The following is a 72,089-nucleotide window of genomic DNA, read 5'->3' as shown; positions in this document are numbered from 1 at the left end:
TTTATGAAATATATTGAAATATTTTGTTCTAGAGACATATCCATAAAGCTAAGTATTAATGAAGCTTAATAAATTTACGATTTCAGCTCTTGATTATAACACAGAAAGGGTGTTAATTTTATGATGAAACAGCGTATACAAATGTATAGCGGACCCTCTTGATATTTTTCGGCTTTGCATACTTCAAATATAATGGGTGTCAAAACATTCATCGTTTGTTGTTTATTATCAAAAAGGTAATTATGTAAAATTATATGAAAGGTTATTAACCATAAATTATAAATTAATTAAAATTATTTAAAGATTCTTGAAAATCACGGTCAACTGTCTATGCATGTATATTGAAATATCTTTATAAGTTAACAGAGTTATAAATATATAGAATTCTAAATTAAAACACTGTATTATTTGTATTTTTCGGAAAGATTATTCATACACTCTTTATAGGACTACGAAATGACGGAGTTTTTTTACCGGTACCCGCTAAATACGTCAAATGTTAAGTATTAGATTTTTTAAATGTTTAAAATGTACATGTATAGGTATTAAGCACTTATAATTATTGTGATTTAGCTGGCTGACATCTATACAGTATTTAGTTTATGGCAATCTGTATGGGCAGATGACTATAAATGTTTTCAATACGCTACATATCTCATAAACGCAAAATTGAGTATTGGGCGTTACATTACTCCAAGAAATTACCACTAATACCACGAGAAGACATGGAGGTATCATAAAAAGTGTAATCTGACCAGACATTGCCACCTGTGGTTAGGGACCAATATACAAGTATAGGTCCCTGCTGTGGCGTATGACACCATAGTGTTATTTAGTATTGGTCGGCACAGTATCTGATCATAACGAGATAATTGGTTTGTGCTGAACACAGGGGCAATAAAACCACAGATCTATCAATAAACAAGATTATTGAGATATCTTTTTTTGAACACCGCGATAAAAATGCTCAAACCATGGACTCTAGAATACACGGATAAGAAACATGGCAACATTCTCAGAATCATCACTGCTATATGTGTAATCACCTAACAATTCGTCTAAAAATAATTTATATATTTGAGTTGAAGACGATGTACTGTTGTTTAAGTCTGAATAAACTATCTGTCTGCCTGTCTAAATCCAAGCCGTCATCGTCCCGGTGAAAAAATCTGATTTTCAATAGTTGGACATGATGCCCTGATGTCAAAATACGAAATGACCCGCGTAACACGGACCGTGATTTGCAAGAATCTTTAATAAATTGATAATTTAAGGTAAATAACATTTCAAATAATTATACATAATTACCTTGTTGATAATAAACAGCAAACGATGAATGTTTTTGACACCCATTTTATTTCAAGTATGCATGCAAAGCCGAATAATATCGAGAGGGTCCGCTATATACGCTGTTTCATCATAAATTTTACAACCTTTCTGTGTTATAAACAAGAGCTGAAATCGTTAATTTATTAAGATTCATTTATAATAAGCTTTATTGATATGTTTCGTGAACAAAATACTACAATATATTCCATAAAAAATATAATAAGATGGCAAAAGAAATTCAATGGCCGATTTCTAAACAAAAGCATAATCGCCAAGACCGTAGCATCAGTTCAGTGCGTTAGGAACGCGCGCTACATTTTCCCGCCTTCATTCCTTAATTACTTTGGTTTTTAAACAAAATTTTTTTCTATCGTATACAGAATTCTTTTCTCCTAAGCAAGATGTAATTTTTAAAACTGAACTCCAAATATAAACGCTACAAATTGGTATTAAGTACGAACATGTCAACCGTAAATCTAGATTCTAAAACTCCAAAACGGTATGATATTTGCAAAAGTTAAAGTTATAACTCGCCGGGCTGTCGAAATCAGAAGAAAAACTTAATATATATTGATATATCTGTTTACTGCGTAACGTAAGCTTTCTAATGATATATAATTTGTCAAAATCGGCCGAGAAATGAAACTATAATTTAACAAAAGACGTGAGTGGGTACATCAAAATGTATAACCTCGGCGCTTCGCTGTACGCTAATCGTAAAAGATCGATAGCCACGACACGTTAAAACGCGCGGTGGTAAAACATAAAATTTGTATTTCTTGTGTTTAACTCGCTATAAATCCATTAATAACAACAGGAATATACTAAAAGTTATATTTTTTTGAAAGAGGAATTAATAAGCAACAAGATAACGTATAAACCAATAAAATCGGATGAATAGTTTTTGCATAAGATTGAATTTACTAAAGTAAGGGTCAAATACTCGATTCATCTCCTGTCAATATACACTCCGTGACCCTCAGTGCATGTTATCCCATACACCATCAATCACTTACTAAGGCTCGATTGGTCATTCTCGGCTCGGGTACTACTTACCGGTACATGTACCCCGGGTACTCTTAACTTTACTACATGTTCCCCGGGTACGGTAAATAAACTTAAACATACCCGCAAATATTAGATTGTATCCGAGTTGTATATCCGTCAAAAATCTGATGTTGTTAAACATGCTACAGATAACGTAAAACAATATTGTTTACCTTAAACAACCTTCTCTTTTAAAAAATCTGCATCAACATGCTTTTTAGTTTGAGTGTTGAGAGGACGCCGTAGGAATAAGCAAGTAATCAAGAATACGTCTCTGTTTCTGCTTTTATTTCCTTCATGTATAATGACGATAAGGATTGACAACTAACATTGACGACAATGATCACAAGCATTTACGACTAACACTGACAACAAGCATTGGCGACTAGATGTAACATTGACGATTCTCTACAATAAATGAAATTAACAATAAAAAATGAATAATAAGATTATAGTACAACAGATAGGCTTTTCAAAGTATAATATAATAGCATACACTCATTAGAATAAGAGGTTTCATAAATAACAATTTGAAACATTTTGAATCAATATCGAAATATCTTATACAATATTTATTACACAGCATGAATTAATTGTTAAAACATAATATAAATACCGAATATGTTCCCCATTTAACGGACCTTGCAAACCAAATAATGTTTCTTTTAAAAAATCTATGACGGTAAAAAGTGAACGTGCGATGTTGTGGAAAATATTATACTTGACGACGTCATACAATGACGCGACTTTAAAGAATTTAAGATTTAAAATTAAATCACATTATTGATTTTAACAATGAGTTTTGATAATATAAATGCCATTCAACAGAAAATTGACATAAATGTAAACATAATTAATATTTACAAAATACCCGACAACAACCGATTTAGTGTTAAAATTCCCGGGTACGTTTTAGTATATTTACCGTACCCAGGGTACGAGCCTTACTAACTGTATTATTATTATATCTCACCGACTACAAGTTACCTTTTCCTTGTTGTGTTTATCAACCTGGAATTTATGTAAAATCCGGCTTTCTTTACTGTTATTTTTCATTCATTTGATTACGCAATTGTTGACGTACCTCGTGGAAAATTATTTGAATCTTTGGATTTTAATGGCGACATGCTGGAAGTGTCAATTTATTTTAAAAACGAATCTAAGATTTTAAGTATTGTGTGTTTGTCATGCATAATTCAGTGTTTTCCAGAAAAAATTGAGTAGCCAGTTATATGGCCGGCAACTATGCAGTAAAACAAAAGCATTTATGACATTTTAATACTTGATATATTTGGGAAAAGTAGCCGTCATGTAAATGTAAGAGTAAATGTAACCGGCAGAATCGCTGGCTGCCGGTATTTAAAGAGAACACTGATAATAGTAAACTAAATCTTTACGACACGATTACAGCATTGTAAAATTGTGTTTTGGGTGAAAATGTTTAGTAATTCATACAAATGTTATTAAAAAATATTGTTCTTTAAAATTAATTTTGAGAATGGGATGGAAGAACAGAAAATGAAGAGCATACAGGGATGGAAATAAGTGGTTTCCCATGAGCCCTGGGCAAGTAGATTTTGGCCTGGGCAACTCATTTTCAAAAGTTGGTAAACTTCTTTTTTTTCAAGTTTAAATCAATTCAGTGCAATAAAAATTGAAAAACAATTGATCACCATGGATCAATACTAGTTAAATAACATTCATTATTTAGGAATAGGACATGATTCAATTCAGGCTCATAATAATACATCATGCATTGAACATGTGTTTTGTCAGCAAATGTATATAATTATCTATTATTTTATTTAAAAAATGTATAATAATATTCACATGTTCATATTTCTGGGCTCGTTATTCTTTATCTGGGCAACCAAAATACTAAAGATGGTTGCCCACAATAGTAAAAAGTTAGTTTCAATCCCTGGCATATCATTGTAACTTTATTGTTTAACTGCAATGCATTAAAATTGTGATTGAGGTAAGCTTGTTGTTTATAGTATATTTACTTTTTAGCTCGACTATTATATATGAAATATATATAGTGGACCTATCCTACTCACCCCGGCGTAGGTGCCCGCATTGGAATGTTTGCGTACCACCTCAAATATATTTCCTATGTCCATTGACATATTGCTATTATATTTTGCATACTTCTTTACCAACATAACCCCAATCTATAAACAAGAGCAGACAACTTTATCAAGCATTTTAACAGAATTAGGCCCTTTTTCACTTAGAATATGCATATTATAGATAAATCTATGTTAAAGTTTGCATACATTACCACCTTAAATATTTTCTATGTCCCTTGACATATTGCTTTCAAACATGTATTTTGCTTCTTAACCAACATGACCCCAATGTATAAACAAAAGCAGATAACTGTATCAAGCATTTTGTAACAATTATGGCCTTTTTTTTCACTAAGAATAAGCATATAATTGATAAATCTATTTAAAAGTTTGCGTACCACCTTTAAATGGCCACAACTTCTTTATTATGCTCCCCCCAAATTTTTTAAGGGGGGAGCATATAGTCGCCGCTTCGTCTGTCCGTTCGTGCAAAATTTTTGTCTGGGCTATTTCTCAGCAACTAATGACTGGAATTCAATTAAACTTAATGGGTAGCTTCACTACCAAGAGGACACATGCATATTATCAGCCGGTTCTGGTCGGATGATTTTTCACAGAGTTACAATGTATGGCCCTTTGAAATTTTCCATTAACTGTACATATAATGCGATCTACCTGTTGGCGTATTCGTTATAACTTGGAAAAATCTACTTTTTGATTAAATCACGAAAAAGTGATGTTTTTTATTGTGCAATCGCTATAAACACGTGGCTTGGCCGGAAGTACATGTAGCTTTAATAGCAACCACAAGACAATTCACCCCCAGGAGACAATTCAAGGGCTAGACAATTCAAATTAGATTTTTCATAACCCAATTTTTCAATTTTGGTAATCATTTTTTTCGTACCCAAATGTATTTCGTACCCAAAATTGTTCGTACCTAAAAAAAAATTTGTACCCATTATTTTCGTACCCAAATGTTTTTTGTACCCAATTTTTATTGTACCCAATTTTTTTCGTACCCCTTTTTTTTCGTACCCAATTTTGTTCTTTCCCATTTTTTTCGTACCTAAATTTTTGTTCGTACCAAATTTTTTACGTACCAAATTTTTTTTTTCGTACCCATTTTTTTCGTACCAAAATGTTTTTTGTTCCCAATTGTTTTTGTACCAAATTTTTTTTTTTCGTACCCATTTTTTTCGTACCCAAATGTTTTTCGTACCCAAATTTGTTCGTACCCATTTTTTTTTCGTACCAATCTTTTTCGTACCCAAATTTAATCGTACCCAATTTTTTTTTCATACCCATTTTTTTCGTACCCAAATAAAAAAATTCGTACCCAATTTTTTAGTACCCAAATTTGTTTCGTACCCAGATTTTTTCGTAACTAAATTTTTATTTGTACCCATTTTTTTTTACCCAAATAGTTTTTCGTACCCTTATTTTTTTAGTTTCCTTTATTTTTTCGTACTCTAATTTGTTTTCGTAACCAAATTAGTTTTTTTCCTGCCCATATTATGTTCGTACCCATTATTTCTTTGTACACAAATTTGTTCGTACCCAAATTTTTTTCGTACCCATTTGTTCGTACTCAAATTTTTTTCGTACACAAATTTGTTCGTACCTAATTTTTTATTCGTTCCCATTTTTTTCGTACCCAAATAGTTTTTCGTACCTTTATTTTGTTCGTACCCTTTTTTTTCGTACTCCAATTTGTTTTCGTACCCAAATTTTATTTCTTTTTCGTACCCACTGCCCACATATTTTTTCGTACCAATTTTTTTTTAGAAATATGGAATGAGTGATGTATTGGACGTCATCATTGATGACGTTCATTCGAACGAATGATAAAGGGGGCTAAGTTTCGTTAAGTTGAGGCATATAGCCGCGATTTGAGTTTCTTGAAAACTGGCCCAGCACGTTTGCTGAAATTTGACATGTATATGGACAAGAATGCGATCTACCTGTTGGCGTAGGCGTTATACCTGGCAAAAATCAAGTTTTCGAGTTTTTTGTGTTTAAATACTTTTATGGGAAAGGGCACGCGCACAGATAAACATTGTGACGTCACTTCACAAACAGCGTTAGACATCCGCCATCTTGTAACGCGACAAAGAAACTCAGTGTTATTAATTCAATAAACACAGAAAATATGATTGTGTTTAATTATCATTAATACAAATGTCTATATTTTGTGCAGCGGATGTTTATTCAGACGGATACGACAGAATTACGTAAGTATCATTGTGTACTTTACAGTAGATTTTACTACGGAAGAAATTTATTATATCTCACTCAGTCACTGACAAAATGAGCTTGACACATAAACAACAACCGGATCGGATTTACATCCACATAATATTGTGCGAATCCGATGCAATTCAAATTACTAATGTTTGATAACGTTTGATGAATTCGTTATATCAATATGCATTAACTTTCAAGGGGAATAATTATAATTGAAATGTGCGATTCAATGACAGTGTTATATTGGGATAATTAGTCGTTTAGCCGTAACAGATAAGTATTTAGTTTGTTGTGTTTCATTTTCAACATAGTTTTACCGTTTTTTCCTTAAAGTAAAACAGTTCAGTCGTCATTATATCTTGAATTTTAAATATTGAAATACATGTCGGATATTTCATATTTTCGGACGTTGCTACGTAAGCTAGTTGTCAACATAATTATTAAGATACATATTTACCTTTTACCATACAGTTGTGCAGCTGTTGTCTACTTAATGACGCGCTGTTTAATGTCTATAATGTTGTTCTGCCCGTGATGATAATAAGTCTTTAAATCAACAAACCCCAGCAATGTCAATGGTCTGTCAACATTAGAAAAATATTAGCTAAAGAAACTTCAGCGTACAATTTATATGGTATTGACATACCTGTACTCTGAAGCCAACTCTGTATCGAAAGTCAACCAGAGTCGTAACATATTTATGTCACGCTATAAATCAAAGAATACTCATTTTCTTGGATACATTTCTACATATATTGGTGAATGAATATAAATTACTGCATCGAGGAATATTTTAAGGTTTAAATGTTTCAAATGCATCTAACAATAGATGAAAATAACTCTCATCAGTCTGAAATTCACAATTTTGAAGCCATTGTCGCTTTGTCCAAGACTAGTTTTCATTTGGATACTGTCGGATCATCCTTGACATCTTTTGCTGATATTGTAAACATTACCTTTGTTTTCTGAAATCTATTATTTGTGATTAACAACATACGTCTGGTGAATTATAAAACTGATTTCAGTGTGAATCGGGTAGTTTTAAATATTTACTTTGAGTTTGTATTTACACTACAATTTGTTAACAACACAAGCCAGAATATTCTAAAATACCGGGAAATGTCATTCTGAATTTGAAAACACTTGAGCACATGGTATACAAATATACAAATACAAATTTTATTTTAAGTCAGTTTGTACATAACAAGTATAACATTAATATCTACATTTTCACAACAATAACACGTATACTGAAAGCGCTTGGACAAAGCGGAAAGAATCCGGGTATTTCGGACCAGGGTATTTCCGGGACAGATTTACTCAATATGCAAAGGAAAAATATGATATGCCTAATCGACAATTTCAATTGAGTTTCGGAACGCATGGTTTTATTTTTCTATGCGTAATCGGCAATTTTACATTGGGTATTTACACAAATGCGCACCTAATCTGTAGCTCTGTTACAGTAATCTGTGAAACAACGTCATTAATAAAACAAAAAAATATGTTTGACCACAACGGTGGCTAATAATGTTTAGGAAAAATTACAAACAATATAGATTTATCTATAACATAACATGTTAGAATTTTATCATGCATTTATAATCACTCATAATGAGATTTCAATATACAGTTACATGCATAGACAGTTTTTTTAAGCCAGTGCCTTTTGAATTCAGAAAATAAGCAAGATAAACCATAAAATTGGGAAAAATAGATAGTAAACCATAAAATGGAGAAAAATGAGGCATTATTAATATGATTATAAATAACAGAATCACAATAATATTGTTTTTAAGTGCACGATTTAGTGCATTTTTAAATTTATATTATAAAATGCTGCTTGAATTTCTTTTTACCTTTCATATGTAAAAAAAGAAATATTATCTGCTAGTGCAAAATATGACTGGTCATTTCGTAGCAAAAGAGAAGAAAATAAGTGCATTAAATAAATGAATTAATATTTTTGTATCTGGAATAGTTGTATTTTAAATCGATCCTCCACCCTATTATGGCCGAATAAGGGCTAAATTGCTTTCCAACTTGAAATGAAAAGGCATATTGGTTGATCGTGTAGCGTTTATGTGCAAAATTTGAGGGCCAATTGATAAAGCTTGTTGATGCCAAAACAGGTCAATATGCCAACCCTGCATTGAAGCCTAATATGCATTTATCTATTATTATTTGGGCACAAATAATTTTACTGTGTGAAGACCCTACATAAAAATGCTGATTTTTTTCTTACTTGGTACCTGGCGACACACATTTTCAAGTCTATTTCATTTAATTTGGCATAGATATTTATAAAATTGGGATCGTATGAACCAGTAGTCATAGTATAAGCAACATTGAAGCCTAATATGCATTCATCTATTATTATTTGGGCACAAATAATTTTACCATGTGAAGACCCTACATAAAAATGCTGATTTTTTTCTTACTTGGTACCTGGCGACACACATTTTTAATTCTATTTCATTAAATTTGGCATATATATTAATAAAAGTGGCATTGTATGAACATATCGTCATAGTATATGCAACATTGAAGCCTAATATGCATCATCTATTATTATTTGGGAACAAATAATTTTACCGTGTGAAGACCCTACATAAAAATGCGGATTTTTTTCTTACTTGGTACCTGGCGAATCACATTTTCAAGTCTATTTCATTAAATTTGGCATAGATATTTATAAAAATGGTATCGTATGAACCAGTAGTCATAGTATAAGCAACATTGAAGCCTAATATGCATTCATCTATTATTAATTGGGCACAAATAATTTTACTGTGTGAAGACCCTACATAAAAATACTGATTTTTTTCTTACTTGGTACCTGGCGACACACATTTTCAAGTCTTTTTCATTAAATTTGGCATAGATATTTAAAAAAATGGCATCGTATGAACCAGTAGTCATAGTATAAGCAACATTGAAGCCTAATATGCATTCATCTACATGTATTATTATTTGTGCACAAACAATTTTACCGTGTGAAGATCCTACATAAAAATGCTGATTTTTTTCTTATTTGGTACCTGGCGACACACATTTTCAAGTCTATTTCATTTAATTTGGCATAGATATTTATAAAACTGGCATCGTATGAACCAGTAGTCATAGTATAAGCAACATTGAAGCCTAATATGCATTCATCTATTATTATTTGGGCACAAATAATTTTACCGTGTGAAGACCCTACATAAAAATGCTGATTTTTTTCTTACTTGGTACCTGGCGACACACATTTTCAAGTCTATTTCATTAAATTTGGCATAGATATTTTAAAAAATGGCATTGTATGAACCAGTAGTCATAGTATAAGCAACATTGAAGCCTAATATGCATTCATCTGTTATTATTTTTGGCACAAATAATTTTACCATGTGAAGACCCTACATAAAAATGCTGATTTTTTTCTTACTTGGTACCTGGCGACACACATTTTCATTTCTATTTCATTAAATTTGGCATATATATTAATAAAAATGGCATTGTATGAAGTTATGAACATATCGTCATAGTATTCAGGGGTGGCGAAATCAAATGTCCGAGTTGCCCGAGTCGTACATTTGCTTGTCTGGGCAACTGATTTTTTTCAATTAAGTTGTCCGTGGACAACAAGTTTTTTAAAAGTCGGGTCCAGGTATACAAAAAAAATACATTGTATTAAAGCTGTAATTAAGTTTTACAAAACCGGATTTTGACATGCGATTACATTGTCAGTGCTATTTGCGGAGCAATCAAGTTTTAATACGGGCACTCTCCTGCGCAGTGATCTCCCTAATTCTATAAGAGACCAGGAGCATGCCGCATTTTAAACATTTGGCCCGACTGTTAGACAGTGTACAGACTGGTTTCTTTATTTTTACAATCAGACGGAAATAAAAAGTATCAAAGTAAGATAATCAAAACACGGTCTACCTTGTTATTTAAGACGACTTTAATGGTAAAAAATGGAACTTTTTTTTTTAATCTTCAACAACGGAGCAGAAACCCGAAGCTTTGAGCAGTCCACCTCCCAAAAAAACTAAGAAAGATTATGATAAAAAATATTATCTAAGTAAACGCACCAGAACTTTTCAAGAAACTTGGCTAACAGATTTTCAATGATTACACATGTACCAGTTGATGATAATCAAATTGCTACCAGTAGCGGAGCCTCAGTCTGACAGGGCTCAAAATTAACTTTTTTTTCTACTTGCAAAACATTGCGAGCTGCTTTATTACCAACTCGCAAAATCAAAAACAGACTCGCAAATTTTGCAGTGTGTTCACTCAGAAAACAAAGTTTAAGTGTTAGTTTGGGATATTTTTAATGGGTTTTCAAATATTGAAAAAAATCAGCTATGATATTGTGTGTTGAGTGCGACGTCACCAAAATACAAATCAACGGTTAACTTTACTTTATCTTTTGTATTTTTATTTCCGTCTGTAGGCAAAATGAAACTAATTATGTTTGGCTTCGACGCCATGTCTGTGCAAGTTCAATGAACAAATGTGAATAGTCAACTGTTTAACGTTCTTTGTTCCAATACTATCCGCTTATCTGTACTATAAGTATACCAGTCTACATACAAGGTGCGCGCTTCTGCATACATAGACGTTCTATAAATTGACCTACGGTTTAGCGTTCATGCTGTTGAGTGCATTTATATTACTAGTTTTTTCCCACTATTTCTTTACTCGCAAAAAAATACTAGTGGCTTAAAACTTAACTCGCAATCAGTATTTTTCACTCGCATTTTGCGAGTGTGCGAGTGTTAATTTCGAGCCCTGGTCTGATGAGGTCCACATATTGGACTAGTTTAATTTGTTAAGATTACGATGTACTATGTTCAACACATGTTTTAATTACACTAGCTTTGCAAGATTAAAAGTTTTAGAAAGTCTTTATATTGTTTATAATATACTGCTATAATGAATGTACTATTGAAATACAACTATAAACAAAATAAGAAAATCATACTCATTTTGGTATATTCCACAGTGTTTTACATTAATCAATAAATGCGTTTATAATTTATATAAACATTAACGGACAAGTGTTGTTCAGCAACGGACAAGTTAAATTTCCTAAATGGTTGTCCGTGGACAAGTTTAGTTTTTTGAGATTTCGCCACCCCTGCAGTATAAGCAACATTGAAGCCTAATATGCATTCATCTATTATTATAGTATAAGCAACATTGAAGCCTAATATGCATTCATCTATTCTTATTTGGGCACAAATAATTTTACTGTGTGAAGACCCTACATAAAAATGCTGACTTTTTTCTTACTTGGTACCTGGCGACACACATTTTCAAGTCTATTTCATTAAATTTGGCATAGATATTTATAAAATTGGCATCGTATGAACCAGTAGTCATACCCTTGTCAAAAAAGTGAGCAAAATCCGGTTATAACCCAGTTTTAAACTGGGTTTAACCCTGCGGTATTGGCACCGAGCTAAAAGCGAGTCTTTTAAACACACTTTTTGCTTACCGACTTGGTTTTATCTGAGTTAAATCTTGGTTTAACTCGCTTAAAGCCAACATAGTGGGTTTTTAACCGTCTTAAGTGGGTTTAAAGTGAGTTTTCTTCAGCTGTGTTTAACTCTGTGGTATTTGCACTGTGCTAAAAGCGGGTTTTTTCAGACACGCTTTTAGCTTACCGACTGGGTTTTTTAGCTTACCGACTTGGTTTTTTAGCTTACCGACTTGGTTTTTTCTGAGTTAAATCTTGGTTTAACTCGCTTTAAACCAACATAGTGGGTTTTTTAACCATCTTAAGTGGGTTTAAAGTGAGTATGATTTTCTACAAGTTGGTTTTTTGAGGTTTTTTAAACATGCTTAGACCAACTTCTGTCTGTGGAGTTGGTTTTAAGTGGGTAAATAGTGTGTTTTAAATGTGAGCTATAAGCAGGCTTAACACGGTTTTTAAGTGAGCAAAAAGTGAGCTGAAAGCAAGCCTTTCTTAGTTTTTTTTCACAGTGAAAACATGCTTTTAACTCGCTTTAAACCTAGTTATTAGCAGTATTTTATCTGTGAAGAAAACATTTGTGGGTTTTGGTAAGTTGGTTTTTTGTGGGTTTTAACAGTGAGTTTTTCTTAAGAAAGTAGTTTTTTTTAGCCTTTTGTGGGATTTTGCAGTGTGAAAAAAATAATTTTGGACTGATATGTTCTAAAAAAAAGGTTTTTGTGAAGCAATTACAACAGTTCATTATAAGCCCCGTGTGGTTTAAAGGAAAAAAAAGGCAATGTGTATGATATTATGTTTATATGACAAAAATAGTACACCGCAAAATAATACAAACATATTATTTTTACAGTACATTATACAATAATAGACATTTATGGAAGATTTTAAAGCAAAAGGTTAACGGCAGTGGACCACTGCGGGGGGAGTATTTAGACCACAGCTGCTGCAGAGACCTGGATCTCAGCTGTTGGAGGTACCTGAACCGCAGCGGAATGAGGAACCCGGATTTCAGCGTATTGAGGGACCTTGACGGCATACGGTGGAGGGACCTGCACAGCAGCCACTGGAGAGACCTTGACAGCTAGGGGACCTGGACGGCAGCCAGTGCAGGGACCTAGACCTGATCTTGGCGGGTGGAGGGACCTGGAAAGCAGCTGGTAGAGAGACCTGGAAAGCAGGTGCTGGAGCGACATGTACCATTGGTGCTGCTTGTGTCCTTCTCCTCTTGAGGATCTCTTACGCCAGTTGATCTGCAAAGGATTAATACCAAAACACTTTCAAAAGGGCAAGGCATTCTTCAAACATGTTAATTGGTTATGTTTTCATTCCACTTAACTATGAAATATTGATGTTATGGTAATCTTGTTGCTTTCATAATAATGCATTTGAGTCATTTGCTTGTTGTTTTTGTTTGTTTATTTTTGAAATTTTAATCCCGTGATCACATGTGACTTAGCACTTTTCATCAATTATTAAAAGAAATTGTGTTTGGTAGAAAATGCAGTTTGAAAATGTACCAAGATGCATGGTCTCATTTGGCTGTGTGGACTGGTTGCATTTTAAATGCAATAACCTGTATAGTTTACCTCTCAACAAATCCAGCTTTCTTGGTCAAGGACAGGGCGAGGTTTCCCCACTCTTGTTCCCCTCAAGTTTGCCAGATTGTGCAGGGTAAAAACCAGGTATAAAAGTCCATACATCAGGCAGGCGATGATGCACATTCTTTCCAAAGGATCTTCCCATCAATGTAAATTTTGCCTGGTGGAAAGAGTTTAACCTTCAAAATTAAAATATGTAAGTTCTAATTAAGTATGAGGGAAAGGAATCCGTTCAGTAATACCAGAAATAGCTATTCATAAAATTTAAGATGACAATAACCATGAAACACATATTCACTGTACACAACATTTACACTTTTTCATGTGTAAGTTTATCTATTTTTGCTTTAAATTGTGTTGTTTTTCCTTTAAATTGCAATATAATAACTTATCCATTTACATTTCCCAGTGACAATACATAAATATGATAATGATCATAATTAATTCAATAAACTTAATAAAAAAAGGGATGAAGAAATGACAATACAAACCTGTTAAAACTGTTCTTCAGTATTCCAAAAAAAACAACAGGCAGTTCAACCTCCTTTCCAACCAACTTATTATGTGATTTCCACATTGTAGTAAAAAACACATTGTTTTCATCACACAATACTTCATTCACGATTTCGACATTGTTAAATCACGCGTAACGAGACTGCCGAGATAACGCGAGATCAAGGGTTCGGGGGGGTTCTGACAGTATTCGCTCTACAGTAGACACCTTACTTATCCGATATTTTGACTTTATAAATAGAATAAAAGCGATAAATTGCCGATTTATTACTATTAAAAACAATCATTATTTTTATTATAACGTTCAACGACCATCTGCTCATTAATAGTTCAGTATCATTGTAATTAACGGCTCCGTAATTAACTACCGGTACTGACAAAAATAACAAGATCATACCTTACTCATGTTTCTGTACTGTGCGCTGAAATGTCAGAAATTAAAACAACTCCAGACTATTATAATTTTTGAGTGCAAGTTAATTTAAACCCACCCACTAATTAAAAATAAACATTTTTATTATATTAGCTCATTTTTCTAAATTTTCAGAAATAAAAACCAATTGGTATTTGCACATTTCAGTAAACACAAGACTACTTTATTGTTAAATTTGTAAATTGTATAATAATCTATATATTTTTATTACTTCTGGTGCAAGCACAACTTGTTGTGTTTTTAATATACATAAAAATCTATTGTTGACAACTATAATATTATTTTAGATCATAATTAAGCAAAAGTAAGTCCCCAATTCCAAGCTTGCCCCGGCCAGTTAAACCGGTAGAGTGCTGATCTCTGACTCACTCATGGGTTGGTAAGTTTAAGCCTCAACTCGGGTTCATCTCTTAGAAAAAATTACACTTTAGGCTACCCTGTCTGTAACCAAAATTGCAGTTGAGGGTCACCGGCATACATGAATCAAATACATTGTAACTATGTGCTTATGTTAACATTTCCTGAAGATTCAACCACTGAGCAGGATTACTAAGTTAAACCCATTTTATTAATGAAAAACTTTAAATATACTATCAGATGTATTCAAGAAGACAAACCAACTGGTACCTACTAGTACTATCATAAGGAACATCATCCATTAACCATTTAACCATCTATACTTCCAGGTCTTTTGGCTCTGCTACACCAACAGGAATAAGCGTTCGGTTAATGTTTTCTGTGTTAATCATAGGGATTACAATTTATAATATTTCATCCCAACAACAAAATCTTTACAATGATAGTATTCATTTTACAGTCCGGTTTTACTTCTATTAGGTTAAAAACTAAATAGTGAATCAGTTTTTGAGATGAGCTTGTACCAAACACACACACAAGCTCCTGCACATACACACACTTTAATGAGCAAATATTTGAACTGTCACAGTTATTACTTGTTGGAATGTCTCAGACTAACCAGCATATACAAGCAGTCTTCACTTTAGCATTTTTGAACAACTAACTGCAGCCTGAATCTTTATGCTTTAATAGAACAGATTAAAATACCCACTAGCCCGACAATATGAATCTGGAAACTTTAATAGCCCAAATTTAATACATATCACTAGCCCCGGGCTGTCGGGCTAGGGGTTAGCGTCAAGACTGTAAAAGCAATAACAATTCTTCAAACATTGATACTTGTCTTCTTTTGAACAAATCTGCCATGACTGGTAGTTAATTGGGATAGCTTAACACGCAACCAATTAAGGATGACTGTGATGCAGGTGAACGTTTCACCCATATAGATATTAAGCCAATGGACATTTGACCAGGGACACTTATTTTAATTCAAAGTAAATGTTTTCTTAGCAGTGTTAATAGTCATGTCAACACATCACATGTTATGGTAAATGATTGCATGACAACATTGGATGTGAAGCAACTTTAACCACCATCCATTTTATTATATTTCTGAATGTGTAGGATATTTTTTAATGAAGGGTATGAAGTAGACACACATCTGAAGTATCTTTATTTTATTTTTTCAAAGAACATAGTTATGTAATTGTGGTGATGTATAATAATTATTGCAAGAGTTAATAAAATTCCAGGTGAAGAAATCTTGAGCTTCATGCAGCATTAGATACTCAGTACAGTATCCCAGTTTCTGTTGACACTGTGAAGTGTGATATTCCTGAAAAAAAGTTTCTAGAAGTTATAACAATAAACCATTCAATAACATTTAAATACAGCAAAGTTATCTGTTTTAAAATAATTGTTCTTTTTAAAGAAAAGAAATTTACCAAATGCCATCAAACTTCTAATTTGCCCAAACTTAACAAATAAGATATTTTTCCATACCCCACCCGCTTTAGCATGTTTCGTTTTTAACTATTTTAAACACAATAAAATCGAAATAAAGCATAAACATGAACGACAATTATATCAAAGATACTTAGCTAATTAAAAAAAATACAAAAAAATATCATACCATATAAGTTATATCTGCAAATTATTGGGAAATTATGATTGCTTCAACATAGAACTGTATGCAGACGCACTGCAGTAGATTATCGAGTACCCCCCCGACCTCACTAAATCCACTCAGAGTTGTCTCCCTTAAAATAATGTCGAAAAGGTCAATGCTGACAGAATTTCAAGACATTTTACACTACCATTATAAGTCTTTCACTTCTTTATATTAATGTTGCTGAATTAAATTTTGCTCAATATTCAATTGCTGACACCAGCTTGTTTTTCAAAAGTTGTTGTTTTCAAAAAGATAACTCCTTGTGCAATAGCCAATCAAAAGCCTTATATCTCATTCCACACAGCCTTATCTTTAAGCAAACCCCATCAGTAGCCTTATCTACCCTTAAAATCAGTACCCTGTTTAACTCTGAATGCCTGACAGATTGTTATCTGTTTATTGTTAGTGGTGTGAAATAAGGGTGTTTTTAGGTATTGTCTTGTTATTTTGATGACAGTTGATGTAACACAGGTCATGTTTGGCATTTTATTTTTTTATTGCAAATTAAGAAAATGGATATGATGGTATCATATGAAAATATCACAATCTTGCACAACTTATATACAAAAATAAATAGATCATTTCCAAAATACTGTTTCCAATACCAGAATTATTTAAATATGCAGATTTAACAAGTAAATACTTTTTTAAACAAATATAAACAATCATGTAAGATTATTTTAAAATTTAAAAAATAAAATAATTTTAAGACATAAAACAATCATAAGATATTGTTTATAATAAAAACAAACATAAAGAAAAAAATCAAAGTGAAACACAAACTCTTTCATGTATTATGTATAAAACTAAGCTTGACCATTGTTATAGTTTTTGTCAGTGATACTTGTTGTCCATCTGTGAACCTGTGATGTTCTGAAAGAGCCATTTTCATCCAATATTCCCTAAAAATTATGGGGAGCACACAAATGTACAATAGGGACAATGGCAAACAAGCTGTAAAAAAAGCCCCTTAACAATTGACTTGTATTATTTATGGCTATAAACATCAAACATGTTTCATTGATGAGTTATATTAATAAACAAAAGACCAACTTATTATTTATGAAAAGTGTGTTAAAGTTAGTCTTTAAGCCTCGTTGCAGCTCTCAACTTATTTACAAAAAGACCAATTTAAACTCGCTTAAACCCACTTCTGTTTAAAAAAAGACCAACTTCTGTTGTAAAAGACTCGCTTATAAAACAAAAAGACACACTTAAACACACATAAACCAACTCATAAATAAAAAGGCTCACTTTTGACACACAAAAAACCGACTTCTTACAGAAAAAAACTCGCTTAAAACACACATCTTCTTAAAATAACCAACTTTAAACCCAGTTAAGCACAGTTTAGCGCACATAAAACTCGCTTTTAATATCAAAAACCAACTTCTGCTAAGAAAAACTCAGAAAAAACACAGTTTTATGTTGGTTTAAGTGTGTTTTGGTATGAAAGTGGGTTATTTTTTGACAAGGGTAGTATAAGCAACATTGAAGCCTAATATGCATTCATCTATTCTTATTTGGGCACAAATAATTTTACTGTGTGAAGACCCTACATAAAAATGCTGATTTTTTTCTTACTTGGTACCTGGCGACACACATTTTCAAGTCTATTTCATTAAATTTGGCATAGATATTTATAAAATTGGCATCGTATGAACCAGTAGTCATAGTATAAGCAACATTGAAGCCTAATATGCATTCATCTATTCTTATTTGGGCACAAATAATTTTACTGTGTGAAGACCCTACATAAAAATGCTGATTTTTTTCTTACTTGGTACATGGCGACACACATTTTCAAGTCTATTTCATGAAATTTGGCATAGATATTTATAAAATTGGCATCGTATGAACCAGTAGTCATAGTATAAGCAACATTGAAGCCTAATATGCATTCATCTATTATTACTTGGGCACAAATAATTTTACTGTGTGAAGACCCTATATAAAAATGCTGATTTTTTTCTTATTTGGTACCTGGCGACACACATTTTCAAGTCTATTTCATTAAATTTGGCATAGATATTTATAAAAATGGCATCGTATGAACCAGTTGTCATAGTATAAGCAACATTGAAGCCTAATATGCATTCATCTATTATTATTTGTGCACAAATAATTTAACCGTGTGAAGACCCTAGATAAAAATGCTGATTTTTTTCTTACTTGGTACCTGGCAACACACATTTTCATGTCTATTTCATTACATTTGGCATAGATATTTATAAAAATGGCATCGTATGAACCAGTAGTCATAGTATAAGCAACATTGAAGCCTAATATGCATTCATCTATTATTATTTTGGGCATAAATAATTTTACCGTGTGATGACCCTACATAAAAATGCTGATTTTTTTTCTTACTTGGTATCTTGCGACACACATTTTCAAGTATTTTTCATTAAATTTGGCATATACATGTATATTAATGAAAATGGCATTGTATGAACATGTCGTCATAGTATAAGCTGAGAAGCATAATACGCATTCATCTATTATAATTTGGGCTCATACAATTTTACCGTGTTAGCACCATATATCAAGTTGCAGATTTTTTTAATATTCGCCACATACCCAAAGGCATTTTAATATCTCAGAAAAATAGACCTATATATTAATACACACGGCATCTAAAGAACATTTTATCATAGTTAAACATGGTTCCCAGCCAACCTGGAAATCAGGGAAAACCTGGAAAAAGACTTTCACTTTCACTATTGCCCAGTACAAATATATGGACAGAATGATTTTTTCACTTACCGGTATGTGGGTGTATGTTGGCTCTACTTCACAAGATACAGTCATTGTAGTTTAATTGAAAAACGCATCTTACAATGTGAGATGAGTTCTGGGTTCAAGCCCCAGTAGTGGCCTATCATGTGTGATATACAGAGCCATTATAATAAAATATACACAGTTATCTTTTTAAACAATACAATTAAATATAAGGAATAATGTTAAAGGGGCATTGCTGCTTAGCCATTTTTGGGATTGTATTGTGATTTTTGGCAAAATTTGACACTGAATAACAGGGTTTATATACATCCCAAGCACAAATGCTTCTAAATTTGTAAAAAAAAACAAGTCGAAGTGTGCAGAATATTAAAAATTTGCAACTTTCTGATGTCTAAAGGTCATTAAATGCCACTCAAAGTTTACATTTTTTGTACAAAATGACCCATTTTGTGCTGTTCATTATTGGTTAATGTTTTACGCTGTCAGGTCCAAAAACGCTCATTCTGTAGCTTGTTTGGACTATAATCTATAATGTGGCCAAGTTTCAGCAGATTCGACCCAGTGGTTCTGATTTTATACGCCGTGCCTAGCTTTTATTAGTCCACTACCGGTTTTACCGGAGGGGATTTATGGTTTGTGCTCTGTGTGTCCGTCAGTCAGTCAGTCAGTCTGTCACACTTTTCTGAATCCTGCGATAACTTTAAAAGTTCTTAATATTTTTTCATGAAACTTGAAACATGGATAGATGGCAATAAGGACATTATGCACGTGATTTCATTTTGCTCCTATGTAAAAAATTCTGGTTTCTATGGCAATAAATAAAAAAATAAAATAAATTCTGACAATGGTGGAGCCGGTAGGGGACAAAATAATTTGCTTGACAATAGTCTTGTTGAGTATTACTCACTGACTTATGCATATGCGATCGGCTGTTTTCGGAGAATACCTGAGGTATTGTCATAGCTAGCTCATCGTGTCGTGTCGTGTCTTTTCGCCGTCCGGCGTCCGCCATGCTAAAACCTTAACATTGACCCATTGTACCCACAATTTTCGTACCCACATTTTTTTTCGTAACCAAAATGTTCGTACCCACATTTGTTTAGTACCCAAAATTTGTGTTCCCACATTTTCTTACCCAAAATTTTCGAACCCACATTTTTTTAGTTCCCACTCATTCCATCCCGCGAAACCCTTAAGGTGTCGCAACTCTAGTAATCGATTTTCGATTTGATTTGATCTCTCCACTCATTCCATCCCGCGAAACCCTTAAGGTGTCGCAACTCTAGTATGGAATGAGTGCTGTATTGGACGTCATCATTGATGACGTTCAATCGAACGAATGATAAAGGGGGCTAAAATTCGTTAAGCTCCAGCGTATAGCAGCGATTTGGGAGTCTTGAAAACTGGTCTGTAACTTTTGCTGAAATTTGACATGTATATGGACCAGAACTCGATCTACACGATGGCGTATTCGTCATATCTGGGAAAAGTCCAGTTTTTGATAAAATTACGAAAAAGTGGTGTTTTTTATTGCGCAATCGCTATAAAATGAGTTCTCGCCGGAAGCGTTAATAGCGTTAATAGCAACCCAAACACAATTCAACCCAAGGAGACAATTCACGCGATAGACACTTCAAATTTGATTTTAATTAATACATATTGCGATTTTATTCCCAAATTAATAAATAAATTCATATTGCGTTTAACATACATAGCTGAACCCGTTTAGAAAATATTAACAAAACAAACAAAAACAAACAACAGTTAAATTTCATTAATGTAAATATGGTAACCTGATTACATATCCACTAGCGTACACATGAAAAATAGTTCGCAAGTAAACAACAAACAATCAAATTTAAACGCAAATAAGTTAACAAAATATATCAAATAAATCCGAGAAATTGATACTTAAAAATACAATTTCTGCACTAAAAACATTTTTGAGAGTCATTAAAACACATAATTTCGGAAGTATACAACCAACATTCAATATGGCTGCCAATGAACGTTCGAAAAGAACGCGAGAAAGTATTTACAAAATAACATCATCAAAATAATTAAAGTGAACGCTACTTCGCCGTTTTTTAGATAAGTATACGATCTATTGAAAAACACTAGCATTTGACATAAACACACCCGTGGATATGGAAATAGACATCACGCGGCTCCCGCATTTTGCGCTGTGTACGGTTGTTCAGAAAACTTGGTAAGTGTCATTGTGTTCTTGAATTTGTCCGATGAGTTGAATTTTATATACCATTACCATGCGAGAAAGTTTTCAAACACATTTATTTCTCACGAAACTTACCTTTAAAAATAAACAACACAAATATTAGTGGCACGAACTGGTATTGGCACGAAACGACAATCAACCGTTAAAGTTCAAGGGCATAATTTGAATGGAAATACATGTGTTGAATATTGGATAAATTAATCGTTTTGCCGTTAAAAGGGTAATTTTTTTTGGTTTGCTTTGCTTATTTTTTTTATCAAAACACAAGTTTGATTTCTGTATAACAGTTCAGTTAACGTTATATCTTGAATTTATAAATATCGAAATAGATGTCGGAGTTTGCACATTTCGGACGTTGCTATGCAAATTGCAAGTTAGTTCTCGATAGAATATACTGTTTTACCTTTCGCATACAGTTGTGCAGCTGTTTTCCATGTAATGATGCAATGTTTTACGTCTGGAATACCCCCCTCGATGATTATAAATCATTAACTTCTCAAATTATAAGCATCGTCAACTTGACAAGGTTCTGTTTAATTAATAAATGGTAGAATATGTAAAGCTGAGTAACATTAATTCAGCACACATGACTTGATATGAAATACATATATATCTCGTGTGGCGTATTTTCATTTAAACTCTGGGTTTAATGACTACAAGTCGGCCGTGCAGTTAAATATTTTTTAAAGCATAGAAATATTCCAAAATTATTTTGGATTTTGTGTTTGTCATGCATAATTTAAATTTTCATAGGAATAAAATAACTTACAGCGACAGGATTACGGCTTTGTTATGGTAAGCATTTGATACAAATGTTATTAAGAATGAGTGTGGTTGTAAATAAATTTTGACAAAATGGAACGAAAAAAAAACACACAAAATGGAAGTGCGTGCATGTTACTGTATCTTGCAACTTTATTGTTTTAAGAATTGGATTAAAGTTTAAATTTAGGTAAGCGTGTCGCTTATACTAAATTAAGTTCTTAATATCTCCTTTGCTCTTATATGGTATGAAATGCGTATCTCGTGTAACGTAATTTCATTCAAACTCTGGATTTTAATGACGACAAGTCAGACGTGTTATTTTATTTAACAGTAAAATATTTTTAAAGCATCAAGAGATTGTAAAAAATATTTCCGATTGTATTTTTGTCATGCATAATTTAATCTTCCATAAGAATAAAATAACTCGCTGTGTCAATATTTCGGTTTCCTTAATCATGTTTTAGGTAAGAATGGTTAGCATTTGATACACAAGTTTTAAAAAAAATAGTGTGGTTTTTAATAAATTTTGAGAAAGAGACGGATGATCAGAATTGGAGGTTCAAATCTTTGTCAAGTATAAAATGTTAACCATTCTGACCTAAAACACAATACAGGAAACCATACATCCAACTTGTCGTCATTAAAGTCCAGAGTTTACATGAAATTATGTTACACGAGATATGTATTTCATACTATACAGAAGCGAAGGAGTCATAAAAAAACTCAATTTAGTATTAACAACATGCTTACATGTACATCAATTTTAACTTTAATTCTTTGCTTTGAACAATAAAGTTACAAAGATTTGAACCTCCAATTCTGGTCATATTACATTAATATTTGCATATTTTAATACCATATAAATATTGTTTAAATCTATTTGTTGATAAATTTAAAATAGCTGACTTTCCTCTTACATGCCCTTGTATTTCAAGATAGAATACTTTCCTTCACAGAGGAGAGAGGTCTGAGTTTGAATCTCAGTGGGGGCTTCAGAGGATGATTTATTTTTAGAAAAATGATTATATTTGCTCATCTTTTTAAATGACTTTGAGCCACACACCTTAAAATTAACTGCATGGCATAGTAAATTTAAGTATAAATAAGAAACATATCTTTATCTTTGCCATTTAGAATATATCTGGTGATTACAAGGTAGAAATCCATCTTTTTTGCGCTTTAAAACTTAAAAATAATCGCGTTTGTAGAAATAGACGTAAATGTCTACAAATCCTACTTTCAGTTTAAAAGCGGTACCGTTTGAACAATAATATATTACTTTGTAACTAGGCTATAGATTTAATTTTATCTATGCCAATTAGAATATACAATGTATCTGGTGGTTACAAGGTAGAAATCCGTCTATTTTGCGCTTTAAAACTAAAAATAATTGCCTTGGTCAAAATATGAGAATACGTATATAGAAATCCTACTTACTGTTTTTAAATAAAAAAATAATAAATTACTTTCTACCTAGGCTATAGATTAAATGACCCTATAATGATCAGATTTGTATGGAATGAGTGCTATATTGACGTCATCATTTGATGACGTTCAATTGAACGAATGATAATGGCGACTAAAATTCGTTAAGCTCCTGGTTATAGCCGCGATTTGGGAGTCTTGAAAACTGGCCCAACACTTGTGCTGAAATTTGACATGTATATGGACCAGAATGCGATCTACCTTTTGGCGTATTCGTCATATCTGGGAAAAGTCCAGTTTTTGATAAATTTACGAAAAAAGTGGTGTTTTTTATTGCGCAATCGCTATAAAATGAGTACTCGCTGGAAGCGTTAATAGCGTTAATAGCAACCCAAACACAATTCACCCCCAAGAGACAATTCACGCGCTAGACACTTAAAATTTGATTTTAAATAATACATATTGCGATTTTATTCCCAAATTAATTAATAATTTCATCTCTCGTTTAACATACGTTTTAGAAAATATTAACAAAACAAACAAAAACAAACAGCCGTTAAATTTTATTGTTGTAAATATGGTAACCTGATTACATATCCACTAGCGTCTATGCATATTTACACATAAAAAATAGTTCGCAAGTAAGCAACAAACAATCACATTCAAACGCAAATTATTTAACAAAATATATAAATTTATGCTAGAAATCGAAACTTAAATACAATGTCTGCACTAAAAACACAATACCAATAGTTTTTACAATAACACATTCGACATGTACATGTACTTCCAACAACACGCCAACCTCTATTTCAAAGCGAATGTGTAGAGTAACATTTCAACAATAAAGACAAACTGGAACTGGAGTTTAACTTAGTGCGCAAATTGGAAGTGATTACAGTAATTTATTTTTCAACTTGTCAATCTCCGTAGTATACGTTTAGTTGTGAGATGTTAACGGTTTCCCAAAAAAAAACATGCCTTCGCTACGAAGTCAAAGTGGGTGGGGAACGAGACTGCTTGTGGATTTCGAGTTGCTGGAAGTTTGTAACGAAGCTGCTTTTGTGCAATATTCAGCGATTTTGCAAGCTGTGTGTTTGAAGTTGGAGATATATATTGCTGACATTAATGATGTTGTGTACGTTCTTGTGACCACTGATCTGCATATGATACCAGTGGGAGAGCATCCCGAATCCCAGTTCCCACATAGTCTGCAACAGATGTTTCCTGGTCGAGTGGTTGGTAAGTTTCATCATCGTTATACATGCATATTACACATTTTACATTATTTGTGCTATTTTTGACACCCATTTTTCATGCTGATGAACCAACGGTCAGTGCCAGTAGTCCTACTGTCATTGGTCTGTGTGCTTGTTGAAAGTACATGTAGAAAGGGTTGATTAGCTCCAATAGCCATGTTGCTCTTTTTTGGATAAAATTTATGGCAGTTGGCTTTTTATCTTTGTGCAGCAACATCTGCCGCCTCATTTTTGAAAACATTAGTCGCACACTGTTCATATTGTGGAAAAATGAGTCTTGCATGTAAAAGTAAGAAAAATGGGTGGTGACTATTCAACAATGTGAAAAAATGAGTCGCGCATTGTTTAAAATACTTAAAATATCAGTCGCAAACATTAGAAAAATGTAAAAAAAGTGTCTCACAATGTTGAAAATTGTGAAATATGAGTCGTACAATGTTGAAGGTTGTAAAAAATGAGCCTCGCAATCTAGACAATTATGGAAAAATAAGTAAGGGGACAAAAATTCCACTCGTCTGCTCATATTGACGAGTGAAATCTTTAAAGGACAAGTGAATTTCCCTAAAGCGCTCGTCCTACAGGACGAGAGAAAAAGCTGATGTTAAAATATGTTTTTTAAGACCCGTAAATAATTAAATAAAATCATTTTCTTAAAGCATATCTATTCCGAAAGTAGAACGAGAATGAACTGGAAATTGTAATTGTAAATTTCATACAACAGGTGCGCATTGTTATGCGAGACTAAGTCGCGAGTAAATATTGGTGTCAATGTTGACAGGGAAACATCCGACTGCATTCACTGTAAGTATTGATTTTTAAAGAATTATTTAACTGCAAAGTACAGTTTATAACTAGTCTGAATTTCGTCCGAAAAATGTCTGACATTTGAGCGTTCTTTAAAGGGATGGGGGGGAGTTTGGTGTTCAAACATCCCAAACAGGAAAGCACGCAAGCATTAGAAAAAAAGTAAAACAGCAGTCTTCATTTATTTATTTGTGTTCCTCATAAATAACTTATTTCACTGCTCAACATTTCTTTTTTGATCAGCTGGCATGAATAACTGAGTAAGCAGCATTTTAGCAGTGATATAGTAAATTTTATTAGTCATATTAGCCCTTTGCAAACTTTATTTCACACATATTCAAGGACGAGTGCATATGTGTTTGCAGGACGAGTGCACATTTAAATGCACTCGTCCTGCAGGACGAGTGCAGTTTAGAAATATTTTTGTCCCCTGTAAGTTGCACACTGTTCAAAATTGTGAACAAATGACTTGTGACTGTTGGAAATAGTGAAAATAATTAATTGAGCATTGTTCAAATTTGTGAAAATATGAGTCTCAAACTATTCAAATGTGTGAGAAAAAAAGTCGCTAACTGTCGAAAAATGTGAAAAAATGAGTTGCACACTTTTAAAATACTGACCATTTGCATTGCAAATTCCTCTACCGGTAATTAAAATACTGACCATTTGCGTTGCAAATTCCTCTAATTTTTGCAAAAACAGCTTTCACTATTTATTTATTTAATAATAATCAGCGTTCTAGATAAGCTGCGTATCAGCGTAAAATACGCATTCGAAATATCAAGATACGCTCAATTTATCATTTCCGTGCGTACATTTAAGCAAGCCAATCTGGACTTACGCTAATGCTGTAAATTCTCTGCGCAGTGCCCCAGATAATTATTGGAGAAATAGGGTTTCACCCATTGATTGAAAAATAGGGTGATTTCCTTCTTGAATAGGGTGAAATAATTTATAAAAATGCATACCTTATATCATTATGTTTACTTCTGTGGAAGATGCTCACTTGTACTGATTCAATAAAACTTTAAACTATCATAATTAACTTTAATAAACTGATGTTTCATAACATCTTTAATCATTGAAACTGTCCTTAATATAAACTTAAAACAAACAAAAATTCGATAACACGAATGATCATTTGGCTCTTGCTTTCTTGGTTCGAAACAGTTTGCGATCGACTGATATTTTTTTCTCAACAATAGCGGAAGTCTTTCGACCTCTCTTAGACATTTTTATTTTGCATCGTTATAGAAACTGAAAGTACGGGCACTTTATAAATACATGCACAATGAGCGACGGATAAAGTCAGATTGAAAACGCATGTATGTCGAGGGAAAACAATTTGATCACACTTTATTTAACTATGAAATCTAGAACGCAGAGAGTTTGAATAAAGCTTGACTGTTTTCATGGTCCGTCATCCAGGCGCTTGCTTAATAAATACCGTGACGATATATTTCAAAGAGAAAATACCGAAAATGAGCATTTAGTATTTCGATTGAAGCTATTGTGTTGTAACGCATTGAATTTGACGAATTTGCGCACAAATCAAATGGTTGCGTTTTCAATAGCATGTTATTGAATTTCTTTGCGTTTTTAGACATTTTAATAGGGTGAAAGACGCAGATACACAGCTTATCTGGGGCATCTGAGGCGTATATCATAAACAAAAAATATAAACCGCTGATTGTCTTTAGCCAAAAAATGAGACTGGTTATCGTAAAATTTAGAGCTGGTTGTAGAAATAGTTAGCCAGTCGGTATGCTCTATACTCTGTAGCATCTAGATGCATGGTAAATTTAGTATTGATTTTAACAGACAGTCAGCGCTTATTTTATTAACATAACATGAAGTGGTCATTGTAAAAAATATTTCCGATTGTATTTTTGTCATGCATAATTTAATCTTCCATAAGAATAAAATAACTCGCTGTGTCAATATTTCGGTTTCCTTAATCATGTTTTAGGTAAGAATGGTTAGCATTTGATACACAAGTTTTAAAAAAAATAGTGTGGTTTTTAATAAATTTTGAGAAAGAGACGGATGATCAGAATTGGAGGTTCAAATCTTTGTCAAGTATAAAATGTTAACCATTCTGACCTAAAACACAATACAGGAAACCATACATCCAACTTGTCGTCATTAAAGTCCAGAGTTTACATGAAATTATGTTACACGAGATATGTATTTCATACTATACAGAAGCGAAGGAGTCATAAAAAAACTCAATTTAGTATTAACAACATGCTTACATGTACATCAATTTTAACTTTAATTCTTTGCTTTGAACAATAAAGTTACAAAGATTTGAACCTCCAATTCTGGTCATATTACATTAATATTTGCATATTTTAATACCATATAAATATTGTTTAAATCTATTTGTTGATAAATTTAAAATAGCTGACTTTCCTCTTACATGCCCTTGTATTTCAAGATAGAATACTTTCCTTCACAGAGGAGAGAGGTCTGAGTTTGAATCTCAGTGGGGGCTTCAGAGGATGATTTATTTTTAGAAAAATGATTATATTTGCTCATCTTTTTAAATGACTTTGAGCCACACACCTTAAAATTAACTGCATGGCATAGTAAATTTAAGTATAAATAAGAAACATATCTTTATCTTTGCCATTTAGAATATATCTGGTGATTACAAGGTAGAAATCCGTCTTTTTTGCGCTTTTAAAACTTAAAAATAATCGCGTTTGTAGAAATAGACGTTAAATGTCTACAAATCCTACTTCAGTTTAAAAGCGGTACCGTTTGAACAATAATATATTACTTTGTAACTAGGCTATAGATTTAATTTATCTATGCCAATTAGAATATACAATGTATCTGGTGGTTACAAGGTAGAATCCGTCTATTTTGCGCTTTATTAAACTAAAAAATAATGCCTTGGTCAAATATGAGAATACGTATATAGAAATCCTACTTACTGTTTTTAAATAAAAAATACTAAATACTTTCTACCTAGGCTATAGATTAAATGACCTCCTATAATGATCAGATTTGTATGGAATGAGTGCTATATTGACGTCATCATTTGATGACGTTCACTTGAACGAATGATAATGGCGACTAAAATTCGTTAAGTCCTGGTTATAGCCGCGATTGGGAGTCTTGAAAACTGGCACCAACACTTGTGCTGAAATTTGACATGTATATGGACCAGAATGCGATCTACCTTTTGGCGTATTCGTCATATCTGGGAAAAGTCCAGTTTTTGATAAATTTACGAAAAAGTGGTGTTTTTTTATTGCGCAATCGCTATAAAATGAGTACTCGCTGGAAGCGTTAATAGCGTTAATAGCAACCCAAACACAATTCACCCCCCAAGAGACAATTCACGCGCTAGACACTTAAAATTTGATTTTAAATAATACATATTGCGATTTTATTCCCAAATTAATTAATAATTTCATCTCTCGTTTAACATACGTTTTAGAAATATTAACAAAACAACACAAAAACAAACAGCCGTTAAATTTATTGTTGTAAATATGGTAACCTGATACATATCCACTAGCGTCTATGCATATTACACATAAAAATAGTCGCAAGTAAGCAACAAACAATCACATTCAAACGCAAATTATTTAACAAATATATAAATTTATGCTAGAAATCGAAACTTAAATACAATGTCTGCACTAAAACACAATACCAATAGTTTTTACAATAACACATTCGACATGTACATGTACTTCCAACAACACGCCAACCTCTATTTTCAAAGCGAATGTGTAGAGTAACATTTCAACAATAAAGACAAACTGGAACTGGAGTTTAACTTAGTGCGCAAATTGGAAGTGATTACAGTAATTTATTTTTCAACTTGTCAATCTCCGTAGTATACGTTTAGTTGTGAGATGTTAACGGTTTCCCAAAAAAAACATGCCTTCGCTACGAAGTCAAAGTGGGTGGGGAACGAGACTGCTTGTGGATTTCGAGTTGCTGGAAGTTTGTAACGAAGCTGCTTTTGTGCAATATTCAGCGATTTTGCAAGCTGTGTGTTTGAAGTTGGAGATATATATTGCTGACATTAATGATGTTGTGTACGTTCTTGTGACCACTGATCTGCATATGATACCAGTGGGAGAGCATCCCGAATCCCAGTTCCCACATAGTCTGCAACAGATGTTTCCTGGTCGAGTGGTTGGTAAGTTTCATCGTTATACATGCATATTACACATTTTACATTATTTGTGCTATTTTTGACACCCATTTTTCATGCTGATGAACCAACGGTCAGTGCCAGTAGTCCTACTGTCATTGGTCTGTGTGCTTGTTGAAAGTACATGTAGAAAGGGTTGATTAGCTCCAATAAGCCATGTTGCTCTTTTTTGGATAAAATTTATGGCAGTTGGCTTTTTTATCTTTGTGCAGCAACATCTGCCGCCTCATTTTTTGAAAACATTAGTCGCACACTGTTCATATTGTGGAAAAATGAGTCTTGCATGTAAAAGTAAGAAAAATGGGTGGTGACTATTCAACAATGTGAAAAAATGAGTCGCGCATTGTTTAAAATACTTAAAATATCAGTCGCAAAACATTAGAAAAATGTAAAAAAAGTGTCTCACAATGTTGAAAATTGTGAAATATGAGTCGTACAATGTTGAAGGTTGTAAAAATGAGCCTCGCAATCTAGACAATTATGGAAAAATAAGTAAGGGGACAAAAATTCCACTCGTCTGCTCATATTGACGAGTGAAATCTTTAAAGGACAAGTGAATTTCCCTAAAGCGCTCGTCCTACAGGACGAGAGAAAAAGCTGATGTTAAAATATGTTTTTTAAGACCCGTAAATAATTAAATAAAATCATTTTCTTAAAGCATATCTATTCCGAAAGTAGAACGAGAATGAACTGGAAATTGTAATTGTAAATTTCATACAACAGGTGCGCATTGTTATGCGAGACTAAGTCGCGAGTAAATATTGGTGTCAATGTTGACAGGGAAACATCCGACTGCATTCACTGTAAGTATTGATTTTTAAAGAATTATTTAACTGCAAAGTACAGTTTATAACTAGTCTGAATTTCGTCCAAAAATGTCTGACATTTGAGCGTTCTTTAAAGGGATGGGGGGGAGTTTGGTGTTCAAACATCCCAAACAGGAAAGCACGCAAGCATTAGAAAAAAGTAAAACAGCAGTCTTCATTTATTTATTTTGTGTTCCTCATAAATAACTTATTTCACTGCTCAACATTTCTTTTTTGATCAGCTGGCATGAATAACTGAGTAAGCAGCATTTTAGCAGTGATATAGTAAATTTTATTAGTCATATTAGCCCTTTGCAAACTTTATTTCACACATATTCAAGGACGAGTGCATATGTGTTTGCAGGACGAGTGCACATTTAAATGCACTCGTCCTGCAGGACGAGTGCAGTTTAGAAATATTTTTGTCCCCTGTAAGTTGCACACTGTTCAAAATTGTGAACAATGACTTGTGACTGTTGGAAATAGTGAAAATAATTAATTGAGCATTGTTTCAAATTTGTGAAAATATGAGTCTCAAAACTATTCAAATTTGTGAAAAAAAAGTCGCTAACTGTCGAAAAATGTGAAAAAATGAGTTGCACACTTTTTAAAATACTGACCATTTGCATTGCAAATTCCTCTACCGGTAATTAAAATACTGACCATTTGCGTTGCAAATTCCTCTAATTTTTGCAAAAACAGCTTTCACTATTTATTTATTTAATAATAATCAGCGTTCTAGATAAGCTGCGTATCAGCGTAATATACGCATTCGAAATATCAAGGTACGCTCAATTTATCATTTCCGTGCGTACATTTAAGCAAGCCAATCTGGACTTACGCTAATGCTGTAAATTCTCTGCGCAGTGCCCCAGATAATTATTTGAGAAATAGGGTTTTTCACCCATTGATTTGAAAAATAGGGTGATTTCCTTCTTGAAATAGGGTGAAATAATTTATAAAAATGCATACCTTTATATCATTAATGTTTTACTTCTGTGGAAGATGCTCACTTGTACTGATTCAATAAAACTTTAAACTATCATAATTAACTTTAATAAACTGATGTTTCATAACATCTTTAATCATTGAAACTGTCCTTAATATAAACTTAAAACAAACAAAAATTCGATAACACGAATGATCATTTGGCTCTTGCTTTCTTGGTTCGAAACAGTTTGCGATCGACTGATATTTTTTTTCTCAACAATAGCGGAAGTCTTTCGACCTCTCTTAGACATTTTTATTTTGCATCGTTATAGAAACTGAAAGTACGGGCACTTTATAAATACATGCACAATGAGCGACGGATAAGTCAGATTGAAAACGCATGTATGTCGAGGAAAACAATTTGATCACACTTTATTTAACTATGAAATCTAGAACGCAGAGAGTTTGAATAAAGCTTGACTGTTTTCATGGTCCGTCATCCAGGCGCTTGCTTAATAAATACGCGTGACGATAATAATTTCAAAGAGAAAATACCGAAATGAGCATTTAGTATTTTCGATTGAAGCTATTGTGTTGTACGCATTGAATTTGACGAATTTGCGCACAAATCAAAATGGTTGCGTTTTCAATAGGCATGTTATTGAATTTCTTTGCGTTTTTAGACATTTTAATAGGGTGAAAGACGCAGATACACAGCTTATCTGGGGCACTGATGCGTATATCATAAACAAAAAATATAAACAGCTGATTGTCTTTAGCCAAAAAATGAGACTGGTTATCGTAAAAATTAGAGCTGGTTGTAGAAATAGTTAGCCAGTCGGTATGTATACTCTGTAGCATCTAGATGCATGGTAAATTTAGTATTGATTTTTTAACAGACAGTCAAGCGCTTATGTGTTTATTAAATTACATGAAGTGGTCAGCATGGCTTCTTCCAAGCCAACACAAATTACTTCTCAAAGTACAATTGATTCTTTGTGTATGGCAAAAATTGTATAGAGTAATAAAATTGTACTGCCAATACTGAATGATTTAAATTCCTCTGTTTTAAAATCAAAAAGGAACCACTAAAATGCTAATAAAACAACTGTTGAAAGTTGGCAAAAAAGTTCTCCGTTGGCCACGGTGGTGGATAATAACGACGAAGATCTTAAATGTAATCTGCCAACAAGTTAAAATAACAAGAAATTAAGAAACCTACTAATATGAAGGAATACACATAGTTAGTGGTTAATTGTTATTAAAGTAGAGTGTCTGTACCCCGGCTATATTCTGGTTTTACTTTTAGCAAATTACCCTTCAACCAAGGCGAAATTTGACCATTTACCCCTATGCTTTGAAAAGTGGGGGTATTTACCCCCATGGGTACATTTTTTTTATCCTATTACCAGCTGAAAATCGATAGTATAACAACGATCGTATAAACTTTACCTTAATACTATCGCTATTTTTTCCGACCTCTATCTTAAGAACACTATATGTTTAAATGTGACGTCATAGCAAATGATGACGTTGAAGTAAACAAACACTTTGAAGTCAACTTGGAAAACCAGCGCTGTTTCTTTGAATTTTAAAGTATTTATACTTTTTTTGAACGATAAATGACCACAAAAAAGGATAAATAGAAAATTATGTGGATAAACTGGATAAAGATCAAGTTTATCATGCTCGGCACGAACCATGTTAGCGGCAAGCCTCGCGCTTCATCGGTTCTAAGCCTCGCATGATAAACTTGATCCAAAACTCACATAATATTCTCTATATCTATAATGCTGAATAATTGAGGTAAAAAAACAAGTCTATTATAAAAAAAATTCAGTTTAAAGAAATCGTAATTATTTTTTATTTAAAGTTATTTACGGCCATTTCATATGCCTATAATTATTATCATTTTTTTTATTATGATATTGTGTGACAGAGGTCCTAATTTAACGACAACTCTTGTGTTTAAACTGTTAAACAAATTAACAGTATACTATATGCAAAGACTCACACTGGACAAATTAATCATTAAATCTACAATGAATGGGAAGTAAGCATTTGTCCCTCTATTTACATTGTTTTTTATCATGATAGAGTTTTTTTTCTCTAACCCGTGATATTAAAGAAAAGATGAAACTGATCAAACAGCAAAGCTCAGTCTTGTATGGTATGAAATTACTGAGGGTGTATATCTCATACACCATCACTCACTTACTAAGGCTCGATTGGTCATTGTTGGCTCGGGTACTACTTACATGTACCCTGGGTAGTATACTTACATGTACCCCGGGTACGGAGTATATACTTAAACGTACCCGGTGATATTAGACTGTACCTGAGTTGTATATCCTCCCAAAATCCGATACGCTACTGATTACCGTTAAACGATATTGTTTACCTTAAACAAACTTCTATTTTAAAATTTCTGCATCATGTTGCTTTTTATCCCCACACTTTTTGAAAAGCGTGGGGATATTGATCATATTGTGGGTATCTCCGCCGTCCGTCCGTCCTGGCCTGGCCACTATCTCCTCCTACACTATATGCACTAGAACCTTGAAACTTACACACATGGTAGCTATGAGCATATGTGCGACCCTGCACTATTTGGAATTTTGATCTGACCCCTGGGTCAAAAGTTATGTGGTTGGGCCCGGGCCGGGTCAGAGATTTTTACTCATTTTTTAGGTTATTTTACTATAATTTCTTCATTTCTACACTGATTGTCTTCAAATTGATACCAAACCTCTCTTATGACAATACGGTAAATCTCAACTATGCATGGCCCCATTACCAACCCTGGGGGCCCCGCCCACATAGGCCACTCCCACTAAAAATTGCAGTTTTACTATAATTTCTTAATTTCTACACCGATTCACTTCAAATTGATACTGAACCTTTCTTATGACAAAACTATCAACCTCAGATATGCATGGGCCCCATTACCAACCCTGGGGAACCCCACCCACATAGGCCACGCCAACCCAAAAATGCCTTTTACTATAATTTCTTCATTTCTACAACGATTCACTTCAAATTGATACGGAACCTCGGCCCCATTATCAACCCTGGAGCGCCCCGCCCACATAGGCCACACCCACCAAAAATTGCCTTTTACTATAATTTCTTCATTTCTACACCGATTTACTTCAAATTGATACTGAACCTCTCTTATGACAATACGATCAATCTCAACTATGTATGGCCCCATTACCAACCCTGGGGCAACCCGCCCACATAGGCCACGCCCATCCAAAATTGCCTTTTACTATAATTTCTTCAATTCTACACCAGTTCACTTCTAATTGATAATGAACTTCTCTTATGACAATACGGTCAATCTCAACTATGCATGGCCACATTACCAACCCTGGGGTGCCCCTGGGTCAAACATGCGGCGTGGGGATACGCGTCGGCCTCTGCCGCACCATTTCTAGTTAAGTATGCATGTCTATAATATAAAGGCTGTTAAAAGGAAAATTGACCTAAATGTGAACATAATTAATTTTTACAAATTAGCCGACAACAACTGATTTAGCATTAAAATTCTCAGTTACGTTTTAGTATATTTATCGTACCCAGGGTACATGTAAGTATACTTAAGAGTACCTGAGGTGCATGTAAGTACTGTGCCAACAATGACCAATGAAGCCTTACTAACTGTATAATGATTATATCTCACCAACTACCTTAACCTTGTGTTTATTAACCTGAAATTTATGTAAAATCTGGCTTTTTTACTTTAATTTTTCATTCAATTGATTATGCAATTTTTGACTTATCTCGTGGGAAATTATTTGAATCTTTGGATATTAATGTATTTTAATGTTGTGTTTGTCACGCATAATTCAGTGTTTTCCAAAAAAATTGAGTAGCCAGTTTTATGGGCAGCAACTATGCGGTAAAACAAAAGCTTTTGTGACATTTAACTTGATGTATTTGGGAATAGTAGCCGGCATGTAAAAGAAGTCGTTTTAATGCAGGTATTACATTGTAAATATTTATTTATTATTTCGAAGATAACAGTCATTGCAACGTGTTTAGTGAATATTACATCGATAGGCTGGCATGAAAAGTAGCTCCTTTTGAAGCACAAACTGCATCCAAGAATATATCATGGCTGACCCGGTTTGATGAGGCCTGTTTTTGATAATAATTTATTACTATTTTTACTTCCGTGTTCATAATCTTTACGGGCGCCATGCTGGAAATAGTCCGTTTCCCACAATGCATTTACAGCGTTGACACACTGGGTCTATACCGGGAAAAACCACGCGCCAGTTTTGGCGCCTGACGTCATCCCGCCGAAATTTTCATTGGGCAATTCATATGTAAACGTCATTGTATTCGCAAAAAGGCGGTAAACTTTAAAAGCCAGACATTGAGGGCAAGGTGCGAAAGTAAAATGTCTCGGATATTGGGAAAAAAACGCGCGTGTTAGTCAGTTAAATAGTTACTTAGTTAGTTACTTATTTTGTTTAAAGTTCATAAATTTATATTGAAAAGTGTAAGGCAATAATAACTTAAACGGACTAATGCACAATGTGACCAACGGACTGTCGGATTACTAACGGTAAGAAAACATGCAGTTTATTGTCAATATTGACAAAAATCTGCGCAGATTTATTGGCTTTGCGTAATGCCCCTTTTCGCACTGTTTTCAGAAACTTGTGTTTACAATCACACTCGCATATGGAAATATCATGAATATAAGTGACATGAACGCCTGTGAATGTCTTTGCTGCAACTAGTTTAGTGGAGTGTAACATATATTATGCGCATGCGCTTCGATTGTTTTATTACATGCGGTATTGGCAGCCATTTAAAGAAATGTGAAAACAACACATTAATCTTACTTGTTCTCGTTCTAATTAATATAATTTTTCAACAGCTTGGTCGAGTATCGAGGTAAATATATTTAAATGCGTTTGCATATAAACTGAATACCGTATGAAACGTGTAGATGATGCTTTTCTGCATTTATTAACGACTGCAATTGTTTGTGAAATACCATTGTTTTTTACTGTTATAAAATTGTGTATTTCTAATATTTGGGTATAATACGTGTGTCTGGATATATTAGATATATTATATGGTTGTTTTATATAGTGCATATACAATGAATAACTTATGAGGGCTTAGTGTGACGATTTAGAATACAGTTTGGATCCTGATGAGACGCCATGGTTTGTGGTGTCTCATAAAGTGCAAATATTTCAAGGGAGACGACTGTTATAAGTTTCTGATCAGCACAAATTACACAATTAACTCCCTTTCTTTACGGGCTCCATGAAAATGCTATGTCCACGTATAAAACTGTTTTACAGTGTGAAGACCCTACATAAAAATGCGGATTTTTTTCTTACGTGGTATCTTGCGACACACATTTTCAAGTCTATTTCATTACATTTGGCATATATATTAACAAAAATGGCATCGTATGAACATGTCGTCATAGTATATAAGCAACATTGAAGCCTAATATACATTCATCTATTATTATTTGGGCACAAATAATTTTACCGTATGAAGACCCTACATAAAAATGCTGATTTTGTTCTTACTTGGTACCTGGCGACACACATTTTCAAGTCTATTTCATTAAATTTGGCATAGATATTTATAAAAATGGCATCGTATGAACCAGTAGTCAAAGTATAAGCAACATTGAAGCCTAATATGCATTCATCTATGATTATTTGGGCACAAACAATTTTACTGTGTGAAAGCCCTACATAAAAATGCTGATTTTTTTCTTACTTGGTATCTGGCAACACACATTTTCAAGTCTGTTTCATTAAAATTGGCATCTATATTAATAAAAATGGCATTGTATGAACATGTCCTCATAGTATAAGCATAGAAGCATAATACGCATTCATCTATTATAATTTGGGCTCATACAATTTTACCGTGTTAACACCATATATCAAGTTGCAGATTTTTTTAATACTAGTATTCGCCACATACCCACAGGCATTTTCATTAATATCTCAGAAAAAAAGACATATAAATTAATACACATGGCATCTAAAGAACATTTTATCAAAGTTAAACATGGTTCCCAGCCAACCTGGAAATCAGGGAAAACTGGAAAAAGACTCTTTTTTTCCAGTCAGGGAATTTGGAAAGTTTGTGAAATCAGGGAAAAATCAGGGAATTTTGTTTGGTCAGACTTTCCCGACTTGTGTCGAGAAGTCCATACAATTTAAACAGCAAATCATTTCCTCTGCATATCTATCGTGACTTTGTAGTATACGTGTAGCTTAGTTATGTCTGCAACTGCTATTTATTCAGGGTGTCTAAAACAAGAAATAGGTCAAAATCATGATCCTGGAAGTTTTATTTTCCATCAGGGAAAAATCAGGGAATTTTGTTCATACAAAAAGCTGGGATTCCTGTTAAAGCAATATAGAGGCATGAAATGCATTTTTCTGTTATATGTCCACAAATAATTCCACTTAGTGATGACCCAGCTTGAATATGAGGATTTGTTGAATTATTATTGCTAACCGACATACATTTTTAGTAGTACATCAGGATTCAATACCAATACCTTAGTGAAAATGGCATCGGAAGAACATTTGTTCATTGTACTAGATAGAATGATACATTATATCTATCCATCTTATACTTTTTTGCAGTTTCAGTAATATTTGGTCTATAAATGATTTCAACATGATATAATTATTAATCATTGCTAGGAAATGTTTATATGTGAAACAAAAATTAAAAAAGACGTTTTTTTCCCCCATTTATGTATCTATGTATACATCTTTTGTTGCAAACAGTTATGCAACATGTGTCAGAAAACACCCACGACAAATATATGGACGGAATGATTTTTTCACTTATGTGGGTGTATGTTGGCTCCACTTCACACGATACAGTCATTGTAGTTTAATTGAAAAACGCATCTTACAATGTGAGATGAGTTCTGGGTTCAAGCCCCAGCAGTGGCCTATCATGTGTGATATACAGAGCCCATTATGATTAAATATACACAGTTATCTATTTAAAGAATTCAATTAAATATAAGGAATAATGTTAAAGGGGAATTGCTGCTTAACCATTTTTGGGATTGTATTGTAATTTTTTGCCAAATTTGACATTCAATAACAGGGTTTATAGACATCCCAAGCATAACTGTTTCTAAATTTAAAAAAAAAAACAAGTCGAAGTGTGCAGAATATCAAAAATTTGAAACTTTCTGATGTCTAAAAGTCATTAAATGCCACTTAAAGTTTACATTTTTTTGTTCAAAATGACCCATTTTGTGCTGTTCATTATTGGTTAATGTTTTACGCTGTCAGGTCCAAAAGCGCACATTCTGTAGCTTGTTTGGACCATAATCTATAATGCGGCCAAGTTTCAGCAGATTCGGCCCAGTGGTTCTGATTTTATACGCCGTGCCTAGCTTTTAATGAGTATTACTCACTGACTTATGCATATGAGCTCGGCTGTTTTCGGAGAATACCTGAGGTATTCTCATAGCCAGCTCATCGTATGTGTCATGTCTTTTCGCCTTCTGGCGTCCGCCATGCTAAAACCTTAACATTGACCCATTGTACCCACAATTTTCGTACCCACATTTTTTTTCGTAACCAAAGTTTTCGTACCCACATTTGTTTAGTACCAAAAATGTGTGTTCCCGCATTTTCTTACCCAATATTTTCGAACCCACATTTTTTTAGTTCCCACTCATTCCATCCCGCGAAACCCTTAAGGTGTCGCAACTCTAGTAAGTTCATGTGTCCTATCTAATATGCAATATGCCCGGTGTTTTTTTAATGCGGATTAATGCTCCGTTTTAGATCAATAATTAATGATTGCCTCAATATTTTCAAAAATTAACACCGGATTAATGTTCGCCGACATTTTTTATACAGATAGGATATAAATATTATAGAGCTTAACAAAAAAAATACATTAACTCCTGTTCTCCCGGCACAAGCGCTGGACACACAGGTGGTTAGCGTGTGGCTATGATCATAATTAGTGAAAACATCTTTTTAAATGATAAATAATCATATTATAACGAAAAATCAACTTTTCTTTTTAAAAAAGTCACAATCGTTTTATATATAACAAGGTATCCAACTCGAAATCATCCGAAAACGGGGTGCATCCTGCGTTGAATAAGACCAAGATCGTGAAAATCGCTGCAAAATTGATGAAGTAATGGCTGTTTAAAACGATGCACCCCGTTTTCGGATGATTTCGAGTAGGATACCTTGTTATATATAAAAATATTTGATAGTGATTTTTTTTAGAAAAGTTTATTTTTCGTTATAATATGATTATTTATCATTCCAAAAGATGTTTTCACTAATTATTATCATTACCACACGCTACCCACCTGTGGCTGTCCATACACATTTAAAAAACGCTATACAAATTCAAGTACTTATGCACTTAATTGATTGTAAACAATGACAGTTGAAATCCGGGCGTGGGAATTTTTCTGGTAACCAAGAGCGACGTCAACGTTCATGACAGACCTGTTACAGTACTAGACACGAGTACTTGTGTCTTTCAGGTTTCACTTTATACCACAGACATTATATAGTCATACAACGATAAATATGTGTTTATAGATATTGTAATTATAGCCTGGTAAACAGACTAGAGAAATCTGAAAGTTTCAAGCACAGGTCTGTGGCAATGGGGGTTTGGGCTACTTTATAAATATTAGGTCGATATACAATGCACATCGGTAGATTACGTCTACTGTACTTATTTGAACTAGGGATGGGCCACACTTCCAACACATCAGCCCCGTTATGTCCTGAATAAAATACATGTATAATTTCTTGAGAGCCAATTGCATCTTATAAATATCAAAAACATTCACGGCAGTGTAGGCCTACTGGTGTTCATGGCAATAATAAACGTATTTAGTTTAATGGAGATTATATAACAAAGGGAACTAATTCAGATTATTCAGTTTACTAGTCAAAATGATTCGGATGTTTTCACTTTTATTCCGAAAAGTAATGTATTCAACACACGGAAAATAAACGCGCGCCACCTGTTGTCAACATAAATACTTTGTGTTTATTTGATTGGATGTGATGTGATAGTTACTCGATGCAAATAATAAATAGCGATGATGAGAGTGGACATCCTTGTCGAATCCCTCGTTCGATGTTAAAACTGTTTTAAAAAAGCCATTAAGTGTTAATGGGTAATGCATACGACGTGTGGAGTGTCATAACGTGTAAAGTTCTTGACGAAAGCACAGCGACGATAAAAATAAAGATTACATATAAAAGGTGCTATAGAAAGATCGCGATTTGGAATAAAAGTGTTTATAGGTCTATTGTTAAAGCCTCACACGAAATTTTTACAAAAACGTCGGACAAATATCCCAATAATATCAAACACATTCTACTCGGGCAAATATTAACAATATTCATGAAATGAAGCTGAACTTTTTACAATTACACCACGAATGGCCGAAACGTGTATATGGCAGTAGTCGTGCATGTATAAGCTAAGTGTTGATAGTGTAGTTAATGGTAGCCTGTTAATTTAACAACTAGTGTGATTTAAAGCATCCTCTTATTTCTCGTATACATCTTTTGTTGCAAACAGTTATGCAACATGTGTCAGAAAACACCCACGACAAATATATGGACGGAATGATTTTTTCACTTATGTGGGTGTATGTTGGCTCCACTTCACACGATACAGTCATTGTAGTTTAATTGAAAAACGCATCTTACAATGTGAGATGAGTTCTGGGTTCAAGCCCCAGCAGTGGCCTATCATGTGTGATATACAGAGCCCATTATGATTAAATATACACAGTTATCTATTTAAAGAATTCAATTAAATATAAGGAATAATGTTAAAGGGGAATTGCTGCTTAACCATTTTTGGGATTGTATTGTAATTTTTTGCCAAATTTGACATTCAATAACAGGGTTTATAGACATCCCAAGCATAACTGTTTCTAAATTTAAAAAAAAAAACAAGTCGAAGTGTGCAGAATATCAAAAATTTGAAACTTTCTGATGTCTAAAAGTCATTAAATGCCACTTAAAGTTTACATTTTTTTGTTCAAAATGACCCATTTTGTGCTGTTCATTATTGGTTAATGTTTTACGCTGTCAGGTCCAAAAGCGCACATTCTGTAGCTTGTTTGGACCATAATCTATAATGCGGCCAAGTTTCAGCAGATTCGGCCCAGTGGTTCTGATTTTATACGCCGTGCCTAGCTTTTAATGAGTATTACTCACTGACTTATGCATATGAGCTCGGCTGTTTTCGGAGAATACCTGAGGTATTCTCATAGCCAGCTCATCGTATGTGTCATGTCTTTTCGCCTTCTGGCGTCCGCCATGCTAAAACCTTAACATTGACCCATTGTACCCACAATTTTCGTACCCACATTTTTTTTCGTAACCAAAGTTTTCGTACCCACATTTGTTTAGTACCAAAAATGTGTGTTCCCGCATTTTCTTACCCAATATTTTCGAACCCACATTTTTTTAGTTCCCACTCATTCCATCCCGCGAAACCCTTAAGGTGTCGCAACTCTAGTAAGTTCATGTGTCCTATCTAATATGCAATATGCCCGGTGTTTTTTTAATGCGGATTAATGCTCCGTTTTAGATCAATAATTAATGATTGCCTCAATATTTTCAAAAATTAACACCGGATTAATGTTCGCCGACATTTTTTATACAGATAGGATATAAATATTATAGAGCTTAACAAAAAAAAAACATTAACTCCTGTTCTCCCGGCACAAGCGCTGGACACACAGGTGGTTAGCGTGTGGCTATGATCATAATTAGTGAAAACATCTTTTTAAATGATAAATAATCATATTATAACGAAAAATCAACTTTTCTTTTTAAAAAAGTCACAATCGTTTTATATATAACAAGGTATCCAACTCGAAATCATCCGAAAACGGGGTGCATCCTGCGTTGAATAAGACCAAGATCGTGAAAATCGCTGCAAAATTGATGAAGTAATGGCTGTTTAAAACGATGCACCCCGTTTTCGGATGATTTCGAGTAGGATACCTTGTTATATATAAAAATATTTGATAGTGATTTTTTTTAGAAAAGTTTATTTTTCGTTATAATATGATTATTTATCATTCCAAAAGATGTTTTCACTAATTATTATCATTACCACACGCTACCCACCTGTGGCTGTCCATACACATTTAAAAAACGCTATACAAATTCAAGTACTTATGCACTTAATTGATTGTAAACAATGACAGTTGAAATCCGGGCGTGGGAATTTTTCTGGTAACCAAGAGCGACGTCAACGTTCATGACAGACCTGTTACAGTACTAGACACGAGTACTTGTGTCTTTCAGGTTTCACTTTATACCACAGACATTATATAGTCATACAACGATAAATATGTGTTTATAGATATTGTAATTATAGCCTGGTAAACAGACTAGAGAAATCTGAAAGTTTCAAGCACAGGTCTGTGGCAATGGGGGTTTGGGCTACTTTATAAATATTAGGTCGATATACAATGCACATCGGTAGATTACGTCTACTGTACTTATTTGAACTAGGGATGGGCCACACTTCCAACACATCAGCCCCGTTATGTCCTGAATAAAATACATGTATAATTTCTTGAGAGCCAATTGCATCTTATAAATATCAAAAACATTCACGGCAGTGTAGGCCTACTGGTGTTCATGGCAATAATAAACGTATTTAGTTTAATGGAGATTATATAACAAAGGGAACTAATTCAGATTATTCAGTTTACTAGTCAAAATGATTCGGATGTTTTCACTTTTATTCCGAAAAGTAATGTATTCAACACACGGAAAATAAACGCGCGCCACCTGTTGTCAACATAAATACTTTGTGTTTATTTGATTGGATGTGATGTGATAGTTACTCGATGCAAATAATAAATAGCGATGATGAGAGTGGACATCCTTGTCGAATCCCTCGTTCGATGTTAAAACTGTTTTAAAAAAGCCATTAAGTGTTAATGGGTAATGCATACGACGTGTGGAGTGTCATAACGTGTAAAGTTCTTGACGAAAGCACAGCGACGATAAAAATAAAGATTACATATAAAAGGTGCTATAGAAAGATCGCGATTTGGAATAAAAGTGTTTATAGGTCTATTGTTAAAGCCTCACACGAAATTTTTACAAAAACGTCGGACAAATATCCCAATAATATCAAACACATTCTACTCGGGCAAATATTAACAATATTCATGAAATGAAGCTGAACTTTTTACAATTACACCACGAATGGCCGAAACGTGTATATGGCAGTAGTCGTGCATGTATAAGCTAAGTGTTGATAGTGTAGTTAATGGTAGCCTGTTAATTTAACAACTAGTGTGATTTAAAGCATCCTCTTATTTCTCTGAAACAGTAGCAGAAAGCACTCTGTTTACCGTGCTAAATTAATACCTATATAAATTAGCATGCACAGTTAATAAAAGCATGCTATATGTTTTTGAAACAAAACACATTTGAAAAGCAATTCCATAAACAAAAATCTGATGCACAAAATGATGATCAAGCTGCAACAAAATTGTGGTTTTCGAAAAGTTTTGCTTTAACTGAAGTTTTTGTATAAATACCTACAATATGTATAAATAATTTTTCAGATATAGCATACACAATTATTATTATAATTGTTTGGAATAAGTAGCATGTAGGTAATAACGCAGCAGACATTCATAAATCTATTTTATCGCATTAAATTGGCTTTCCCGAGTCAGTGTTTACATGGCTGGGTTGTGCATCTTGTCTGTGCTTTATAAACTACGTAGATAGTGTAATATAAAACTAAAAATGCCCACAAATCATAATTTCACAAAATGCACACTGTGCAAGAGTTCTTTGCAACGTTATCATATGATTGTTAGTGTAGAAACATATACATACAATTAATCTTGGATAAACTAGTTTTGATTGGTTTCAAGTTGATTCCTTAGAATGTTTTTTCTGTTCTGTCATGTTTTGATATACAGAGCATACATTCGCATAAATTTGCATATACTTAAGATTACAACCAGGCTGATTAGCTAAGGTGATAGAACGATGGACTATAAACTCGAGGATTGTTTGTTTAAATTTCATCCCGGCGATATAGCTGGTGAGAGGATTGGTCAGTTATTTATTACGGTCTTTCTCCGCGAAGCTATGAGTAGGTCAGTTGTCAGTAACTGTCATAAGTATGTAAATTAATACTGTAAACCAGCTTCATAGCTGATGTGAGTAGGTAACTTTGCTGCCCTGGTGTGAATGAACTACAAATGTACCTACTTATTTATTATTTATCTTAAAACTAGCTTTTGTGACCATTAAGATAACATAAATATTCATAAATCAACGAATATTTAGCAAAATATTTTGTAAAATAAAATTACCCCATTAAAATCAGTGTTCCTTACAGCAAATCACCAACATTTCAACGCTAGATGTGTTATGTTAACATAGATTTAACGAGATACAAAATGCTAATTTTTATTTTTTGGTGGCACAATATATTCCATTTAAATTTTTCGCAACGATATCTATTCATACTACACACGAATACTAACTTGGTACATGCACATGTGTTGAATATATTGTAACGCAAAGAACAAAAAAGAGCATTTTGTATCTTGTTAAATCTATATTACTCGACCACAACTGACGTTGAAATGTTGACTATTGCTATAAAGAACATTGACTGTTTACGTGTTTACTTTTATTGTAAGTTTTCGTTGATTTTTAGGGTTTATGCGCTTTTAAGTTCCTCAATTGAAACATGCGGAAGATGCCAAATGATAAATTACATTGATGAACTGAAATAACCATTGCTTATGAGTAATTATGCTTATTTGCACATTGCAAGACATGACAATGTATTGTGAATGTATATTTTATGCACTACACATGCATTCGTGAAACCATTAAATTACGATACAATTTTGTTTTTCTGCAAACGAGTTATCTTGTAAATGAATAAAAAGTTGTTGGAATCTTTAGCATTGTAGGCATTTTAGTGTAGTGATCTTTTCCATTCGCTGACCTTTTGCATTTGCAGGGTATTGGTACAATTATATTTTTAAACAGCAAGAAGGAATATATTTGAATAAGACAGAAACCATTTATTTTCAAACTATTAATTAATTAAAACATGCAGTTCATAACAAAGTATATTCAGTCTACAATAAACGAGTTTAAAAAGATGATTTAAACATATTTAATTGCACGAGAGAAATTAATTTGCAAATTATAACCCAAACAAAATCAAAAATAATATATAACGCTTCACTTTTACTTATAAGATTTCATGGAGAGAAATGACGGTTACACCTAAAGGCAATTAAATAACCATTTCATCTCCTCAGGATTCAAATGCTCATCCAAAGGAAAAAATGATCTTCATTTGAAGAGCTTCAATAGCTTCATTATATTACTCTTTCTTGGTGTCACTACCGTTCCTTCACCTGGCAAAGATTGCAAAGTAGCCTCCATTTTGCCACTATCATCATCATCATTTGACTCATCATTATATTAATCATTCTCTTCTCCGTCCGCCTTTTCACAGCGTACACCATCACCGTTTGCAACTGATGGTAAAATTGCATTAGATTGATTCGCCATAATTGCACTGTGTTTGCCTACTGGCCCATCCACATTGGTACATGGCGGACTGTTTTGAATTTTGATTGCATTGTACGATTTCTTGGCCAAAGGGTCAATTTTTTCAACGAGGCAGAAGTTTGATAGAGGGTTGGACCACACCTGGCTTTCGCCTACAAAATTGGATGTTGATAAGATGCGTTAATTTTTTTTCTGTACTTAATCAATCCATTTCAAAAAGGAATGGTCGTTAATACTACTTATAATAAGTAGGAGCATGTTATTGTTGTAACTATTCGTACAATTCATTGAGTATTTTAAATCAGCTTAATTAGATGAACTTAAAAACTGTTTATTCATTTTAGACAACCAATACTTCCTTCATCGTAACATGTTGAAGCACGTTAATAATTCAAGAAAAATATAGTCTACAAAACAATAGTGTACTCAAATTTGACATAAAATCATTAAGAAGAGCTTGCGTCGTATTGTTTGAAGGAAATATTTTTTAAATATTATTTTGAACGGTGACATTTAGATGGAGACTTATTTGAATATTTTTTTATAATTAATCAATCAGCGGACCCTCCTTTACAAAGGTCCAATTATGACTACAGTCCTCTTAACTAAATACCGTTTTACTTAAATTTAACAGAAACAAGAAAAGACCGAAAAGGCCAATCAATATTTAGCAACTTCTATCAACGCACTATTAACAATAGAATGTTAACACAGACCAACTCACCGGAGCCAAAGATTAGATAGAAGATGGTTGCCAGCAGTATGATTCCTGCAGTGAGGTAGAACACGTGGTCCCAACCAGCAAGGTCCTGCAGTAATTACACAGATCTATAAGTTATTCACGAGGATGGATAAGCTTTCTTTGCTAAATCATCAACATCGTTGTCTGCGTTTATTACCCTCTCTGAACGGGGGATACTGTAATCAATATGAACGTCAGTCTATTAGTCTGTGTGTCCGTCTGTTTGTTCGTCTGTCTGCATGCCTGTGTGTCCGTAAGTTTGTTCGTCTGTCTGCCTGTCTGTGTGTCCGTCTGTTTGTTCGTCTGTCAGCCTGTCCGTTTGTCCGTCTGTTTGTTCGTCTGTCTGCCTGTCTGTGTGTCCGTCTGTTTGTTCGTCTGTCTGCCTGTCAGTGTGTCGATCTGTTTGTTCGTCTGTCTTCCTGTCTGTGTGTCCGTCTGTTTGTTCGTCTGTCTGCCTGTCTGTGTGTCCGTCTGAATGTTCGTCTGTCTGCCTGTCTGTGTGTTCGTCTGTTTGTTCGTCTGTCTGCCTGTCTGTGTGTCCGTCTGTTTGTTCATCTGTCTGTTTTTCTGTGAACACAACCTTATCCGGATTGATTCTCCTACTCTTTGCATCGCACGTTAGCTTGATTGTTCCTTATGATATAAGGTTTTACATAGGCATTTATTATCGCTGTACGTGAAAAAGTACAAAATGTTCAATCATACAATTCATTTGTGTAACATATTAACTGTCATATTGAAACTATTTGTTCTTTTACATTTAGTCACTTTGAACAATCGTTGCCAAGAAGTAAAAAAGACGTGCGTTTTTATGATGGTTATTTATATTGTTAGAATTTAAGTGGTATTGTCAAGTGCATTTTTTAATTAAAACATAAAAATACGGAAGTCACACGTTCAAGATTATATAGTTGTCTTCACAGGCGAATCATATTAACGTTATGTATTAACTTGTCAAAATGATGTTACTTCTTCAATGACATTTGAAGCTGTGGGTCTCAAGATTGTGCAAAAATACCCTACAGTATTCAAACATACTAAACCGCATTAAAAAGCTCACAACCAGCTTACATATAATGACCGAATAATTCACGACGTCACCACGCTTATTTTAATTAACAAAAATAAATATCTATTAAACAACATTGTCCAGATATTTTATATTTGGTATGGAACACGTATATCGACCCTTTACTTTATTTTATAAAATCATGATACTGGGTTCCAAACTTGCCATACTCATCAGGTCATATTATTTATATACGACTGTATAGCAACACAACTTTAATTCTTCCTCTGAAATAATAAAAACCAAAGGTTTAATGCTCTGAGCGAACACTGTATTGTGGTTATCCACTACATGTTTTCAAATAATGTACAATGGGTCAAACTTGCAATGGCATTTGGTCAAAATTTAAATTTTGACAACTTGCTCCATATATTACTATATTCTGGGTTGGAGGGGGGGTGGGGGCGTTAATGCTTTTACAAGCCCCAGTTTTGAATAGTTGTTATTCGGAACTCTCCAGTCTGGGTTTTTCCGATATTTGAGCGCGCGCGGTAGGTACAAAAAAAGCTGACTAGCATATTTTAAAAGAGAGTGAATCAATAATGCCTCTTAACGCTGAACAGAAAACACCACTTTTTTCTTCTCAAACGTTCGTTATAGTTGATATGATTGAATCATTTTTCTTTAGATGAACTAATCTTGATCGTGTTTAATTTGTAAAAGTACTATGTAACACGATATAATGCTGCATGTACATGTAAACAGCTTCGGTCACGTAACTATGTCATTGCATATACTGTGCGTACAGGCCTTGGCATACAGTTTTAATGGAAGTTCTTCAACGAAACTACCAAAACATTGACTCCATCGTATATATTCAACTATATTTAAAAGCATACAGACAAGTACCGAACAACAAAACCTTATTATCCTCAGTCCATTCTTAGTACTAGAACTAATATATCGTTCGATATCAGTTGGATATTTATATGTCTATTGATATAGCTCTATTGTGATGCTTTTCTTCAACCTTATCTGAAAAGTACAGAAAATTATTCGTAAAGACTAAGACCTTAAGATTACAAGTCACATCACTAAAGAGCTTTACCATACATTACTTTTATTTGCTATATCTATAAAGCATGCTGAACAAAACAAGAGCATGAAAAATAATTTTTCAGAAGAAATATTGCATATGTCTAGCCGTTTGTATATGTTCCTTCATTACCATAAAGCTGACAAGTATGTTTTTCATGACTTTTAAGGATGTAAGCTTCTGGACCCGTGTTTATAGGCGGCTGTACATCTGAACGGTGTATTTAGACTTTAATCCTGTATTAAACGTCTGACATACATGTATATCAGTGTTAGATTTTGTGTGTCTTATTATTCATAATAATAGTAATAATAATAACAACAACAAACTTGAATTTTGATATTTCTAAGAGAAATAATACCGTCGTTAAAATACTTATCATCCACTACTGAATGGGAAGCAAATCGGATATCGATGTTACTGGTCATTACTGTATTAATGACAATGTCTGTACCTCCCACGCGCGCTCAGAAATCGGAAAAACTCAAATCACGCGAGTTCCGAATTAAATCTATTATAATCCACGAATAATAGTATTTCATTCACGATATGTAAGCATTATGGCTCATTCCTTTTAAAATAAATATTCATACAAGAGAATTGTTGACGCGATGTTTGATTTCATTGTTATGCTTCAATTGTCAAGTTATATTTGTCCTATCAGTTGTTAATGTAGACATTTTCAAAATATACTTGAACATATACATGTATAGATTCGAGCGCCCGTTATATTACCTGTTTAACAGTCAGGATGCCGGTTGCTATGGGAGCAAGGATGGCTCCGATGGATCCATAGGTCCCGGTCACCGCAACAAGAACGCTGGCATAACGGATTGACAGGTCGTAGTGATTCACTGACACACCTACAAAAATGATTAATATCTACACATATACAAACGTTTTTCATGTGTTGTTACATGTGTTGTTATTTATCAAACTTGTATTGACAGTAAAAAGGACACAGCTATTAATAGTATGATTCGGTCACTAAGAACATAAGAGTTAGACCTATAACTACATTTTTCATCAAAACAATACTCAAGTATATAATTTTTCGAAACAATATGTCATGGTTACAGAAATGCTTAAACACTCCTAGCAACAAAGACGACGCATATAGGCACAATTAAATTTAAACTAATAATCCTAAAATTTTGATGATTCAGCGCAAAAGTACCGGCATGAGGACAGCACAAAAATAGCGGTGTTAATATTTAAGTACATACCAAACAAAAGCAAGGTGGACTCAGCAAGCGAGAAAGGGTTGCCTTAATTATTGTCAAACTTGGTTACTTTTCGGCCTTAAATACGCACTGACATATTTAAATAAGATTGGTATTGTTTCGTACCATACAGAGTTAGACCAAACGTATTTTTATCGAATGTGTAATCTGCTTCATCTACAAACCTGAACCGGCTAGACCAAACGCGCCGATAGACATACTGAGGACTATGACAACGGCTAAGCCACCGGACAGAGTGGTCAGTACCAGGAAACCTACGCATACAAGTCCGAAACCTATAACAAATGAAATAGTCGGACGTAAATCACTCCTTTGGCGAATAGAGATGGAGGTCCGAAATATTGTTTTTCACAAAACTTTTAACACGTTACGCTAGGTTTTTTTGTAATTGCAATTAAAAAAAATATAACCCTTACGATGTAAAATTGTAGTCTCTCTGAAATTTCTAGCCGGAAAACTAATAATGTAACGCTTTTACACAAAACCTGTGTAGGCGTCTATGTATGTGTAAGTTTTCAAATCGATAAGCGGAAATTAAAAGTTGACGCAACAACCGAAACCATAACGCTGTACGCCAGTTGGCTTACCGAATGTTCCTCTTCGAAACTAGGTTTAAATATAAACAAAAGAAGCAATTTATGTGAAAGATGACTAGCTCAATATAAAATACTACCGACGCCGATGGATATTTTCCTGACGACTGTGGTGGTGAGATACCTTTGGTTGAGAAAAAAGTCAGCCAAGATGCCACTCACGACGAACATCACGATATCTCCCGCGTAAGGCAGGCTTGCCAGTGCACCTACCTGAAAACGAAGAGGTTGCTCGATGTACTGATGACATAAGTGTTGACCACAATTTCACTTTCATTTTTACCTTTTGAATATTGGGTTTTTAATTTCACAAATTTACATGAAGTCAAAATGATAATTCAGAAGATAAGAACACACATTTCTATCAGATCGATAATGTCTTCATGAAAAGTTGGTGTTTAGTGATTAGAGTTTAAGAAGTATAATGCTTTACTCTTACGTTTTGCCTACTAATGGTCAGAATAATGATATATAAAGACGAAAAAGGCATGAGCGGCTCTCAAAAATGAGCGCAAGACCAGAAAATGGAAAAAACTTTGTAATGTTGGCACACCTATATGGAAAATAAAGGTTAAGATTAGAACATAGCAAAACTAGCAATAACTCAAATCGTAGAAGCATGGGACTCCAAATCGTAGAAGTGCGTATTTTATAATTGTATAGTAAAGGACTGCAAGAAAGACAGTTATTTTTAATTTACAATATTTTAACAAACATAACGTTAAAATGGCACGGTCATGTTTACAGTTTGAAGAAATTTATGACATTTAAACGTTCAACGTAGTGTCGCACGTTCAATTTGAAAGAATTAAAACAGGATTGATTAACAAGATCTCACCTCAGCAATATTACCCCAGACCGTGCTCAGATACAGGGGTCCGTTGGTCAACAAGAGAGTACGGACCCACTTACTAACGATGTTACACAGGCACATCGCAGCCACGGGAAGTGACGTCAGAATGGACTTCCATGCAATTTTCACTTTCTAATAAAATATACATTCGACAATTGTACGTTTCAGTTTTTCCTGTGAATTTAGCTTAATGCAATATTGATGGATTGCTACTGAAAGCGCAAGCCTTGACAATTTTTAGTATATTTGCTTTAGTTCTCAGTTTTTTATGTTCATTTTTTGTACAACTATTACATTAGTTAAGACTATTTAAAACATTTAAGATTTGTTAGCAATCATATCTTATGACATTTGAAAAATGCCAGAATCAATTAAAAACGTGGACGGGAACGAGATTTTGATTAAATTATCGTAGTTTCATAATTTGTTACAGATATGTCATCATTCCAATAAATATGTTCCTAATAAATTTTGCTCACTCAGTAATGTGTTTTAACAAACTAAATCTCATCGTATTTGTTTTTGAGATAACATACTTTTTCAATGTATTAATTAATGAAGTACGTTATTGTAAATAGTTTTAACGAGTAATTAATTTTATTTTTTCTTGCATTAGACTTTCGAGTTTTTAGGGCTTTTATATAGTTAAATTTTGTGACAACAAATATGTACATGGCGATTTTGGGCGGCACGAGAATTACAGTATTTTTATATTTATATGAAAATTGTGTTGCATATTATTTGAAATCATTAAAACGATTTGAATAAGGATTACAAACTTCAGGACGTGTGCTTAAAAATACTGCGTGCATGTAATATGTTGCGTATGTAACCTAGTAGGTAAATATAACAACAACAACACAATAACAAATTATTGTTCATTTCTGCTTCAATGAAAATGATGCGATCTTAAAAGTATAATGAATAGTAACAAACAAAACAAGAAAAACAAATATGTAACTTGGACCTTAGCTTTCGAATGATAAAGTCGCTGAGTCCCATAAACAGAAATCATGAAATGATAACTTAATTAAAACAAGAGCATACCTAAACATCAAGCCAATCAGAAATAACATTCACAAACGGGAATTTAGTCGCAAAATACCAACCTCTTTAATACATATTTCTGATTTTGCGATTGATAAAGGATTGTTTGCAATACTTCATTACTTCTTGTTTCATTTATGTGTACTTATTCTAAAAGAAAATTGTCCTTTTTGATTTTCATTCAGTCAACTGTTCCTTTAACATTTACTTCAGCAGAAACTTCCATGTATCTTGCCAATAGACTTTCAACGTCGTCTGCCAATAGACTTTCGACGCCGTCTGCGCTCTCGTTTATTTAACATGGGCTGGCGGAGAACATCGGGCTATACCGCTTTGTAAAAACAGGCTTTTTATCAAATGTATGTCCGGAATGTTTTCTGTAAAAAGTTCGAATTCAAAAAAAACGCGTTACATAAAACACGAAAGCTGACAACGGAAACGTATATCGCAAACTTTAATGTTAAGAAAACTGATTTCGCACAGTTCAAAACTATTTATAAGTATTTAATAAATTGCAATTCGAACGTTTGTAATATCCGTAATACACGCGTATAAAAGCGGATATACATGTATTACTGTATACACGATATATTTTCATATCTACTTATTTTGCAAAAAAAGTCCAACTTTGTTATTTCCTCAAGGGTATCTTCCATACTTGCACAAAATGTGCAAGAATGACAGGATAACAAATGTGGTAGTACCTTTTGAAACGTTGCTCACATTGCTAAAACAGACTTACAATGTAATGCCCCACCTAATTATTACGTTTCAAATACAAGTCGTATGCAAGTACGCTATTTTTATCTCTGTCTGTTCATAGTGACCTATCACATACAGCAATCAAGCAGGGTAATCAAATACAAAATAGTTGAAGCAAATGTCTTGAATCAACCGACAAACACAGCTTCGAAAGCAATTTATGTGTATGATTCAATTCACATTAGAATTGAGAATTACAACATGAAATGGCTCAAGATGATACACAAATACAGTCTAATCTAAAATTTAACTTGTCATGTGCATACTTTTACTATTATGTGCCTTTCAAAGTTAAAACTTTCATTTGATGCAGAATACTGCATTTTTTTCTGAATTATATTTCGAAGACAAGAAATTACTGTTTTGCTTTCGTAGAGATCTTTTTGGATTTCTTTGGATCTATTCAAAAGCAAAGTTAAATCATAATCGTTTTTGTTCAGTTAAAACGATTTGTATTCTGTTTAGAATTCGCGTATTGACCTCTACTAAATGCGTGTACAGAAGTTTATGTAAAAAGAGAGATTTTTAGTAACAATGGCTGGGTGATAAAAGCACTGCAAACATAATGCTTATGAATCTAACACGTAGGAGAATGTTGCTACATAATCAAAGCGAAAAATCTAGAGGAATATCAAATCTAGTTTCATACCTCATAATCATTGACGTCAGCACCCTGCGCATGCGTCATGAATTCAAACTCCACGTCGCTGATGTGGGCGTGGTTGGAGGGTTTTTCATAAGCGAGAAAAGCCCATAGCAACCACCACATGATGCATAGTCCGCCTAGCAACACAACAAGGTAAAACCTTGCTTCGTTAATTATACTGTGATGTGCAATTAAGACTGCACTTAAAACGAATCGCTTATTACTATAACTATTTTTTTTAGTTATTCATTGTTACAGAAGTTGGTTTATATGCCTTATTATAATCGTCATGACTAATGAATTTCTTTACAGCGACCTACCGAACACGTAGAAAATGTACTGCCAATATAGGTAGTGCATGATGGCGCCTGCGATCGGAAAGCCGATAAGAGCCCCAGCGTCGCGACCTGAAGTCGGAACGCGGTACGTGACAAACCAAGCATGACGACTCAAGTAGTTTAACAAACCGGAATATGACTATCTAGAGATTATGTATGAAAGCAGATGTAATTGATGATATATTTTATGAAAACCACATACTTCTCTTTTCATAGGTGATTTATATCAGTTCAAATTTACTATTTTATTACACCGATCGTAGTTGTATAAACACGGAACTATCTATATTCATGTCAGCCTGTGCGACATGATGTGTGTGAGAATGCTATTCAAACCAAAAATACAAAAACACAATATAATCGAAATTAACTGTTAAGTATTCATGTTTGACCTTGTTCTTCGGGAATAACAAACAATTAGTCCTGTTTTAACCAAAAAGTGGCTCACAAGTTAAGGTTCAACATAATTTAGACAAACTCTAGACGCTTTTCATGGCCCGGCCCCACGTCGTACTCACACGAGAGCACGGCGGTCACCTGTCTGTTCCTCTCAGACGGTACAGTCCAATGACGCAGCACGCCGTATAACGACGGTATCAGGAACCCCTGTCAGGGAGAGCGGTAATACAACATCAAACAATAAATAATGTTTGAGAGCACTGCTCAGTGAGACGCAAATGTTGCGGGAATAATATAGGTTACCATATGTGTGCATCTTATGCCTAACGGGTACTTGCATCAATTGCTGTAGAAAATATCAAGTTACTGACCCATCGTACTGTTATATATCAGGTGATGCTTACAATACTCTACACATCAGAAGTTACGGTCATGTGATTTCAGGCGTTTGATATTAATACAGCTCAGCTGACCAAAAATGTTCTAAAGCTGTCTTAGTTTAGCGCAGCGGAATCAACGATTTATAGGGAAAACGGCGCAACACTTTAAAAACATGAAATATGCGTATGGAAGCAAGAACACCATTAACGTGCAAAAAGTAAGTAGTTTTAAAATTGAAAATTTTATTCAGACCATATTTCTGCTGAATCTAACAGGCGAGAGTAATACATGTAAATAGCTCATTAGAACAAGAAATCAAACGTTACATTCAATCAATCTATTTAAGGTTCAAAAACGTTGGCCACAGGGATGGCTGAAATGAATCAACATCGGTCATTTGTTGAGGTGAGATCCGTTTGATTACAAACGCTTGTGATATCTGTGAAACCACAGACGATACTAAATTTAAAGTCAGACCTTTTAGCTTGGCTATAATTTTAACAATCATAGTGACAAACATACAGCGTATATGCATTAAATGTATTCAAATGACATAGAAAGACATGTTCGTAAATTTTGAAGAATTTACATTGAGTATACTCATTTTAATTCCGTACATAAATTAGTTCGCTGTCTTTCGGTGAAAATTGCCAACATTTGCCCACGAAGTCAGGGTATAGTTTCGCCTGTTTCTTAATAGGAATTTGTATTTTCGATTCTTCAAAATTCATTTGACATATATCCTGTTTATCAAAAATATTCAAATTATATTTTGTCGAGATGTATCGTCGTGTTCAACCTCTCTTACACTTGTAATAGGTTAGCCGGTCTTCAGGTACTGAGTGCATATACTTATACCAGAAATTGACAATTTCCTAACTTGAAACAGAGGTAGGGTTGCACAAACATAAAAATAGTGTAAAGAAAAATCACCACACATGTTATGTGGCCGGGAGGGAAATCAAACCCGCGATCTTTAGATTTATAGTTCATCGATCCACCAAATGAACTCGCCTTTCCTTTTCAAAACATCATAAAGCACATTTGAAAGTCAATTCAGACACCATTCAAATACCGTTTACCTCTGCCAGTCCCTGGCACGTGCGTATAATGCACGTGAGCGTGTACTGGTTGTTCTCGATGCACACCGGAAGTAAAAGATTGAACAGCGCCGATACCAAGATGCAGCCGCCGAACAGCCTATGGGAAGTACAAGAGTGTCAGAACACGACAACAGATACACTGAAAAGTCATTTGCTGAATCTTAGCTGCAACATAAGGTATATATTTTTCTCGCTTTGTGATTGACTTTAATAGGAACTACTTATATGGCTCGAAATTTCACTTTTAAATCGGCATGATAAATAATGGTTTTCATTTTATTTGCACAGCCAAACAAGCCAAAACCGAAGATCGATTGAAAACCACTACTCGTCCAATGATGGCCGAAATAGCAATTAAGAGATGACTGTTGATGCATACTAGCTAATTAAAAACTTTTCCGCTGGGGGGCAAATATTTTCTTTATCCTTATATGACTTCAAAAAAAATACCGTGAAGGAATTTCTTTCCTGCTTAAGCAGGGTCCGAATATAAGCCCGTTTTCCAAAGCGAGTGTTTCAAAATACAAATGTGATGCAATTTTCCAACAAATAATAAGCAAACCGTGGACGATTTTACCCCATGTCTGAGATGGCATGCTATGTACTTTCACAAAAACCAAGAAAAAAATTCATCTCTTAAGATCATGCGTAATGCATATGTATCGCGCTCTGAGAAACGGGTTGAACTTTATGTGCGTAAATTGTCGCTCTTTTTTATATTAGCCTGTGCTTGATTGTCGTAAAGAAGAGTTTTTCTTTAAACGAAAAATACAGTAAAAGCGGAAAGTGTCGTCCCTGATAAGCTTGTGGGGACTTTCAATACTTGCTTATCTTGGGCGACACTTTACTCACATGCATTAAAACACCTTTTCACACAATGAGGCTCGTGTATACCTGTGACTCGGCCACTTCGTGATAACGCCGGCGGCCGGTATTATGTTGACAATAATGCCGACGTTGAAGAGGCTATGAAGCGAGCCCACTTGATGAGCATCCCATCTGGTACGCGACTCCTGTGCGTAGATGCCAAACAATTTATAATGCGTGTAGATGGCAAACAATGTATAATGCGTTTAGAGGTAAAGCAATTTATAATGCGTAAAGAGATCAAACAATGTATTATACGTGTAGAGGTCAAACACGGTATAATGCGGCTAGATGCCAAACAATGTATAATGCGTATAAAGGTCAAACAATGTATACTGCATGTAGAGGTTAAATTGAATTATGTGTGTAGAGATCACACAATATGTAATGCGTGTAGAGCTGAAACAATGTATAATGCGTGTAGATGTCAAACATTGTATACTACACGAAGAAGTTAAACGATGTATGATGCACGAAGAGGTCATTCCAACAATTTATAATGAGTGTACTTGCCAAATAATGTATCATGCGTGTAGAGTTAAACAATGTATAATGCCTGTAGAGTTCAAACAATGTATAATCCGTGTAGAATTCAAACAATGTATAATGCGTGTAGATGTCAAACAATGTATCATGCGTGTGGAGGCTTAACAATGTATGATTCTTGTAAAAAGCCAGAGAACGCAGAATTCGTGTAGATGCCAAACAATATTTAATGCGTGTATAGGTCAAACACAGTATAATGCGTTAAGAGGCCAAACAATGTATAATGCGTGTAAAGGCCTAACAATGTATAATGCGTGTAGAGGCCTAACAATGTATTATGCGTGTAGAGCCACACACTGTATAATGTGTGTAGAGGCTTAAAAATGTACACTTCGTAAAGAGGCCAGACATTATACCTTGTGTGCAATGCACAATGCGCGTAGAGGCCTACCACGTATAATTCGTAACAATTTGTATTCCGTGCAGAGGCCAAAAAATATACAATGCATGTAAATCGAAACAATGTACACCACGTTAAGATGTTAAACAATGTATAATATGTATAGAGATCAAACAATGCTTGATGCGTTTAGGGCCAAACAGTGTTAACGCGTGTAGATGCAAAACACTGTATAATGCGTATATATGTCAAACAATATATAATGCTTGCAGAGGTCAAACAATGTATAATGCGTAAAGAGGTCAAAACATCAATAATGCTTCTGGATGCCGAACAATGTTAAATATTTGTAGAGGTCTAACGCTGTAAAATGCGTATAGATGTCAAACAATGTGTAATGCGCGTAGATACCAAACCATGTAAAATAAGTGTAGATGGCAAATAATGTATATAGCGTGTACATGTCAAAAATGTATGCACGTAGATGTAAAAAATGGTACCATATTTTGTATATTGTGTGTTGAGTTATAACAACGTAGAATTCATTAATAGGTCAAACAATGTTTAATGCGTAAAGATGTCAAACAATATATAATACGCGTAGATGCAAAACAATGTGTAATGCGCGTAGATGTCAAACAATGTTTAACGCAATTTAAAGACAAAACAATATATAATGCGTGTAGATGTAAAACAAAGTATTATGAGTGTAGGGATTAAAAATTGGTAATGCGAATGACGGCAAAACAATGTTCGATGCATGTATAATCCATAAAATGTATAATGCGTGTAAATTCCATACACTATAGGATGCGTGTAGAGGCCTAACAATGTATAATTAGTGTGAAAGCCAATAATTGTACAATACTTGTATATGCCAAACAATGTAAAATGCGTGTGGAAGCTAAACCAACGTTTAATGCTTGTAGAGGCCAAACAATGTGAAATATGTGTAGAGGCCAATCAATTTACAATGCGAGTGAAGTCTAAACAATTTACAACGCGTGTAGATGCTAAACAATGAATAATGCGTATATAGGTAAAACAATATATAATGCGTGTAGAGACCAATAAATGTATGATACGTAGAAGTCAAGCAAGTAATTATGCGTGCAGAGGCCACACCATACAAAATGCGTGTAGAGTTCAAACAAGGTATAATGCTTGTAGAGGCAAAACGATGAATACTGCCTGTAGAGGCCAAACAATGTATGATGTGTGTAGAAGCCAAACAATGTATGATGCTTGTAGAGGTCAAGCAATGTATAATGCGTGTGGAGGCCCAGCATGTACAATTCTTTTAGAGGCCAGACATTGAACAGCGCTTTTAGAAGCCAAACAATGTACAATGCGTGTAAAAGCCCAACAACGTATAATACATGTAGAGGCAAAACAATGTGCAATGCGTTTAGAGACTTAACAAGGTACAACGCGTGTAGATATTAAAAAATAAATAATGCACGTACAGGCCAAACCATGTATAATGCGTTAAGAGGCCAAACAATAAATAATGCGTGAAGAGGCCAAACAATGTAATATGCGTGTAGAGGCCAATCGACGTATAATGCATATAAAGACCAGACAATGTGCAATGCGTGTACAGGCTAAACAATTTGCTAAACAATGTGAAATGCACGTAGAGGCCAAACAATGTATAATTCCTGAAGACGCAAAACAATGTAAAATGCGTGAAGGGGCTAAAGAATGTACAATTTGTGTAGCTGCCAGATGGTGTATTATGCGTATTGTGGCAAAACAATATACAATGCGTGTAATGTAAAAACAACGTTCAAAGTGTGTAGAGGCCAAACAATATACAAAGTGCGCTACTGAACCTTGAGCATATAATATTCTGGGAAACCCAAAAAGAGAAAAAATGAACTGATGTGCTTGGAACACGGATACCAATACATTTCAATTTGTCTCAAAACTTGATGTATGTCCACGCAACACAATTGGACATTGTGTTCAGAATGTCCACGTGCTGGTTAAATTATTTGTAATTTTTTATCCCGCTAACATCAAAACTCATTTAGTTACAAACGACAAAAGTTAAAAAAAGGGCATGATTAAGCTTAAAAGAGTCATAACTCCGATAATTTAGAAGCAATAAAACCAATTTGTGGTGGTGTGCAAATAATATTTAGTTGACATGACGGTTATGATGTTTTTAAGTTACAGCCCTTTGGAGGCAATTTGTTTTTAGTTATGCGCGATACAGGTTAAACAATGTTGGTTTTTATAACAAGGAGCTATAACGCCGGTTGCGTAAAAATATGCAAACCAAAATATAGAGGTATATGTTGGTAAAGCCTTAGCCCCCTAGATGAAATACTTTAAAAGATGACGGAAGATCGGAACGGAAAGAAGAACGGACACGCACAAATCTGTACTGTACGTGCGATTGTTATAAATACTCGCATAAGTTCGTCTATTGGAGACTTAATTGACATGTATTAAAAAAATGAAAATAATCCTACAAATCTTCTAGAAGCCTTCAAATTTAAAAATCCTCAAACAATGCAGTATAAGGCACGGAAGGACCTAATAAACTTCGAAATAAAAACACATAATCAGTTAAAAATCCTTTAAACCTGCTGTCAGGTAAGCGAAGTGTCTAGTACACGCGCTTCTCACCTAAGCGACCCGTGTTCGATCCCAAATACCGGCGCAAGTGACCTTGGTTAGTGGTCACCACACCGGACGGTACTCTGATTTCCCTAACATCAGATGACCACTCCAAAATAAAATGCATTTGATGAAAAAAAACATGGACGTTATTATGCACCATCTTCTACTTGATATGTATTTTGCAGTGTATTTTATTATTTCCATTAGCGTGTGAAGGGGGCGGAACTATATATTTTATCATTGTATTAAACTCTTATGACCCTGCAGACGTATCTTTTGCGTCTTGTAGCAGACGTACTTTGTAAAACTTGTGGCAAACTTAGATAATGTGTCTATTTATCACACTATTTTCAAGCGATGATGATGTCTAAAAGAACATATCCATATTTCAAGTTGCAATTCGATAAAACTGTTACTCGAGTAAATCTGCTTAAGGTAAATATTCTTGACATAAAGGTGTTTTTTAATACAGTGTCATGGAGTGGCTGAATGGTTAGTTTGAGGAGTAGGTATTAACAACGGTTGAACATGATACGAGCAGCACAGTCGACATGGTAATGCACATTATTATTATAAAATTAAATTCACGACTAGGCCAAAGCAAACATCGAAATTGAAATTCCATCTATAAGACGACATTTCAACTTGGCAGACGTTGTGAAATGTCTAAGTATAAACGACAGACTTGACCCTTCCCTTCAAAGTACACTCGAGAGCGTAATGTCGTCGGTTTCAATAAAAAATAACGTATCTTCAGCTTGTGACAATCCCTTATACGTTCTTTTGGATAGAGGCCGACGATAGGTTTTTATGGAAGGGTATTTAGGTAAAAATTTACATCATTCGTGGTGAATATTTACATTATAACTGATGCTTATTCTAATTTGCTTTATGACAATTCCAACATGCCTGTTGTCTATTCGTTTATACTTGATGATTGCTGCAACATTACATAATTCATGATGAATATTTACATTATGCGTGATGTTTATTCTAACATGCTTAATGACAGTTCCAACATGCTTATTCTCTATCGGTTATACTTGATGATTGTTGCAACATGCTTGGTGACTATCCAATGTTTGTGTGTTCATTATTCCTGAAACCAGTCATAATCGGTTTTGCCACTAAGCGTCATTAACAACGGCAGTTAGCAACAGGCAGTAAGCAGAATGCAACTAAGCAGAATGCAAGTTACTAAATTATGACAACATAAATATTTTGTGTTATTTATGACAAATAAACACAAAAAAGGCATATCACTAGAACCTGACGAAGAAATCAAACAGTCCCTTTTTGCTGACGATGCAACTTATTTTTTAAACGACAATTACGATTCTTTCCATAACCTAATAGAATCGCTAACCCTTTACGAAATGACATCGGGTCTTAAACTAAACAAAAGTTAATGTATTGTGCTACGAGTAGGTAAATTAAAACAAAGTAATGTCCAATATAAAAAAGAAATGAAATTTAATTGGACATCCGATGAAGCCACAACGTTAGGAATTACTTTCACAAGTAATGAAAAGGATACAGTTCTTAAAAACATACTACCTAAATTACAGAATTTTAAAAACTGCTTAAAATCATGGCATCACCGTAAACTTACAATAATCGGAAAAAACACAGTATTGAAAACGTTTCCACTCCCTAAACTAATTTATGTATTAACAGTCCTCCCGAATCCACCAAATGATGTTATTTACGATATAAAATCAGCAATATTTAATTTCATATGGGACGGTAAACCTGATAAAATAAAACGAACTCAGTTAATTCAATCTGTAGAAAATGGAGGTATCCAATTAACGAACATTGACTCATTCTTGAATGCAATCAAATGCAGCTTGGTTAAAAGATACCTAGATAATACCAATAATAGTAAATGGAAACTATTCTACCAGAAAATCCTAAAAAAATTACTGTGGTCATAGTCGACTGGAAGTAATTACCGGTGATGTCATTTTAAGAGTCCTTTACTATGGCCATAGTCGACTTGCAGTTATGAGCAATGGTGTCATTTTAAGATTCATTTACTGTGGCCATAGTCGACTTGCAGTAATGGACGATAGTGTCATTTAAAAAGTCATTTACTGTGGCCATAGTCTACTTGCAGTAATGAACAATTGTGTCATTTTAAGAGTCATTTGCTGTGGTCATAGTCGACTTTCATTAATGAACAGTTGTGACATTTTAAGAGTCATTTAATGTAGCTATATTTGACTTGCAGTAACGAACAATTGTTTCATTTTCAGTGTCATTCACTGTGACCATAGTTGACTTGAAGAAATGCGCAATGTTGTCATTTTAATAGTTATTTACTGTGGCCATAGTCGAATTGCAGTAGCGCTCATCACATGCACGCGCACTATCAAGTTGCCTGATTATATATTTATTATCGATGTACATTAAACTTATAAACCATACGTGTAGTTTAGTTATTTATTAAGTACATCATACACATCCATATTTGACCATTGCAGATAGAAGGCTAGTACCAGTACATATAATTTCATTCGTATTTAAGAATGAAATTTATGTTATTACTATTTACTTTTTATCTTTTAGTCCTCCGACGTCTTTCTAAAACTAAATGTTCTATAACCGGTCTTTCTCTTCCATAACCGGTCTTTCTCGTCTATGGCCATACCACTCCATAGCCGAAACAGCCAATCGAAACAGCCAATGGAAATTCAGAAAAACGGAAAAGAGTGTTTCCCACTAGGTTATAGTCAACATCCGTATTCTCGCGGTATCCCTATTTCCGCGGTATTTCGATTGCGCCACTTTAGTGTTGTTTACCTGTTAGATTTGGTGACCCAATTTCTTTTGCCGTCAGAAAACAATATTTTCAGTCATAATGAGCAATATTTTGGTAAGTTGTGATTGTTATCCGTAAGAAATACGTTTTTTCCACCAAATTAAACAATATTCACATTCAATTTTTCAGTATTTCAGCTTTTTACAACTTGTTGCACATCGTCTGCTCGCATTTTCCCGATCTCATTTATTGCAAATTTTACAAGCTCCGCCCACATGATTAAGGTTACACAACACATTTTAAAGATTAGGCCTTAAACCACTTATTTTTTACGGTAGGATGAACCTGAATGATAATGAGGGTTGGGTCTTAAAGGTGCAACGATCAATTATCTATGATGATTTATGCATGTATACAAAGTTTTCCACCACAACTAATAGACTTTCCTGATGAGAAGTTGATCTTATTGGGACAATGTGATATTTATAAACATTGGGTGCATCTGACACAGTGTACACATGTTAAAATGCTCAGAAGAGGAAGCCCCTTTAGGTGCATGCATTGTCCAGAGGAGTAGCATTATGACTGTTGTGGAGATCAAACGATTGTTAAACTACTTATGTTCATTTTAAATCTAATTTAATCTTTAATAATTAATGTTACTATTACAAAGTTAAGCTTCGGTGTAGATATCATGTTTTAACTGTAATTTAGTGACGTAAAGCCTGTTGACATACTTACCGCGAGAACATGAATATGGCGTCTCGTACGCATCAGTGAACAGTATTAACTGATTGGCACGAAATAACACATTATTTATATGAATAAAAATAAGATGGATATCAGCGGAAAAGTTGTTTATCTTCGCAAAGGAGTCCATAATTTATAAATTAAGTATTTATTTCAACTTTAATTTTTATTTGAACGTTAAGTACCGCGAGAATACGGATGACCAGTATACATTGTGCATTATGCGACTTTAGTAAAAATGACATCGGTAGCACATCCAATCGTATGCTATTAAATCAAATATTAAAAATATAAGGCAGATACTAAAATAACATATAACTTACAATGATATTCTGCTCGCCACCTCGTCCAATTTTTCTTCGAATAACGGACATTCTTTCGGCTCCGATTTCCTTAAATTCGCCGAATAAAAGGATCCAGTGGTCACGAACCAGCGCGTTCAAAACAATCTCTGCTGGCTCGGTCCAATCTGGAGCCTTCTGACGCTTTATTTCGCTTTTACTTACTGACAAACACTCCATCGTCAAAGTTGTATCAGAAATGTCTTCTGAAATTTATAACACTATTTGGCACTTTTTCTATACTAGAAAGTTCGCTTAGTCGTGACGTCATGAAAAAAACGATCTTATTGAAGTCTATTTCCAAACGCGTTCGTGAATACGAATCCTGAGTCTGTCTTTTGTAAGTCTAAGTCTGAGTCAAAGTCTGAGTTTGAGTTGAAGTTTGAGTTTATTATTGGTGAATACGGCTCCTGGTTCTTTCTAGAAACAGACTCGACAGTGTGCATATTTGCCGATAATACTCGCAAGAGCGGTTGGCGGTAAATAGTTTGTTTATTTTTTTTATAATATAAAAAAAATACTACGTCGGGAAAACTTTGATATGGACCATTGGTATAACCAAACTGCAACGTTCGAATGCAACCTAAATACAACGTTGCAGCAACGTTGGATGCCCACTGGGAAACTGCAACGTTTGAATGCAACCTAAATACAACGTTGCAGCAACGTTGGAAAAAAAAAACGTTGTAGCAACGTCGGAAAAAAACTTCGGGAAAACTTCCATATACACCATTGTGTCAACCAAACTGCAACGTTTGATGAAACGTCCGGGTAATGTTTTGTAAGCAACGTTGTGGCAACGTTCGGTAATGGTTGCCGACGTTGCGACCTACATATTACGTTGCAGCAACGTTCGCACAACGTTTGATGCCCGTTGGGGAGACGCTTTAAAACGATCAAGTAGACCGAACCTGTTATTTAATGCGGTCGTGAAGTGGTCATGAGCGCTGTTACATTTATGACAAGAACGTTGATTAGCAGAGACATAGAAAATAACAGGTTACTGCCTGATCGTTTTGTAATATATATGGCGAGGCTTCGAATAAAATAACGACGAGGCTTGCCGAGCCGTTATTTTATTCGTGCCGAGCCTGATATATTATAAAAACGATCTGGCAGTAACCTGTTCTTCTGTTTATCATACAACTGACATCACTCACCCCGTTTTTCAAGGAATAATGAAAAATAATCGCTACGCCCTGGAGCCGCTGCATTCGTTTATCGCGTATGAATCTTTCTAAAAATAGCATTGTTCCTCAACACGAAAAGTAGCGCCACTTAATATAATTTAATAACGCTGTTTCTTTCTATTTCTTCTTAAATTCTGCAACAGAACTTTAAGCAGCAATACTTTATTACACAAAATGAAAGCATATTACATTTTAAAGGCAAAACTTGATAACCGTTGTAACATGTCAAGGCCAGTGCAGCCGCTCACGTCTTCGCACTCGCAGTGTGTCAACACGTGTAAAGAATTGAATGATGTTTTTATTAGAATTTGGAATACTGCGCGTTTGGTTTCTGTGGTGGTTGTTCGTAGATATTGAGGTTCTCCACGTTAAGTACAGCTCCAAAAAACATTTCATTTATTGGATCATGGCCAGGCAACTGTGCTTGTGAAACTGCCGGGTGGGTGGGGAGAGAAATGTTCATTTCGGAAGTTTTGACAGAAGTGCATGAAACAGATGGAGTTGCAGTAGAACATGTTACCAAAAGGTTTGAACATCTTTTTTGTGTTTGTTCGGAAATTTCACTGTAATTGGTTATTGACTGTACGTTTTTGTGTCCTGTTATTTGCATGATTTCGGTGGGTGCGATATTGGAATCCCTTAGTTTTTGAACAAGGTGTTTTCTAGCAGAATGATTACTTATGTTTTTTGTTTTTTCAAAACCGTCCTCGATTGCCATAGTTTTCAACATCTTGGCGATTTTTTCCACCAAGTTTCTGCCGTGATTAAACAGTGATTAAAAATACATTTCCTTGTTTTTTATAGATTTTTCTGCTTTGCTTTCAGGCAGTCACGTGTGAGGGAAAATCTGGACCACTGCTCCGGAAGATAGAGTATGGGTACTTTGCTCTTTGAAGTTTCCGTCAATGCTTCCCACGATGCTACGCAATGTGACAGGCTCGTATTCATCATCATCATTCTTGCGAATGGAGAGCAGATATGTAGCAAGATATTCATCTAGATGGTCGACTGATAAATTGGGGATTGCCTCCACACATGACTGATATATGCACTTCCTGTTGACAAAGATATAAAAAAAGATATCAGGCAACAGGATATCAAACAGATATCAATGTGGTGGTATGATAAAAATATAGATAAAGTTAAACTTCTGAGTGTTTAAGAGCAGTCGATAAGCAGTGCTTAACCTACAAAAGGATGATTAGGGATATGAACCGTGTTAAGAATATCGTTCGCAATAAGAGCTACACGCTTTGAGAAAAGATCTTAATAGAGTATATATGTGACTGACATCATTGCTCTAATCAGGTAACTAAATGCAAATACGGACACAAACGTTAATGATGAATAGTTATTCATAACACGAATACTATAAATGCTCTCTTCCTTTTTGTGCTGATTTTGCTTCGAGCAATTCAAAAGTATTTCTATTACATCAATGTTGTTATTTTTCTCAAATATTAATAAATGAAATGTATTCAACGGATAATATATTTAAAAAAATGTTCCCTTAAACTGTCAACATTATGACCGCATACTATTCATTTTTTTATTTAAAGTCAGCACTTCTAGATGCTTAGCTGTGTGTTAATTTCCAATTTAAATACGCAGTTATATGTCGGGCATTTACTGCAAGCTTTGTTCTCCATTTGTATCTTATGGTCGAAATACGAGAAGCGGTAAATAGGGCACAACAAATACACCACAGCGTATCTGATTTACTTGTGCTAATGTTTACTTGATAGCACGGATTGTGAGCAGGTAATCTTTTTACTCATAGCATGATTGATTTGGAGGGTATTAACAATTCGTATATTTAAAAGATTCCACGTATTTTAACGAAATTATTAAATAACTTTCTATAGAGTATTCGGTTATGTAGATGATATAGACTTAATCAATAAATTAGTTATTTCTGTTACAATATAGTTTTTAAGTGTGCGCCGATGATATGTTTTTTTCTTTAATATATAATTTTATGTTGATTTAAACCACAACATATTCTTCAAGAGTTATTGGTGTACGTATTTAAATGGCATTTTTTCAATATTTTAACTTTTAGAAAATACGTTGCAAAATTCCTTTATAAAACAATCACCTGTTGAATATTAAGAGAACGCAATCTATGTCCGCTTAACCGATAAAACATACTTGCATATCAGTCGATTCAATCCATCAAATAAATTAATAATTTAATTGAATACAGGCTTAACGATACATCATTCATTGTCGGCTTAATCGTTTGTTTAAAGCAAGTGAATACTTACATACACATGTATAATGACCGTTAAATACAAACAAGGATTTATTAAAAATCAGGTGCAAAGTTGCTTGAAGTCTATGAGGTAAAGTGATTTGTTCATCAAGTTAATTCTTGTAGATATTTACACATACATTCCAGCATGTATTCCCGATATAAATAGTAATGTTATTTTTTCCGACAATGTAATTTTTGCGGACTTAAGGTTTATTTATTCTTAAAACTTCAACATATACATATTTATAAAGGCCTTCGTTTTAATTTTTAGTTGGTCGCGTTAGCGGCCAGCTTAATCTACAGAGCATATTTTGCAAATTAGTATGTGCTAAGAAGCCTTAAGTACGGTAAGAACCACAACTCACTCTGCAAGGGACGATTACCGCTGCCTGTCTGCAGCAGATGACAAATGATTCTGCTCTAGCAGTGAGTGTATATACCCTCTAGCAGTGAGTTTATATACCAACTTGTAAGTCGACATTGGCCAGACTTCGAAATTTAAAATTATTAATATGACTTATTTTTCTTTATTTCTTAAAAAAAAGAAAGATGTTCTACGGAAAATAGTGAAACATTGTTCCATAAAATTTTTACCGGTATAACCGTATATTATTCTCTTCTTTTACATGGAAAGACAGCATTATTTGATGCTTTATTATCTGTGAATTGAAAGTGTTACAATAAAAAACATTGCTTAAAGTCTCGCAAATACTAATAACTATGTTTTTCCTTTGTATGTTATGGTCGAAAAACGAGAAGCACAACACTAGCAAAAAGCATATCTGATTAACTTGTGAACTAAACGGATTGTAAGCATTATTGAATTATTCAATTAAGATAGGACGGTTAGGCGTAACAGATATTGTTATCTATTGTAATTCATTTTGAATACACATGATACGAGGTAGTAACGGGTGATCTTTCTACGTCTGCTAAAATTATAATTGATTTTGAAGAAATGTCAACAACATAGCGTAGATTTAAGCAAATATGCCACGTACTTTTTAAGAAGAGTTCAAACAACTTTTTATAGAGCGTGTATTTTATGTACATGATTTAGACTAAATCAATACGTAACCTATTTATGTGATTGTGTAGTAGTATACGTGTGCGTCGGTGATATGTTTTTTGTTTTGTATGAAACTCGTATATATACAGTTATGTACATTTAAACCACAGCATTTCCAACAACTTGTATCCAACAACTTGTATAGCTATACATAGTTTTATGGCTATTTTTCGATTCCTCAATTGTGTTGCACAATTCAATTGCAAAACAAAAACCTCCTGAATAATCCCTGCAAGCAATCTCTGTCAAACTAACCGATAACACATAAAAGAGATCGCGAGGGGCACAACTTAGTCCGTTAAATAAATCAATACCCGGATTAAATCAAGGCTCGATGGTACATCAGTAATTGTCCGATTACTCGTTTGTTTAAAGCCACACACCTTGAAATGAAATGCATGTTAATCGATACATATATATGCAATTTGAAAGTGTGCAAAATTGTCATTAAATCTATAGCCCCGTTAGCAAGTAATTTATTATTTCTTTTTAATTTTAAAACCGAAAGTAGGATTTCAATAGTTATACGTCCATTTCGACAAACGCGATTATTTTTAAGTTTTTTAGCGCAAAAAAGACGGGTTTATACCTTGTAACCACCAGATATATTCTAATTGACATGGATAAAATTAAATCTATAGCCTTTTTAGCAAGTTAATTATTATTCTTCAAACGGCACCACTTGTAAAACCGAAAGTAGGATGTCTGGACGTCCACGTCCATTCCGACAAACGCGATTATTTTTAAGTATTAAAGTGCAACAAAAGACGGATTTCTACCTTTCTACCACCAGATACATTCTCATTGGCATATATAAAATATGTTTCTTATTTATACTTAAATTTACTATGCCATGTATTTCATTTCAAGGTGTGTGACTTTTAAGGTAGTGAATACTAATATGAATATGTAAAATTACCAATACAAACAAAACAGAACATGATTTAAAGGCACGCACACAGTTGGCAAAGGTTATGAGGCTTATTAAAAGAAATTTAAATAAACATGACACTGTTTAGATAACGAGTACTGTACGTACATATTAAAGCAAGTACACAACAAATATTAATCACACTACATAACTATTCGATGTACATTCACTAGAAATGCTGTCTAAGGTGGTAACCATTTATGTTAAACCTAAGTAGCATGACCTTCTGCGTCAATAAATCATGTCGATATCTATCGCGTACCATTTGGGTCAAAAGTCAACAAGACCTACTAGGTTAAAAGAAAATGTACGTCGACGTACAATATGTACGTCGACGTACAAAAATTGTACGTCGACGTACAAAATTGTACGTCGACGTACAATTTTATCGACCCTTGAGTGTTAGCCAATCAGAAGACGCCTTACATCTGTTGCTTTGATCCGCATATTAAACATTCACCGTGGAATTGTAAAAAATGGCGGCCTCCATACAATCATTCGGTTCTGGAAAAAAACACCTGTTTGACAACAATTATTGTCCAAAAAACTAATGTCAGTCAAAGAGAACATGAGGAATTATTCTTTATATCGGTTTCCTTTACTTATCAGTAATGTCATAGTGGTTTTCAATTGAAATAATGCTCTATTTTACGAAATTTCCCTTCGTCCAAAATTTCCCTATCCGAAATCGTTTACTCGAGTACTGTAAAACCAGATGTTTCATCCTTTTGTGTTTTTATTTATTTATTTTAATCGAAATTGATAAGACACCACCCGATAGCTTGTACGGTATGGGATGGGTCGCTTTCCCCGTGCGGACTTGCTCACACGACCGGAGGACGCCGACTTTCGGTGAATAGCTAGTTGCAATAATCCAACTCCCAGCTATATTGACCCTCCGGGTCGCTGAGCTGTATGAATGTACTCATAAAATCTCAGAGCATACAAGAAGAACTAGGTGAATAGCATACTATGACGTCGGACGAAAATGGCAGATGACCAAAACATGATATTGGAGGCAGGATAAAACTGTTCTTGATGTATTATAACTAGGTAGGTTTATGTTGTTTTATTTGTTACTTCTTTGTACAAGCAACAATAGCTAAATATATTTGGTAGTCAAAGGTTGTAAAGCTTAAAACATTATAGGAATCTACATCAACCCTGCTTGGCTACATGCATTTTAAAGTTAGACATGAAGGCTGACAGTAATGAATATCAGCTTATAAAATGGGTCTGCCTTTCACGTCAATCTAGTTAGACTAATCTAAAAGTAGCATTCATTTCGATTTGTCGCCGGGTGGTGAAAAATGTGTGGCCAGTCCGGGACTCGAACCTGGGACACTTACTTACAGGGCGAATGCTCTCCCGACTGAGTTTACCGGGCCGCCACACATCTTTTAACCAATCCCGCATAAGTTCGGTAGAGTGACAGATTTAAGCATTCTAAAGGCTGATGAGGAAAAAACCTGACCTCTAGAGCAATGTTTTCCTATACTATCAACTAGTGACCTAGTGTCTGACCCAACATGACTCTCAATCTTGACCTAAATTTAATTGAGATACAACTTCTGGCAAGTTTGATCAGCGAATTTGAAAGAACTCGAGTATTAAGGGTGAAATGTTTAATGGTCACAAAATCACGGCCACAAACGTTCATCTTGTCACTGTGTGTCAGGTGAGCTTAACATCA

General features: G+C 34.1%; 1 protein-coding gene and 2 long non-coding RNA genes across 3 annotated transcripts; all 3 read right to left on the bottom strand.

The window, feature by feature from the left end:
• Positions 1-16,225: 16,225 nt before the first annotated feature.
• LOC127836964 (uncharacterized) lies at positions 16,226-16,840 on the bottom strand. The gene is made up of 2 exons (XR_008029021.1): positions 16,694-16,840; positions 16,226-16,396 (listed from the first exon to the last, which is right to left on the bottom strand). It is a non-coding gene; the product is annotated as an uncharacterized LOC127836964 (long non-coding RNA).
• Positions 16,841-24,448: 7,608 nt separating this feature from the next.
• LOC127839006 (uncharacterized) lies at positions 24,449-30,508 on the bottom strand. Its single transcript, XR_008030102.1, has 2 exons — positions 29,692-30,508; positions 24,449-24,705 (listed from the first exon to the last, which is right to left on the bottom strand). It is a non-coding gene; the product is annotated as an uncharacterized LOC127839006 (long non-coding RNA).
• A 15,899-nt stretch (positions 30,509-46,407) lies between these two features.
• On the bottom strand, positions 46,408-57,292 carry LOC127839998 (probable vesicular glutamate transporter eat-4). The gene is made up of 9 exons (XM_052368387.1): positions 57,288-57,292; positions 56,690-56,807; positions 55,346-55,433; positions 54,493-54,626; positions 51,262-51,394; positions 50,753-50,842; positions 50,080-50,207; positions 47,222-47,306; positions 46,408-46,649 (listed from the first exon to the last, which is right to left on the bottom strand). The coding sequence occupies exons 1-9, from the start codon at positions 57,290-57,292 to the stop codon at positions 46,408-46,410; spliced, it is 1,023 nt and encodes a 340-aa protein (XP_052224347.1).
• Between the last annotated feature and the right edge of the window lie 14,797 nt (positions 57,293-72,089).

The sequence above is a fragment of the Dreissena polymorpha genome, chromosome 7 (genome assembly GCF_020536995.1).
Source record: "Dreissena polymorpha isolate Duluth1 chromosome 7, UMN_Dpol_1.0, whole genome shotgun sequence".
In the NCBI taxonomy this organism is placed as follows: Eukaryota; Metazoa; Mollusca; class Bivalvia; order Myida; family Dreissenidae; genus Dreissena; species Dreissena polymorpha.
This window is presented reverse-complemented; position numbering and strand designations above follow the sequence as displayed.

Coding starts and splice junctions, on each gene's coding strand:
- LOC127839998 (XM_052368387.1), bottom strand. Junction 51,395..54,492: donor CTGACGTCAATGATTATGAG/GTATGAAACTAG, acceptor CTTCGTTTTCAG/GTAGGTGCACTGGCAAGCCT. Junction 46,650..47,221: donor CTATCTAATCTTTGGCTCCG/GTGAGTTGGTCT, acceptor CCAATTTTGTAG/GCGAAAGCCAGGTGTGGTCC.